We start from the raw sequence: 72,089 nt of genomic DNA on the forward strand, positions 1-72,089 counted from the left end.
GCATCAACATGCATTTGAGGATATATGTGCCAAGTGATGGGTAAACTGGATGAAGTGGTATTATGTGGCATAACGATTGGTATGCGTGATTGTAATATATGGAAACCTAAGGAAGTGCACAAGTGCATAGAAATATCATGATGGGTGCTACAAAATGGAAGTGTGTGTGTCTCTGTGTGTCTGTGTGTGTTTTGATCATCTAAGCTACCTCTAGATACCTTGATTGTCTCCCTTGATTGAAAGAACAGTCCTCTGCGACTATTGCAATTTAAGCTTAAGATGCCAATGACTTAGCTGAATGGCTGGAAAGGTGACAAATAAAATACTATCAGGAAAAGTGCAAGGCTATGTATTTGGGGAAGGCAAACAAAGCAAGGGGATACACAATAAATGGAAGGATGTTGAGAAGGATAGAAAAAATGAAAAACTTTTGAGTGCATGTCCACAGATGCCTCAAAATGGCAGGACAAATAGGTAAAGGTGGCAAAGAAGGTATATTGAATTATTTCCTTTATTCCGCAAAATATTGAATACAAGATTAGGGATGCAATGTTGGAACTATATATGTTATAGGTAGGCCACACGTGAAGAGTTGTGTAGCGTTCTGGTCATTCTGTTACAGGAAGGACATAATTGCTCTCAGTTAAAAATCACACAACACCAGGTTATAGTCCATCACGATTATTTGGAATTACTAACTTTTAGAGCACTGCTCCTTCATCAGGTAGCTATGGACTAGGCACATAAGACACAGAATCTTATAGCAAAAATCACAGTGTCACACAAATGAAACAACATATTGAACAAACCTAGATTAAGTCTTTCAATTTTTAGAATAGGTTGCAGGTTTTAGTTCATTAATATGTACACACATGCACACACTCTACCAAGCATGCACACACGCAAACATAGACGCTCTCACGTCCAATCACACTGACACCCACACACTCACACACTCTCTCTCTTTCTCTCTCTCACATGCACGCACAAACATATAAGTCTATGGAGTGAATTTGCATTTGCAGAATGGTATTTGCAGGTACATTTTATTTTGCACAAAAAGCACACAATATGCAGGCAGTCAATCCATGTGATATTTTATTAATTCATGCTTTGGAAATAGAACAAGTCTGACTCAAGACTGGGGTACAGACAGACTCTAACTTCACATCTTTAACCGCTCCAAAAACACCATCGTAGATGATGAAATCAATTATGATCTGGTGAAGGAGAAAGTGAGGACTGCAGATGCTGAAGATCAGAGTCAAAACATGTGGTGCTGGAAAAGCACAGCAGGTCAGGCAGCATCCGAGGAGCGGGAGAGTTGTGTTTTGGGCATAAGTCCTTCATCAGGAATGTTCTGGGAAAGGCAAGTTCAGTATTTTGTGGCTCACTCACACACTTGGAAAGAGCAAGGAGCTAATCTCAGATCAAAGATCAAGGCAGTTCTTCCTACATTATTTCTGTATGGACAGCCCACTGTCAACATAAAAAGCAACTAGAAATGTTTCATCTTCACTGTCTGCGATCTACATGCAACACCATGTTCCAAACAAATTTCCAACAATGAGGTTTTTATAAATTATTGTATACATTGTGGTGATACCTACTCATTAGAATTCAACTTCATTTGGTCAGCCATGTTGTTCACGCAAAGGACTCCCAGATAACAAAGGCAAGTCTCTATAGCCAGTTGAGCATGCAAACTCACGAGATAGGATTCTTCAAAGGTGAGCTATAATGATCAGTTGAAAACCAAGCTCTGAATTTGCAAGCTAAATTCCAAAATGTGCAAGTATTGGTCACCAAACTGTTGCAACACTTGAGGAGATCAGAGTCAACAACCATGAGCTCAAGCAAGTGCAGTTTGTGACTCTGTTCATTTCTGAAAACTGATTTCATTTGTAGTATTCGTAAGCAAATACAGAAAGAAAACTTGGTTTGATGTCACATGAGGTGCAGCATGGTGTCTCAGTGGTTAGCACCAGAGTTTGATTCCACCATTGTACGACAGTCTGTGTGGAGTTTGCACATTCACCCCATACTAGTCCGGGTTTCCTCCAGATGCTCCGGTTTTCTCCCACAGTCAAAAGGTATGCAGATTACATGGATTGACCATGGGAAGTGCAGGGTTACAGGGATGGGGTAAGGTTATGGGTCTGGATGATATGCTTTTGGGAGGGGTGGTATGGGCTTAATGGCCTGCTTCTACACTGTGGGGATTCTATGAAGTTCTATAAAGTTACAGGGATAATATGGGGAGTGGGTAGAGACTGGGTCTGGGCAGGCTATTCTTCGGAGGGTCAGTATGAACTTGATAGGCCAAATGGCCTGTTTGCAAACTGTAGGGATTCCATGATTCTATTCTAGATACCATCAAAAAGTGATGGTGAATGATTCATGGACGAGACAAAATCAACAGGACTGTAAATGGATCTTTTTGCTGAATTTACATCCAATGAAACTGTGGGAGAATCCATTGACTTCTTGCGACCATTACTGAAGAATAGAACCTCTTTCTAAGACCTCACTGTACAGTACTCCAGATAGTGTCTCACTAAATTAAGGCACAGGCTTCCTCCATGGTGACTCCAACTGCTTTTTGTTTCTGCAAGACCTCCAATTCCTCGTAATTCCATATCTGCAGTGACCTTTAACGTGCTGAGTTGAAATTATGCCTTGGGATGCACGTCATGCCCAGCCACATGCATTGGAGATTGAAGCATAAAGGTAGAAATGTAATGATGATGAATCAGAAAACTCAAGTACTTATAAACAGTTCTGCTTAACTTTCAATCTGCTATATTTAAAAGAAAGGCCGCGACAAAAAAGCTAAGGATTTAAATTCAATGTGACTGTCTGACAAAGCCCTGTGTAAATCCAATAGAATACTGCACACGAAGGATATCAGAGAAACTTAAAACAGGGAGAATCAGAACAAAAACAAATAATGACAAGGTTGACTACTTCCTTCACTGAGCAGAGATCCACCTCTTTCAGACATGTCTGACTTACCTTGCAGAAATATATAAAATAAGAGCAAAAGAACCAGGGCCAATTCTATTTGAGTGTACTAGGTACTTTCAATGCTCTTATGTGTAACATCTTGTGATCCTATGTTCGATTCTTGCTATATTGTCATGTTCACAATTGAACACTGTTAAAATCACACGTTATCACATGTTCCATGATCTTCCATGTTTAATATTACTTTCACACTGCTCTGTTCATGTCCCATGTCTCCTCTAACATCAATCCCACAAAATCACAATTTCAATCTGCTGTGTTAGACACTAAAGGCATTCCAGTCCGATCAGCTGTCTGAAATCTAGAAGAACACTGCTTTTCAATGCATAACCAAAACATTACCTGCAGCATCTGATATTATGAGACTGAAATGTGGATCTTAAGAAAAGTAGACATTCAAAGATTTGAAAGTTGTGAAATGTTGCTCCGGAGAAGAATAAAGAATGGTGAAGAAGTTCTCGGAATGCATTGAATGCATTAAATTGTCTGTATTCTAAGGCAGGGGGACTTGCAGAAGGAGCTGTTTGAAGGAAAATGAGAGAGACATAGAGGAAGAAGGAGAAAAATACTAACGGTATCAGGCACTTTGAAATTGAAAATGGGAAGTTCTTACAAAGAAGTGAAGTGGAAAGCAAGAAACTATAAGGTGTGGAGAAATAAGTGGAGGACTTTCCCTTATATAGCCCACCACTGCTACTGGACAATAATGGTCTGCAGTAATGATAACTATCTTATGAAAATATATACATTTTTCCTTTGGTCATTTTTCTGAAATCTATAATAAAGTTGTATTCATCAGATATTGGTGCTTGACATAATTGGTCTTTAGTCTCATAAATATTTGTGAATGAGTAAAAGAAAGTTAACAAACATACAAGGCAGTATATAAAGCATATTAATATATTGGAATAAGAGTGCACACAGAAAAGACAGCAAACTTACTGGATAGAATGTAAGAAATAAAGTTTGGAACAGCAATGGCAACATGCTTAACTCAAGCAAGTTTGTGTGCATGCAATTTATTTCAGTGGGAAGAAATAAATTAAATTCAGAAAATTCTGCAAATTCACAAAGAGTCAGTAAGGCTTTGCATAAAGAAATAATGCTACATTTCAAGGACTTGGAATTTAAGGCTGAACAAATTGAACTCCATATACAACCTTCATTGAGCATTAATTCATTAGTTAAAAGTTCATAGGAAATTGATTTGATCACATAATACTGTACACACTTTGTGCCTTTTCTGCAAAAGTCAATGATGCTTTTTAAATTAATTCAAAAGCTGATTGTCAGCAGACTGCATTCCCCATTCAGCTAATCTCAGATTTTTAGTAGTGAACTGAACTCTTCAAATGGAAGAAACCAATTGGGACCTAATTGAGGTATACAAGATAATGAGAGGCATAGATAGAGTCGATAGCCAGAGACTATTTCCTAGGGCAGAAATGGCTAACATGAGGGGTCATAGTTTTAAACTGGTTGGAGGAATGTATAGAGGGGATGTCAGAGGCAGGTTCTTTACACAAAGAGTTGTGAGAGCATGGAATGTGCCAGTTGCAGCTGTGGAAGCAAGGTCATTGGGGACATTTAAGAGACTGCTGGACATGCACATGGTCACAGAAATTTGAGGGTGCATACATGAGGAAAAATGGTCAGCACAGTATCGTGGGCTGGAGGGCCTGTTCTGTGCTGTACTGTTCTATGTTCTATGTTCTATGTTCTAATTCAGCATCAGGACATCTTTTTCAGAAATATAACTTAAAAACTGGAACCATCTGTCAATCAAGTTTCATACAACAGTAGAGTGAATAATGAGTTGAAAATGACTAAACAATCCATAAAATTAGATACCAGAAATTCTTGGACCAGAAAGGACTACCACTGGAGGCAATTGTAAATAGATCGTGTTTGACCTAGTCTGTTTAAGTAGAAAGTTAGTGTTTATGATAAGGTGTTCTGTCTACCTTTCTAAGGCAAGAAATTGTTTCAGGAGAATTCTTAGGCTTATATAGGATATTTCATCCAGTATCTATTTCACTCCCTATCCTATCCTATGAACTTGATAAATCAAATAACCTCCTCCTGCATCATGATTGTACTGTTCAATTGTACTATGTTTGATTAAGTGAGTCTGCTTGCTATTGATACCCATTATGCTTAATTGGCTATGCCTGGGTTTGATCTCAGCGAAAAATTTAAAATGCCATATTAAGAGCTGGAAACCAGGGATGAAGCATGAGATAGACGTTTTAAGCACCACATGTTCAGTTCCAATGCACAGAGAAACTAGTGTCATCTTTGGAGAGATCCAGAGATTTAAAAAAAATAACAATTATGCTGTCCTTTAATGATACGCCCTTTAAAAGACTAACCAGAAGTCATGTCAAGTGAAAGCTCACTCAAGTTCCAATAATGCCTTTGAAAGTGTCTCAGAGCTTGACTTGGTTTGAGATATTCCATTCTGGAAGTGATGGGCTAATTTGTGCAGATGTTAAATGGCCCCCTATTCAGCTGAAGTTGGAGAGGAGTGTTTTATTTTCCTCTTTCAATTCTCACAAACGTTGTGGAGATTTATCATCACATTAGAAGACATCTTTGATATTCAATGACGGATCAAACTGGCCCAAGGTAAGTGTCACTGCAAGTTATTCACAGACATCTGTACCTGCACTTTTTCTAACATAACAAATGGGCTTACCAGTCTATGGTGGCTGGGTTAGTGGAATAATGTTGTGGTACTGATTTAAAGAGCATGAGAGGTAAAAATAGGAGTTGGAGGTAAGGACTCATAGATTTGATAGTTAATAAGATCATTGTTGATTAGATTAGATTAGATTAGACTTACAGTGTGGAAACAGGCCCTTCGGCCCAACAAGTCCACACCGACCCGCCGAAGCGAAACCCACCCATACGCCTACATTTACCCCTTACCTAACACTACGGGCAATTTAACATGGCCAATTCACCTGAGCTGCACATCTTTGGACTGTGGGAGGAAACCGGAGCACCCGGAGGAAACCCACGCTGACATGGGGAGAACGTGCAAACTCCACACAGTCAGTCGCCTGAGTCGGGAATTGAACCCGGGTCTCAGGCGCTGTGAGACAGCAGTGCTAACCACTGTGCCACCGTGCCGGCCACAAATCTTCAATTTCAACTCCACTTTCCCATCAAGTATCTTTAAACCCCTTGATGTCCAAAATTCTATCAAAACTCATCCAAGATGGCCACATATCTTAAGACAATGGCCCGTCATTCTGGACTTTAAATAGCCTCACAGGATCTGTCCTGTCAAGCCATTTGTGAATTCAATATTGTTCAATTAGGCAATCTTTCATTCTTCTAAATGCCAGAGAATATAGACCCATTGTATACAAACTCCTCCTAGGACAGTACTTGCCATTCAGTATTCAGTCCAATCAGTCCCTGGTGATCAGGGTGATTCTTTTTAATCTGAAACATCATTTTTGAAATGAACCAGTTGCATCTGCCTAGAATGTAAACTGATATGTCTCTTTAAAGCTGCTCTTGAGTTTGATGTCCAGTATTTTTTTGTGTGTGGGGTTCAGTTCTTTACTATTGCAATCCTTGCTTTGTATTCAAACTGGTCTTCATGAACTCAGTCAGACTGAAAATATCAAAGAATATAATTAAAGAAGATAAATGTTTGAACCACTATAATTGCTGCTGGCCAGCATGATCGTTATACAAAATAAATTGATGGAAATCTCCTCAATGAATGTGCAGATGGGCCTTTTGGTTGATTTTTGATTTGTATACAAAACCAGGAGCAGAAAGGTAAATGAGTAGGTGATCCATACCACAGTTATGAACATTTTTACGGGAATTCCAGAAGATGGAGATGTGTTGAAACTTTAGTAAAGGCTTTTTCTTTGCACTTAAGCAATTTTTGAGGTGCTAACTGCACTCAAAATAATGCCAGTGTCAGAGGATATTTTTCTGTTTTCTGTTCAAACTTATTAACATATTTTCAAATATAAATTCTGCCACAAACCTATGCTATTGGCCAGCACTTTAAAAGTACTTTTTAAAAAAAATATTATGTTGTAAAACATATTTCTCGATATGTTTGAATGGTAACCTAGCATAGTTTACTATTACAACTGAAATTGGGATTTTAAAAATATAAACTTCTTTTTAATCTAATCTTTGAATATAGGCATAATAGTCCCAAAGGACTGCATTCTCCTTTGATAGAAATGGCTGGTAGTGCATTTAACTTGAACATCACCACACTTCAGGCAAGGGGAGAGGTTGAGAAGGAGAGACCTTTGTGGTAACCTCGGGAGGCATGGGAATTGAACCCGCGCTATGGGTGTCTCTCTGCATCACTAACCAGCTGTCCAGCCAACTGAATGATTGATGTTGTGGGCTTCCCCAGCATTAAGGATGGGAATGTTTGTGGGGCCTCATCCTTCAATGAATTGTTCATTGTCCACCATGAGCCATGACTGAATGTTGCAACACTCCAGAGCTTAGACCTGATCTGTTGTTAGTGGAATCTCTTCAGTCTGTCTATCATTTACTGCTCACGCTGCTTGACATGCAAGTGATGAAGTGTTGCAGCTTTATCATGTCAACACCTAATTTTAGATATGTGCAAGCTCTCCTACACTCTGCAGCTGATTCCCTAGCTCACTGATTGTGTTAGTATATGATATATGCTGTACTGTGAGGTTGTATATTCTAATGAAAATAGAGAACTGTGGATGGTGGAAATTTGAATCAAGAACAGAAAGTATTGGAGAAACTCAGCAGGTCTGACAACATCTGTGGGGAAAAAGTGTGATATTTATTGTTGACGACAGGGTGATGGGTGAAGTGAATAGATTTCAAGGAGATACTGTCCAGAGGGTTGTTGTGTATTGTGTTTGAATACAATTCTTTGCTGTTTCTGCCCCACAGCACCTCATGAATGACCAGTTTTGAGATGCTAGATCAGCTCAAAATCTATCCATTTAGCACAGTGATAATGCCACATGACACGATAGGGGATATTCTCAAAGTGAGAATATCCCCTATCGTGTACAAGGGCTTTTCCACAAGGGCTGTACCGATTCTGTGATGGACAGATGTATCTGCTGCAGTTACAAGAATGAAACAAAATCAAGTATGCTTTTTCTCTCTTATTGGTCCCCTCACCACCTTCCGCATGTCCAGTTTAGCAGCTATGTTCTTTAGAACTTGGCCAGCTCAGTCAGTAGTGATCCTGCCAAGCCACTTTTGGTGATGCATATTGAAGTCTCGCACTCAGATATTTTCTACCCACCCCCCTCCCAACCCAAGCCCTCTCCACCCCCTTCTTGCTATCTTTGATAATTCCTCCAAGTGGTGTTCAATAGAGGGATGGCTCCAAAGGCAAGTCAGAGGCAAAGAATTGTGCTCTGAGAAACTGACCTCTTAATTCACCAAAAGTATGTCCACTATCAACAGGAGTAGTCCCCATTTGACTAGATGTGTGTACGCCCAAAAGCACACAAGAAGCTCAATACAATTCAGATTGAATCAATCCACTTATTTGGTACCCCTTCCAACACCTTGTATATTTATCCCCTCCACCACTGTGGAGAGTGGCAGCAAAATGTACCATGTAAAAGATGCACTACAGCAACATGTTGATGCTCTTTCAGCAGTGCCTTTGATACGTGCAACATCTACCTCAGGATAAATAAGGGAAGCTGACTTATGGGACCATCATTTGCAAGTTCCTTTTGACCCTGATTTGGAGCAATACTACATTTCTTCTCTGCCAGAACCTTACAGCACCTTTCCTAACAACAATATATGCCCCTCTTCAGGTTGGTTTTTTTGGTTCCAACTTTTAAAAAGAAACTCAAGGTCTCACAAGCTACTTACATTAATGGATTGGAACTGACCTCTGTTTCAACGTCTCTTCATAAAAGAAACAAGACAAAATACACTTCTTAACGCTGTAGTCATGTCTCAACTGCAGCAGCTCAAGAAAGCAGCTCACCTCCAGATTCTCTAGGGCAATATTCCTGCAATGGGGAAAAGCTGAGTAGTTTTGAACTTCAGATGTACTTGTGTGTCCTTCTTGATAAGTCATTGAAAGTTAACATGCAGATACGATCAGAATGAAAATGCTATCTTGGCCTTTATTACTAGCAAATTTGCGTATTGGAATTACGACATCTTAGGGCAATTATACAAAGCTTTGGTGAGACCACATTGGTGTGTTGTGTGAAATTTTAGTCTCACCACCCATGGTTAGATAAACTTGTCATGGAGGAAATGCAGCAGTTGTATGGGCCATAACTGAGAAAGGATGTCCTGCTGTTGGAGTGGGTCCCAAAGAGGTTTACAAGAATGATCTAAGGGATTGAAGAGCTTGCGAAATGATGAGTGGTTAAGGACTTTGTGCCTGTACTCAATGGAGCTTAGAAGGATGAGATGAGGGCAGCATGGTGGCTCAGTGGTTAGCACTGCTGCCTCACAGCACCAGGGTCCCAGGTTCAATTCCAGCCTTGGGCGACTGTCTGTGTGGAGTTTGTGCATTCGCCACGTGTCTGCATGGGTTTCCTCCAGGTGCTCTGGTTTCCTCTCACAGTCCAAAGATGTGCAGGCCAGGTGAATTGGCCAATGTAAATGGGACTCGGTGGGTTACTCTTCAGAGGATCGGTATGGATTTGTTGGGCCAAAGGACCTGTTTCCACACTGTAGGGAATCTAATCTAATCGAAAAGTTACAGAATACTGAAAGACTCTGAATAGAGTGAACATAAAGAAGATGTTTCCACTAGTTAGAGAGACTAGGATTTGAGGTCACGGGCTCAAAAGGAAAAGGATGACACTTTAGGATTGAGATGAGGGAAAATTTGTTCAGTCAGAGCGTAGTTAATCTGTGGAAGTCATTGCCACAGGAGGTTATGAAGGCCAACTCATTGAACATATTTAAAACAAAGATAGAAAGATAGTTCGTGATTAGTAAGAGAATTAAGGGTTACATGGAGAAGGCATGTGATTAAGAAACAGATTAGCCGTGATCAAATAGCAGAGCAGATTCAGTGGGCCGAATGGCCTAATTCAGCTCCTATATTTTGTGATCTCATGGTCAACAAAGATTCACAAAACAAATTCCTAGAATGGAGGGGAAAGGAAAAATTAAATAGACTAGACCTACATTCTCTGGAATTTAGATGAATAAGAGATTATCTCGTTCAGATATGAAATTTTTATGGGATTCAACAGGATAGATATGGAGGGGATTGTTCCCCTATTTTGGGGCATTTAGAACTAGGAGATGCAGTCTGGGAATAAGGGACAGGACATTTAGGATTAAGAGGAGGAGGAATTTCTTCACTCTGAGTAAGGTGACTCTAGAATTCTCTGTCCAAGAGACTTCTTTGAGGTTCACTAGTTTAAGACTAAGAGTGTTAGATGTCTTCATAAAAACTTCAAAGAACATAGTGCTGTAAAATGGTGCTGGGGTAGAAAATCAGCAATAGCATAAATGAATGGTGGAGCAGATTTGAGGGACAGAATGGCCTACTCTTGCTCCCGTTTCTTATTAATTAAGTCGGACTAACAAATGCTTACTTTGCCTGTGTTACCAACATTCAAAGACTGATTTTTTTTTTAGAAATGCTGCTCCAATTACCTATAAATCAAAGATGCAACAAAACGAGATTGCCATCAAAGTCCTGGTGAAAGCTATGAATACATATTGTGCAAATAAATCTCACTGGGGCTGTTGTAACCCATTTAATTTCACCCTCCTTGACCCAGAATATAATAATTCATTCATTTGTGAATCATCCGAGAGTCATAATTTTCTATGTATATTCAATAATGAGTATGGTGTTCTTAAATTTAACAACGTTATTATATTTCCAACTTAATGTCTCATTCCACTGAACACAGTATTGGCAGTGACTGATACCTGCACTTTTGTCACATCCAATGTTAATTAAAAGTGTTCATTGATCAGCATCAGATACTTTCAACAGTCTGACACCACAAATTCCTTTCTCCAAGTTTCCAGTCATGACATTGAATTTATTTCTTACAAAGGCACAATTTAGCATGACTGCAATATTGGTAATTTTTTCTTTTTTCTTTGGCTTGTACAGTTTAATTGACTAAATGTTGAAGTCATTGTGCATGCAAAATCAATTCTTATTTTTGTTTGTTGAATGTTGAATTTTAATGAGAATCTCAAAACAAGCAGCTTTGAGCATACAGTCATCTTTTATATTCAGTCAGCATTAGTTAATTACCTTCAACACTGAATTCTCAATTCAGCTTGATATGCTGTTGCGCCAGTGCTAGATAACTATTGGGAGGAGAATAAGCTATCACTGCCAAAGAAAAGTAATGCTGTTCAAGAGCATGTTAGACAAAGACATGGCAATAAAATGAGTAGATAAATGTTCTGGCTCTAATATTGACATAGAGAGAAAAGATTAGGCAAAGGACAGCAGTTCATTCACATCTGACCTCGTGCGATTTAAGTGCACCTCATGTCGTTTAACATGACAGCCTTGACTCATGGGCCAGGACTCTTACTGTCCAAGTCAGAAGAATGTAGGTGCAACCTTCACTCCATTACAGGAACTTATAATCTACTGGGTGGAAACTACACTGTCAGTGGTACCATCTACGAAAGAACCTAAAGCAATGCTGCGTGGCCAGCTAAGCATTTCCAGCATTTTCTACTTTGATTTCCAATTCCCAACATTCTCCGTGTTTTTCTTTTGTGTTAAATCACATCCAGCTCCTCAGGCGAACTTGAAAAGGAACTTGTACTGCATTATTCATTGAAGAGGAGGGAAGTTCCTTGAATGGCACAACCAAGGTGTATCCCTCAACTAACTCTGTTGAACACAGAAATATTTTATTGGCTGCAAAGCACTTTGGGATATCTTTGTACAACAGATGCTATGAAAGGTGCTTTAAAAGTCCATTTGTTTTTTTCTTCAATGATGGACTGGATAAGATGTAGTGAAAGAAGTATATAAGTGTAAACAATTCACAGGGTTTTGATGTAGCATGTATATGTGTCAAACAGCTTTTCCTTTATTTTACCAGGAAAAACTTACATGAAAAATCTCAGCATGGACTACTGCACATCTGTAATATAGAAAAGAAAATCAGGATATAGTGATGGGATGGTGCCAAGCAAGAGTTTTAGAAGCAGTTTGAATAATTTAGAGGCAAGGGAAGACAAAAGGAGGTAAAGAGCTCCATAGTTTTGATGCTGAGAGAAATAAATAATTTGAAATTATAAATGGTACCATGGGCAGATGAGAGAAAATTTAAGAGCTACACTGAATTGAGGCAGTGACTACCTACCAGGCATATTAAACCTTGTTATAAGTAAAGGATATGTTTTGGAATTGTATGAAATAAATTCCAGTGAAGCTTTAGGTCTAGAAAAAATCCTTAGTTATCAGCTGATGAAATGGCTCCAACATTAACTAATCTTTTCAAGAGTCGATCAATACTGTCCATTTATCAGGGTGGCAAATCCAAGCCAAAATCTTTAGCATATTCAAGGAAGAGGATAAATGTCAACCAGAAAACTACAGATGGATATTTCTCACCAGTGTTAACATAAATCACTTGAATAAATTCTTCATACTTATGTCGTGAAGCACTTTGAAACTCACAATTCTCTGGTTGATAGCCTGTTTTTAGGTCAAAAAGATCTGCCAATAAATAATTGATACAGATTTTTATTGATCTAACCTCAAGATTCAAAAGAAATATACTTGCTCAACTGGCAACATTGAGATTTCTCAATAGTCTTTGCAAATGTTCCTCATAATCATAGAGATATACAGCACAGAAACAGACCGTTCTGTCCAACTCGTCCATGCCAAGTAGATATCTTAAATTAGTCTAGTCCCATTTTCCAGCACTTGGTTCTTGTTAACTGCTAAATTAGATCTGCATTCCTTATCTATAGGAGACAGAAAGTTTTGTGAGATGTTAAACATTCTCTTAGAGCAATGTGCTCTTTGGAGTGTCCCAGGACCTGTGTCAGGACCTTATTTTGCTTTGACAGTTATAAATATCATGCCCAAGCAAGTTATTAAAAGCACATGTTTTGACAATGGTGGTTTGAGGATCAGGGAAAACTCAAAATCTCACCAATTCCCTGCAAGTTGATCTTATAGAATTGCAAAAACGGTAGAGCCAAAGGGGGATGGCATGCAATGCCAAAAGTTGCTATAATATATACATCATCAAGAACAAAAAGCTTCCCTCCCTAAAAGGCAGCTTTAAGCTGTGTAATCAAAATCTCCATTACTTAGATAGACATAAAACCATACCTGTGGCTTATCTTAAAAACCGTCTGCAATAATTTCAGCAGATAGCATCCAAAGCAAATAAGGTTCTTGGACTTTGAATGTGATATCTTTGGCAACAAAAGAAATCATGATTATAGTTTACCCAACATTTGTTCCTCCAGTCATGGTGTATGTAAGTTGCATGTGGGATCATTACATGGTGAGTGATATGGATAAAATTGAACTGATCTAAAGACATGCTGCATGATTCTGCACAAATTAATCTGAGAAATACACTAGTCACACATCCTTTCATAGATTTGGTATGGGAATTATTATCGCAAAGAAGGTGAAATAATAGGCTGACTATATTCGATGAAATATCGAATGCTATAGACACCAAAGGTAAAGATTGGTTAGACAGAGACCAGGCATACACTTTTCTAGTCCGAGTATTATTCCATGTCACACATCAGAGAATTCTGACAAACTGATTACTTTTCCTTTATATACATAATATATATATGCACCCCATTTTCACTTAATCATCTAACTAACATATCCATCACTTGTTTATCATTCCAGTTGGTCTTTGGCATCCTTACCAGATCCCACCCGGTGAGAATTGGCACAAGCAAACATATACTGCCCTCTGAGGGTGCCAAAAGAGGAAAATGAGGTATGACAATGAGGTAGCCATTAACACAAACTACAAAGTTGATTTGTTTCCAAGATGGGTATATCAACAATCTTTCTTCCCAAATATAATCCCACAATGGCACAAGCTGCCAATAAGTGGTGATCACAGTTCCATCATGCCAACACCTGTGTCTAAATTATTTTCATTTAAAGACTTTTTTTTATTTTCAGGGCTACTATGTCAGTAGCTCATGTCTTGTTTAACCAGTACTAAGTATTTTAATCAACATAATTGCTGGCAGAATACAGATTTTAGTCCAAAGCAGAAGCAGATGGTTGTGCAGGGTGGTCTTTATGTAGTTATGCATCTTGAGGGCCAGGCTTAGATTGGGTGGCAGCAATTTGGGCTGTCTTACTTACAGGCAACAGCAAGGGCATTGGCAGAGTGGCAGTGGGGGAAGACAAAGCTGTCACCCTAAGGCTTGAGAGTCGGATTGTACTCCAGAGAGCTACTGCTACTCCCATGGATTACAACCTCAGCAATCTTAGTAAGCTGGACTGCTGTTGAGGCTGCACGTCTTTTTGAGCTGTGTTCTCTGGAGTAGTAGTCTGAGCAAGAATGGTAGCATGCACAGATCACATGGTGTTCATTTGAGCTCCTACTGTAGCACTAGGGCAATGTATGGTCTAAGCTTCAATGAAAGCTGGAGCCTCAACTGTGGATAGTTCTCTAGAGTTTTCATTAGGTTGTCCATCACTTCCATAATGAGAAGGATAAGATCAAAGCTCTACACAGTTCCCTCTGTCTTTACTTCGCCCTCCTCCTTTAAGATTGTTCAGATCAACCTCTTTGTTGAAGACTTCTTCTTAATCGGCTAATGATAATCCTACTCTTCTAACACTCCTCCAAAATGTCTTGAAAGGCTTTACTATGTTAAAGAAAGCTTTACAAAAAATAAATTGTTTTCAGTTCACCATCAGTGAGGATAAACGCAAGAAAAAGAATGTGCAAAGTGGTGGAATTGCAATTCAGGAGATACCACAAAAAGAATTTCAGAACAGCGTGGATGAAATTGCATTAATTGGATGAAGAGAATTTAGAAATAAGAACCAATGTTTTGATTAGTTGTCAATGACAAAACCTTCTTTGTATCTTCCTAGCTGCTGTGGGAGAAGTACTCAGCGGTCTGTAACAGACCCTTGCAGCAATGCCTGTAAAACTATTACGAATAAGCCTGAGTAGACAGGCTCCCTCCTTTTGAGTTAAAATAAAAACTCCAAAAAATTATGATTCAATGGATAGCCTGCTTAAAATAATAAAGAGCTCAAATTTGTATAGCGCCTTTCATGATATTAGGAAATCACAATGTATTTTATAGTTAATGAAGTAATACTCTGAACCTCTGTAGTGAGGTAGGAACCATGGCAATTATTTTGGACACAGCAGATGAAATGTTGTAGAAGTGACAGGGGTCTTAGCAATTGGCTAGAAAATGGACAGAACCAGGCCAGATCCTCTCAAAATATTTTAAGGTTGCCTTGACCCTAACATTTTCTTAATTTAAAAGCAGACGTGACTGAATATTCCAGGTGTGCTGCACCTGATCAAACCACTAGGTTTTAAGCAAAACAGAATTTATTTAAGTACTACAAAGCAAAGCAGAATTTAGAATAACTTAACTATTGGAAAAGTTAACCGACCCGATACAGCAACTTAATTAATTAACTGTTCCAATCCAGCAACATCCCATAAACACACTTGACAAAAAGGTAAATTCAAATATAGATTCTTACAGAGAGGAAGGAACAAGAGAAAGTCAGTTAGGAATCACTTCCAGAAGCTTGCTCACACATCCTTTGGCTGCTACAGCTCAAAAAAACTAGATTTCTCTGAACTGGGAAACCTGGCCACTCCCCTTCCATTGTTAAATTGTTTTCATTTTCTAGATCCCTAAATATTTTGGAACCTCTTTTCAAAAAAAGCCAGGATAAAATTACCTTTTTACAGTGACAGAATTGTCAAAGACTCCATTGCATGTTTATGGACTAACTCATATCTTATGCCACTCAGGCATTTGACAGGCCTTCCCATGAGATCAAAGACCATGGGAAGGGCAAGGAAATGTCCCATCCACCAAGAGATGATAATCAGAGGCCTGACTTTGTTTTCAGCAGTACCAGCAGGAAGGTAGTGGCTGATGCTCATGTGACACCCCACTGAAGCTTCAGATGAATGATGGGCTAGGTCTCAGGCTCAGTCACAGACAAGTGATGGTGGGTATGGGTTGTTTGGAGGGAGTTGTGAGTGGAAGCTTTGACAGCAAGAACAAGGCGGTGGCTCTCAGTGTCCCCTGCCTGTCCCACATCAATTCCTTGTCAAGCTCCCCATGTGATGAGCTAACTTGCCACCTCTTGAGTTAGTACCAGAGGCAATGGAATAAACTATGTGACCCTTAAGTGTCCATTTAAGGGCTTTAATGGGCAACAAGGTAGGAAGGCCCTACAAAAGCTTCCTCCCAGAAATGGAGGTGAGGGAGAAGGCAAGTACCTTCTGCTTCTGTAAATGCCACTGCCACCTATGTAGCCACTAAGCACAAAGAGTAGCATGTTTCCACAAACAGCAATGCTGAGATAACTCATTTTATGGATTTTGGCTGAGAGATACAATTAGCCCTGACTCTCTTGCTCTTCACAGGATTAACATCGACGAAAATATTTTTGCTTTCAACTAAAGAAAAATTATAATATATAAAGCTGGAGTCAGAGTAATGATTGTTTTGAGCACAAGACAATGAGGAGGAAGACAAACTTTGGTTCGGGCTCTCTGGAGGAAAGAGTATACATAATTTTAAGAGTAATACAGGTATAATATTTGGGTATTTTTTAATGGATTAATGCAGCAGCCTTAATTCAGCAAGCTCAGACCAGTTTATCTGACACAGGTGTGAAATGATTCCACATGGGCTAAAGCTCTTTTCCAGCAAAAAGTTAGAAATTCTAATGCTCCTATATTAGGATTCATTTTTTCCTGTATAGATTTTCTCCTCATAAATTTATTATCATTCTTTGGTAGTTTTCCTGTATATTTATTAGTTGTTTCCCTCACACCCACATACTTCCTTTACAAATGAGCATGCATCTGTTTCTTTCAATGCCTGATTTAAGACTACTGACCTAATTGATCAGACTGACCTCTATTCTGACATTAATACCTGCTCTGAATTTGAGCTTTGTCTCTTCTCTGTAACCATCATGACTCCCTTTGATGAGTTTTCCTTGGTACCTTTGAGATATAATCTCCTTCACCCTATAACCTTTCTGTTATGTGTTGCTTTTGGGATGCTGCCCCTTTAAGGAAGCTGGTCAGGTGATGGGAAGAGCTTGGGTTGAGGCCAGAACTGGCTGTGGATGTACGAGCATTGGTAATAAAGTGTTCCAGTTCAGATTTACCATTTGTCTACCTGGTTTATAATTCCCTGTTCCAAAGGAAGCACCGACATGACACTTTCCTGAAACTTCTTTCTGTTCCAGTTCTCCTACCCTACATTTTGAAAAAAATCCATCACACTTCCATTGCTCTAACAAGTCATCTTGAACGTGAAATATTAGCTTTGTTTCTGTCACCACAGATAATACCAGACTTGCTGAGTTTCTCCTTTACTTTCTATATCAAACTGGTTAATCTTGATCAGACTAGAGTCAAAGAGTGTGATGCTGGAAAAGACAGCCGGTCAGGTGGTATCCGAGAAGCAGGAGAATCAACATTTCGGGCATAGTCCCTTCATCAGGAATGAGGTTGATGAGGGGCTAAGGCCCGAAATGTCGAATGTCCTGCTCCTCGGATTCTGCCTGACCGGATATGCTTTCTCAGCACCACACTCTTCAACTCTGATCTCCAGCATCTGCAGTCCTCACTTTCTCCTACTTCATTAGACTAGCCCCATGTCTGATGACAGAAGCAAAGAGGTAAGTGTTAGTTTCAACAAGGTGATGGTCAGGCTGGAACTGTTGGTCTTCCCTTTGTACCTGCCAGCTCAAAATATTTTGCCTGTCAATTTACTGAAATTGCATGCTGATAATGTCACAGTGAGGGAAAACAGATATTACAAACCACAGTGAGCAGGGCAAGCCAATGGACATTGGTGTCAGCAAACAAATAGAGAGGACTGGGAAATATACAAAGTAGCACGGTGGCTCAATGGTTAGCACTGTTGCCTCACAGCACCAGGATCCTTGGTTTGATTCCACCTCCAGATGACAGTCTCTGTGGAGTTTGCACATTATGCTCATTTGGATTCTCAGGTTCCCTCCCACAGTCCAGAGATGTGCAGATTAGGTTGATTGGCTGTGGTAAATTGTTCTTGGTGTCCAGGCAAGTGCAGGCTAGGTGGATGTTCCATTGGAAATACAGAGTTACAGCAATAGGATAAAGGAGTAAGTCCAGGTGGATCCTCTTCGGAGGATCGGTGTGGACTTGATGGACTGAATAGCCTGCTTCCACACTGTGGGAAATGTATGATTCTATGAAGGACTGAAAAGGAAATGTAAATTAGAGTGGCATATTCAATGTCAAATCATGTATGGAAACCAAAAGAGAATAAAAGAACCTTTGGATGAGATGAGACCAAGAAGCAGAAAGAAAAGTTAAAACAATGCAAATCAAATTTGTCACTTTTTAAATGCCCATAAAAATTCAGAACATTTCAGACTGAGATTCTACAGTAGTAATGGTTAATCTTTAGTGCCAGCAGAGTTATTTACTATATTTCCTAAAATTTATTAGGCTTTTTAGCAAAATGTCAATTCCAAGGTACAGGAAGGGTGTGATGACTTTGCAGAGTTAGGATCTGATATTTTGCCTTTTATGCTATGAGTCTAAGTTTCAAGTCCAAGTGGAAGCCAAAAAAATGAACATTTAAGACAGTATATGATTTTTGAATGCAAGTTCAATTTTGTTACATGATCCCAACCCCATGTTATTTGTATATGGCCTGCTTGTGCACACCTTTTCTGAGATTACAGTCACCATTGTAAGCATCATATCTCTGAAGTAGTTTCTCATTCAATTTATTCAACTTCCTTTTGAAAGTTTCTATTGAAACAATAGCCATCACCCTTAAATAAAATGAATTTCAAACCCTTACAACTCAATACATAAATACATGTTGTCTTAAAAGATTTAGGAGGATTTAGAGAAAGAGATAGGAGAACTTCCTCAGAGATTCTAGAAGATGTTAGCGACCTTTTGCTTGGAGGTCTGTTGTCAAGCCCACTTCTATACAAATTAAGTTACCATTTGATAACTGACTTGATCATTTCCACTTCTTCCATCCAGAATAATTGAACTGTATAAAATCAGCCAAGATTCCATGGGGCATACATTTGTCAGGTCACTGATATCGCCTGAGATATCCAAAGGAGTTCATTCAGTTTGGACTGCAGCAAGATGGGGGTGCCTGTCCACATTGAGAAAATTGTTGGATTCCTCACTGTCTGCAGTGTGTCAATGACACTCACAAAACATTAAAAGCTCACACAGTAGACTGCCTAACCTTTTAAAATGTAAATTTCAAGCACACATGAAGAAAAATCAAATAAGGCAGGAACAGAGATTTTTGAAGTGTGCTGACATGAAGTTAATGGGTGAGTGATGTTATGCTGCAGATTGTGATTGGACAGATTATATGCATGGCTCATACTATACTGTGGAATTATTTTATTTCTAATTCCTTATTCAAAACATTTTCCTGTTGTAAATTGAGGCCTAGTCTGCCCTTACAGAAAAATCCCATACTATTATTTGAAAAATACAAAAAGGCAAACTGCATGTATCATGGCTAATATCCATCCTGTAAGTGATATCACAAAAATTCCACATCTTGTTTACACACTGAACTCTTTAGCCTTGGCAATCTGCACTGTTCCATTGAAGCTGAATGTAAGTTCAAGGAGCATTAACTTTTATTTCAATTAGATGCATCACAGTTTTCCATATTCTACAATTTCACTGACTTCTGACCCCATTTTCTTTCCTTTCTCTTTACAGGTTTTGGTTTTTAATTAATTTTTCTTTAGCATTTGCTTTCAGCTATCCATGATTCTAAATTTATGACTGCTTTAGATGCATTCTTTGTTACCTGCTTCATTACATTTCTTCCAATCTCACACCATAAATACTTTTGTCAATTAATCTCTCCTGTGTTCCACCCTATCATTGACCTTGCTCTTAGCTGGCTGTGAATTTCACATTCTCACATTGTTTTAGAAATGGTCAGTGATATGAGACAGAATTAGAATTTCTTCTCGTCTCAGTGGCAAAATGATAAGACAGCTCCAGAATTAAATCAGCTCCTAAACAAATAATAATGATGATGCAGTTATCAGTGTTAGGGAAAGATTGTTCAAAAGCATATTACAACCTAGCTCTTATTGAGAAGCAGGGTAGGATTAAAAAAAAATGGAGCCACATTTTGAACCCTATCTTTACATTACTTATGACTGTAATATGTTAAAAACCAATATTTGGGAGAGAGAGAGAGAATGTGATGACATCAATACATCTAGCTGATAGCTACAATTCTGGACTTCTTATTAATGACAAGATTGTATTTTTGTACATGAAATCTTACTATGAAAGCATGTCTTCCGAAGGAGGAGAAAATTACATTCACAAAATCTATCCACCCATTCAAAACATTTGATCTTGTCAATCATCAGCTAAAGAGGATTAATGTGAGAATAGATGTGGCTTTACATTACACTAACAGACATCGCAGGCTGAGCAAGAGCACCAGTTGTAAATAAAGACAATCTATTTGCAGATGGACCAGCAGAAATCTGAAGCACAGCTTGCTAGGATTCTGGAGGACACCATACCAAAGATAAGAAAACATTTTAGGCATGGGAAAATGTTACTGCAAAAGGATGAAGCACATTGCAAGCAAGTGCTTAGCTTGAAAGAAGCAAAGCAAGCCTAGAAAGATGGCTGCTGAAGTGAGCTGAGATGATGGTTCTAACAAATCACCCATGTCATTCAATAGGTTGGAACCATCGGGTCTAAAAGTGTTAAATATTCTTTGAGTACAGAGAGTTTCAAGTGAATATGAAATGTCGTATAACATGAGTGTTTCATATAACATTGTGTGTTTCACCTTCCTGTATGTAGAGGCTCAATTTAAATAGAAATGAAACCCTCTAAAGTAAAGTTGAGGCTATATGATAGAATAATATTAATGTTAAGAAGACATGGGATACTGAGAGCTAAATGTATTGGGAAAAATAGAAATCAATAGTTCCAGGCTGTATGACTAATCAAAATCCACTCAGTTCAGCTAAAGCAAGCCTAAAGTTTGGATGATGACCTTATATCTGTCAAATGAAGTTTGCAGCATTTGGATGTCACCAATGCACTGACTGCTGAGGTCATCCTAAATGATTGTTGAGCTATCATTATAGATCTTGCACATTTTCCTGGTGACTATCACCTCAAAATAGTTGACAGCATGAGACTAACTCAACATGTGCTGAGGAGTGTTCCAAGTCTAGTTTGAAACACAAAATAGAGGATCAATGACCTAATTGATCCAGGAGATCCTGAAAAACAGAAAAAGCATGTTAAGAATACCAAGAAATCCATCTTTAAGGAACTGGAATCTGATGATAACCAAACAAAAACAAAGGAGACAATAATTTTAAAAGAAGGAAAGAGTGATATGAAAGAAGATTGGAATGAGTTGAAAAAGATACATTGGAGATGCTGAAGTTAAGTACATAGGTCATGTACTGACAGTGAAATTTTTCTGCCCAAATCCTGTCAATGAGATCTGCAACAAGGATGCAGCAACCAAAAGATATGAAAACAGTTCAATAATCTGCCAGATGTGTGAGCTACCTAGCAAAGGTTTTGCCTAATGTGTCATCAGCATGTGAACACAACTGAGGGTGTACAGTGGTACTGAAGATTAGAGCAAGAAGCAGCTTTCACTCAAATCAAGTTAACGTGCTCACGTGCTCTGGAAACCAGCGGAGACACTGAATTTGGAAGACAAGTAATTTGCTCTGAATAATCACTCACTAAGGGAGCAATGGAAGTCCTGACAGAAAGAACATCATCCAGAATGAATAAATTACAGATACATTGTTTGTTTGAACTCACACACATCCCTCAAAGAGTTGAATGGTTTATCAATAATGGATGAAATGCAGACGCTCATAACATTGGGACCGACTCCAGTTAATACATAGGTTTTGCTCATGAATGGTAATTTTCTATTTTGACTATGCATGGCAACTTAAAACTGCAAATAATAGTGAATTCAAACATTATTTTAGGGAAAAGGGATGTTTGGAGAAGTGCTTCCGTATATTATGGAATTGTGACCTGCTATAATCACATGACCTCTGATTAAACTTGTATTCATTTTAGAATGAATTGCCATTAAAACAAATTCCATAAAACAAGAGTATTGTTTGCCATGGCATCCAGCAGTGAGTTTATCCTTAGCAATATACACATCACCATAAAGAATCTTGCATACCTTCCAATTCAGAGTTGAGGTATACGTTAGAATGGCCAATGTTTCTGTTTCTCTTCTTTCTGCACTGATAGGCCTATTGATTAGTTCAGAACATTTTGCCTCTACTTCTGATTTCCACTACTAATACGTCTGTTCTTGTAATCTGCACTAAAATTGGTTTTGTGTTTTGCAATGTTCTTTGTTTTATTATATTGTGGAGCAATCCAGAACCAGGGGTCAAAAATGCAAGATAGTCACTAATACATCCAATAAGGAATTTATAAGAAGTAGCTTTACGCAATAGAATGCTGGAGCAACTCAGTAAATGTGGCAACATCTGTATAGAGTATAAGAGTAAATGTTTTGAGTCTGGTATGTCTCCTCTTCAGAACTTATTCAGAGATTGCCTACTCTAATGTAAAGGGTTGTAGCTAAATATATAAACAATCCATTTACATTATCAGTGATCTAAAAGACCACATGACAACAGATTCTGGAGAGAGATAGTTCTGTGTGCTGTACAAACCTTATCCTGTGAATAGTTAGAATAGTGGTTAATAAAATGTAATCCTACAAGCAGCCCATTCTATTTTACTAGATGTCTACTCCTGGTATCTTGTGTATTTGTCACCTTTTACAGGAATGTGATGCTGGCAAAGAATTGTTTGAGTTAGTTTGATGACACTGATTCACTTATAGAGTCATAGAGTCATAGAGATGTACAGCATGGAAACAGACCGTTCAGGCCAACCTGTCCATGTCGACCAGATATCCCAAACCAATCTAGTCCCACCTGCCAGCACCCAGCCCATATTCCTCCAAACCCTTCCTATTCATATATCCATCCAAATGCCTCTTAAATGTTGCAATTGTACCAGCCTCCACCATATTTTCTGGCAGCTCATTCTATACACGTACCACTCTCTGCGTGAAAAATTTTGCCCTTTAGGTCTCTTATATTTTTCCCCTCTCACCCTAAACCTATGCCTTCTAGTTCTGGACTCGCCGAATCCAGGGAAAGGACTTTGTCTATTTACCCTATCCATGGCCCTCATTATTTTGTAAACCTCTATAAGGTCACCCCTCAGCCTCCGATGCTCCAGGAAAAACAGCCCCAGCCTGTTCAGCCTCTCCCTATACCTCAAATCCTCCAACCCTAGAAACATCCTTGTAAATCTTTTCTGAACCCTTTCAAGTTTCACAAAATCTTTCCGATAGGAAGGAGACCAGAATTGCATGCAATATTCCAATAGTGGCTTAACCAATGACCTGTACAGCTGCAAAATGACCTCCCAACTCCTGTACTCAATACTCTGACCAATAAAGGAAAGCATACCAAATGCCTCCTTCACTATCCTATCTACCTGCGACTCCACTTTCAAGGAGCTATGAACCTGCACTACAAGGTCTTTTTGTTCAGCAACATCTCCCTAGGACCTTATCATTAAGTGTATAAGTCCTACTAAGATTTGCTTTCCCAAAATGCAGCACCTCGCATTTATCTGAATTAAACTCCAACTGCCACCTCTCAGCCCATTGGCCCATCTGGTCCAGATCTTGTCGTAATCTGAGGTAACCCTCTTCGCTGTCCACTACACCTCCAATTTTGGTGTCATCTGCAAACTTACTAACTATACCTCTTATGCTTGCATGCAAATCATTTATGTAAATGACAAAAAGTAGAGGACCCAGCACCGATCCTTGTGGCACTGCACTGGCCACAGGCCTCTAGTTTGAAAAACAACCCTTCACCACCACCCTCTGCCTTCTACCTTTGAGCCAGTTCTGTATCCAAATGGCTAGTTCTCCCTGTATTCCATGAGATCTAACCTTGCTAATCAGTCTCCCAAGGGGAACCCTGTCGAACGCCTTACTGAAGTCCACATAGATCACATCTACTGCTCTGCCCCACTTTTACCTTTGTTTTTTCTTGGGTCTATCTAGTTATTAATGTTAGTGGATACACCATTGTAAAGTATCTACAGATGAGGCTCTTAGATGGCAAGAAGGTTTGTTTCATGATAGCAATAAGAACAACCACATGTAGTTAGGCATGATTAGTAGGACGTTGGGGAGCTGGCTGAGATACATCTGCTTCTTCTGAAAGTTGAACTCCTTGTCTCCATCCAAAGACTGTGTGACATCAGTGGAATAGCTGAAGGTAAAGTAACATGAGCAGAACCCCTTTAGTTCATTACCACATACTGCACAGTTTAGTACCCAGCAGTCTATTTTGACCTTAACCAAGGACACAACTTTCTTTATGACCTATTACCATGATAAAATGCTTAATTTGTGCAGTTTGGCACCACATAGAGAAAATAAAACAAATTACATTGATCAATTTAAAGAGAAGTTGATGAATGTATGACCAAGAAAGTAAAATGTTATTGAGTTAGAAAAATTAGGATGGACAAGATCAAAAATACCATCATGATGTGCTTTTGTTTTGCACTGCCTGTGAGATGTAATTCTATATACATCAGCAGCTATAATTCCTAGATGACAAAATTGGAACTACGTCAAATATATTTTGATGGTTGTCAAGCAATTTGAGACATTCTGAGTTAGCAAGATAGACTTACATAAGTGTGTCTTTATTTTTACACTGAGACACTGAGTAGAAATGAGTTTTAAGCCCAGTCAAAGAAACACAGTGAACATTCACAGCAGGGATGAACAACTGGCAGTCCTGAGCAGTGTACAGGTCTTTTGAGGTTGAAGTAGAGTCTTTTGCATTATCTATGTGTAAAGTTACACTGTAAGTGTTGATGAACATCAAAAAGGAAATACTCAGCCACAATACAAAAAAACTACCTGTTTTACAAGATTAGAGTTCTGAAGCAATGAACTTGAAACATTAGCTCGACTGATTCATAGAACATAGAACATAGAAGGATACAGCGCAGTACAGGCCCTTCGGCCCTCGATGTTGCACCGACCGAATCCTACCTAACCTATACTAGCCCAATAACTTCCAAATGCCTATCCAATGCCCGCTTAAATGACCATAAAGAAGGAGAGTTCACCACTGATACGGGCAGGGCATTCCATGAACTCACAACCCGCTGTGTGAAGAATCTACCCCTAACATCTGTCCTATACCTACCACCCCTTAGTTTAAAGCTATGTCCCCTAGTAACACCTGCCTCCATTAGCGGTAAAAGGTTCTTAGTATCTACCCTATCTAAACCCCTAATCATCTTATACACTTCTATCAGATCTCCCCTAAACCTTCTCTTCTCCAATGAGAACAGCCCCAAGTGCCTCAGCCTTTCCTCATAAGATTTTCCTACCATTCCAGGCAACATCCTGGTAAACCTCCTCTGCACTCGTTCTAAAGCTTCCACATCCTTCCTATAGTATGGCGACCAAAACTGCACACAATACTCCAGATGAGGCCTCACCAGAGTCTTATACAACTGCAACATGACCTCAGGACTCCGGAACTCAATTCCTCTGCCAATAAAGCCCAGTACACCATATGCCTTCCTCACAGCACTATTTACCTGGGTGGCAACTTTCAGAGATCTGTGTACATGGACACCAAGATCCCTCTGCTCATCCACACTACCAAGTAGCCTACCATTAGCCCAGTAATCCATCATCTTGTTATTCCTACCAAAGTGAACGACTTCGCACTTAGCTACATTGAATTCCATTTGCCACATTTCCGCCCAGCTCTGCAACTTATCTATATCCCGCTGTAACCTACCACTTCCTTCCTCACTATCCACAACTCCACCGACTTTTGTGTCATCCGCAAACTTGCTTACCCAGCTTTCAAGTCCTTCCTCTAGATCATTTATAAAGATAACAAAAAGCAATGGTCCCAAAACAGATCCTTGTGGTACACCGCTAGTAACTGCACTCCAAGATGAACATAATCCATCAACTACTACCCTCTGTCTCCTTCCAGCCAGGCAATTCCTAATCCAAACCTCTAATGTATCCTCAATGCCATACCTCCGAAGTTTTAGCATTAGCCTACCATGGGGAACCTTATCGAACGCCTTACTAAAATCCATATACACAACATCTACTGCTTTACCCTCATCCACTTCCTTAGTCACCTTCTCAAAGAACTCAATAAGGTTTGTGAGGCACGACCTGCCCTTCACAAAACCATGCTGGCTATCCCTGATCACGTTATTCCTACCCAGATGTTCATAAATCTTATCCCTTACCATTCTCTCTAAGACTTTGCCCACCACTGAAGTCAGACTCACTGGCCTATAGTTACTAGGGCTATCCCTACTCCCTTTCTTGAACAATGGGACCACATTCGCTATCCTCCAGTCCTCTGGTACTATTCCCGTTGACAATGACGACATAAAAATCCAGGCCAATGGCTCTGCTATCTCCTCCCTAGCTTCCCATAGGATCCTGGGGTAAATGCCATCAGGCCCAGGAGACTTATCTATATTCATCCTTTCCAATATTCCCAAAACCTCTTCCCTGCATATTTTCAGGGCATCCATTCTAATTATTTGTGATTCCATATTCACATCAGCAACAGTGTCCTGTTCCTGAGTGAATACTGATGAAAAGTACTGATTTAATGTCTCTCCAATCTCCTCCGCCTCCACACACAACTTCCCACTACTATCCTTGACTGGACCGATACCTACCCTAGTCATCCTTTTATTCTTGACATACCTATAGAAAGCTTTTGGGTTTTCCCTAATCCTACCAGCTAAAGACTTTTCATGTCCCCTTCTCACTTCTCTTAGCTCCCTCTTTAGCTCCTTCCTGGCTACCTTATAACTCTCAATCGCCCCTACTGAACCTTCACGCCTCATCTTTACATATGCCGCCTTCTTCCCTTTCACAAGGGACTCCAATTCCTTACTAAACCACGGCTGCCTCACAAGGCCCTTTACACCATGCCTGACTGGTACATACCTATCGAGGACACGCAGTAGCTGCTCCTTGAACAATCCCCACATCTCATTAGTGTTCTTCTCTTGAAGCCTGTTTTTCCAATCCACACATCCTAAGTCATGCCTCACAGCATCATAATTTCCCTGCCCCCAGCTATAGCTCTTGCCCTGCGGCGCACGATTATCCCTCTCCATCACTAAAGTAAAAGTCACCGAGTTGTGGTCACTGTCCCCGAAGTGCTCACCTACCTCCAAGTCTAACACCTGGCCTGGTTCATTACCTAGAACCAAATCCAATATAGCCTCCCCTCTTGTTGGCCTGTCGACATATTGTGTCAGGAAACCCTCCTGCACACATTGTACAAACACCGACCCATCTAATGAACTCGAGCTATAGCTCTCCCAGTCAATATCTGGGAAGTTAAAGTCCCCCATAACAACCACCCTGCTACCTTCACTCTTTTCCTGAATCATCCTCGCAATATTATCCTCTACTTCTCTAGGACTATTAGGAGGCCTGTAGAAAACACCTAACAGGGTGACCTCACCTTTCCTATTTCTAACCTCAGCCCAAACTACCTCAGATGGCAAGTCCTCTTCCATCGTCCATTCCACTGCTGTGATACTGTCTTTGACAAGTAATGCCACACCTCCCCCTTTTTTACCCCCATGTCTGATCCTACTAAAACATTTGAACCCTGGAACATGCAACAGCCATTCTTGTCCCTGTTCTACCCACGTCTCTGTAATGGCCACAACATCGAAGTCCCAGGTACCAACCCACGCTGCAAGTTCACCTACCTTATTCCTTATACTTCTGGCATTGAAGTATACACACTTCAATCCACCTTTCTGGTTACAGGCACCCTCCTTAGAGATCGCTGCATTATTCCTAACCTCCCTACACTCAAGGTCCTGTACCCTAAAGCTACGGTCCTGGTTCCCATGCCCCCGCGGAGTTAGTTTAAACCCTCCCAAAGAGCACTAGCAAACCTCCCCCCAAGGACACTGGTGCCCCTCAGGTTCAGGTGTAGCCCATCCTTTTTATAGAGGTCCCACCTTCCCCAGAAAGGACCCCAGTTGTCCAGAAACCGGAATCCCTCCCACCTGCACCATCCCTGTAGCCACGCATTTAACTGCTCTCTCTCCCTATTCCTCGACTCTCTATCACGTGGCACGGGTAACAAACCAGAGACTACAACTCTGTTTGTTCTAACTCTGAGCTTCCAACCTAGCTCCCTGAAAGCCTGTCTGACATCCTCACCCTTCTTCCTACCTATATCGTTGGTGCCAACGTGGACCACGATCTGGGGCTGCTCCCCCTCCCCCTTAAGGACCCGGAAAACACGATCAGCGACATCACGTACCCTTGCACCTGGGAGGCAACATACCAAACGTGAGTCCCTGTCGCCCCCACAAAACCGTCTGTCTGTACCCCTCACTATCGAGTCCCCAAGAACTATTGCTCTACCTTTCTCCACCCTACCCTTCTGAGCAACGGGGCCAGGCTCCGTGCCAGAGGCCTGAACCTCGTTGCTTGCCCCTGGTAAGTCATCCCCCCCACAAGTATCCAAAACAGTATACTTGTTCTTGAGGGGAATGACCGCAGGGGGTCCCTGCACTGGCTTCCTCCTCCCACTCCCCCTCACTGTCACCCATCTATCTTGAACTTTCGGAGTAACTACTTGCCTAAAGCTCCGATCTATGACCTCCTCTGCCTCCCGAATGATCCGCAGTTCATCCAACTCCAGCTCCAGTTCCCTAACACGGGTTTGGAGGAGCTGGAGATGGGTGCACTTCTTGCAAGTGTACTCAGCAGGGACGCTAATGGCTTCCCTCACCTCATACATGTTGCAAGAGGAACATTGCCCTCTCTGCACTGCCATCCCTCTAAAAGTAAGCTTTCCTTAAAAAAAAACAACAACAAAAACCAACTAAATCTAAAGAAACAAACAAGGAAAATGCAGCACTTACCCGCTAGTCACAATTGGTCTTATTATTAGGTTAGAGGAGGTGGAAGGGTGGGAGGCACTACTCGTGTAGTGCCTCGGGTGACTCGCCTACGCGTTTAAATAAGGGGAGAAAAAAAACCTTACCCAGGTAACCTAGCGCGCCTTCCGGGTCTGCTACCGCTTTTTTGAAGGAAAACTTTAAATTTTTAACTAATAAATAAGCGACCAAACTTACCCACCAGCCGTCGCGAAGTCTTCCGAGAGACTGAGGCCTAAAACTCGGAGCCCGCGTTTAAATAAGGGGAGAAAAAAAAACCTTACCCAGGTAACCTAGCGCGCCTTCCCTACAGATACTGCTAGATCTGCTCAGTTTCCCCAGCAATTTATGCACCTGTTTTACTTGATGGATTGAGAAAAGGAGAAGAGAAATTGGATGGCAACAAGAAACAGGAAGCAACAAGGAATTAATAAGTTTGGGAGCATGTGGGGGGTGGGGGGGGTGCGAGGTGCATAGAATGAGGGAGCTGGAGGGAAATTATTGAACTATTTAGTTATTTCAAACATGATTTATGTAGATGTTGATTAATATTATCTTTTGAACAATATTGAATTTGTAATGGGTGTGATAATACTTGCTCAATACTTGTATATCCCTTCAGATAACTTGTGGTTTGTCCTATATCAGGAACACTACCTGTATCTAGGAATAACTATAATCTGACTCCCATAGGTTTCTTCAAACCTCCATCATTTACACTTCTAACATGTTCAAAATTTCTCTCTCATAAAGTCTATTCTTTTTCTTTCCTCTGACTCTGCTACATGACTATTGACATCTTCATTATATCACCATAAACATCATTAAATCATTCCTCTGCAGTAAGCCCAGAGTTTGACTTCATGTTCACAAGTTAAGTGGTCCTCTTTGAACTGAAGGTAACCTACTTCACAGTAGCCCTTAAAAACATTGTGGTTCATTGCATTCCAATATCTGAGCCAAGACTGTTCACTGAATATTAGGGCATTACTGATAGTTGAACAGACAGCCTGGTATCCTAATAGATTTTGGAGTGCTGAACTGTCACTGACATTCTGGGTTCTTTATAGTGTTTCTGAATAGTGCTGGAAGCAAACAGGAAGATGATTTTAACTGACAAACAGCAGGAAACTGACGAGCGTTTGTCTGTTTCTGTGCTGTACATCTCGATGACACTATGACCTGGACTACATTAGTTGGTAAAACTGCAACAATACTCCCAAATATACTATTGGCTCTTGAAGTCCCTGTCTACCAACTTGCATCGGAGTTTACTAGATGCAGGCAAATGGCATGTGACTTTATGACAATAAATTATGTTTGTAGTAAACTGTTCTGAAGGGTTGCAGTTGAATTCAACAAATTTCATTTAAACCCTCCTAATTTCCTGTTTACAGATAGTATAGTGACTGAGCATGGAGGACCATAAATCAGATTCCTTGCTTCCTCATTGTCTTAGAATCTCACCCTGTTCATTTCTAAAAACATTACCTTTGATCCAAAGCTGATTTTCAAAAGAAATGTCCCTTTTATCACCAAACAATTAACTCTGCTCATCATAATATCAGCAAGTTCTGTACATTGCTCTTCATGCTCTTTTCCAAACCCTTAACTAGTCTTGTGGCAACTAAAAACATGATTTCCCCAAAGCATTATCCATAGCTGCAATGATGTCAATCATACTCATGATAACGGCATAATCCCTGCTATTTTTGTATGAAAGGATAAATCATCACTTTTTTCTTAAAATTCAACGTCCAAAAAGGTGATAATATTGTAGCATCTAAAAAATGCATGAAAAATTTACCTTGATAGTTTCTGCAGGCTTAGAAACAAGCAAGTGACAGGATTTGTGGCCAAGAAGCAGGCTTCATTTGCACCAATGATTGGTATTCTTCCCACTGAAAGCCATTAACTGGGCATTTGACACTTGAAGATATGCATAGAAGCAATGGGACCAGAAGTGAATAGACCTCCTCATTTTCTGTTTCTGTCTGCCATGAATAAAGCAAAATCCAAACTCAAAATAATTCAGTCTTTTTTCACTACTCAGTCCATTAGTTAGAGAATCTATTGGAATTTTTCTGAGAAAAGACACATAGTAGCCTAGTTGTTATAATACTGGTCAGTAAACTAGAGGCCTGGACTAATGATCAAATTAAATCATTTCAATTTACATCTTGGGAAGTTGAAATTTGATTGATTAAATGAATTGGTAATTTAAAAGTTACTGGGACTAATAATTGTCACTATGAAACTACCAGGTTGCCACAAAAATCTGATCTGGTTTAACAATGTCCTTCAAGGATGTGAAGTTCTATCATTGTCCAATCTGAAGCAAACAAAAATAAATATCTCTGGAGAAGCTCAGGTTTGGCAGCATCTACGCAGAGAAAATAAAATTTACGTTTGGAGTCCAGTGACCTTTTTTCCGAACCCAATCCAATCTGAACTTTGTGTGACTACAGCTCCACACAAAGCGACTAACTTTTAACTACCTGCTGAAATGAGTTGGATTGAAGAAGGCAGCTCACCATCTTCTCTCGACCAATTAGCGATGAGTGACAAATGCTAACCTACTTGAGTTGTCAACATTGCATGAACAAATAGAAAATATAGCCAAAGGTTAACCCTGTGTAACTCCCACTCATTGATCTTTATACTTTTCTCCCTTTTGAGTCTTTGATGAAATTGTTTATCACTACTTTCAACTCCCCCCTTCCCTCTGTTTAAAGTGCCAGAATCTATTCCTCATGTAATTTGTGTAGTACCTTGGGTCATTAACAGATCTAGAATTTGAGTGTAATAACTATTAAAGCAGTGATGAAATGGTGGTCTTTTGAAGATGCGGGGAAAGGATGTGATGGGATTAAGCACATGCTTTTAAGATTCATGTTCAGATCTGTAGCTTGCTCGTTATGGAGGCATTTTGTCTGCAATTAATATTTGCTTATGGCAAATAAATAATAATTCCTCGGCTTTTAGACACAGCCAAAATACATTTCTTGGATACTTTTAGATTTTTATCATGGATAACAACTTTAAAATAAATTTCTGCATTGTGAAAATGATCAACTGTTTCACTGTAATAAGGTCACAAGAAGAACATTTCATACATTAACGTGAGGCTAACATGCCTGCATGAGCTGTTTCCTCTCTGTTTTCAGTATTTACATACCAGCACTTAACGAAGTGGAGTTACAGGAATAGATTGTAGTAAAAGCAGGGAAATCTGCCTTTATCTTATTAACTCGAAGCAGCTGAGGTTAAAAGGGATGTTATTCTCACTTGACAAAACTTCAAAATGAACGACAGGAGACAGTCAGTCTGAGAGTACTGGGCAACTATCTTTCTTTCAGAAATCAATTAAGATAATGATACTTTAATGCCTTGACAACAAGTTTAAAAAGTGATAAAAAATGACAAGTGGAGATGTGCTCCTTTGGCGATTGTGAACAAACCCCTGTAGGCAAAAGCTCCAACATTCCATTATCTGTAACAAATTAGAAATCATTGAAGGGTGCAGTTTCAGGCTATACTTATTGTACAATCATTGCATTGATAATGAGCACAATTGAGGAGTTTGCTTGAGCATTAAAGTAAACATATTACTGTAACAGAGGGCAGGAATCATAGTTCTTAGTATTCCATTCAACAGTTTGGGGATGAGGAAAGTTTCATGTTAAATAACTGCACATCAAAATTATGATTACAACACTCCAATCAACTAGAGGACATTATTGAAGTGAACCTTAAGATATCTATGACTCTACATTTGCCCATAAGGTGTATATAGAGATCACCTGGCTTTTGTAGACTCGGACTGAAATTTGTACATTATTCTATTTTAATTCAAACATCCCTCCTTTCATACAAAAATAGAAAGCAAAATGGCATATATTATCATACATTTTTGATTAGTTAAGTTTACAATTACAAACATATATAATTCTATATACTAACAGTTCATTATTTTTATCAATCACTGTGAACTCATTGCACGGATAGTTCTTAAAACATGCTACTCTTAATGGTATGCCTGTAAGATGTTGAAATTGGCTATTCATCTGGGTGATATTGTTTCATGAGGGGATGTCATTCCTGTGGCATTTGTTTTGCTGTGGTAACCCTTGTTGTTCTGTTTCTATTGTTAGGTTTGCTGTGATGCATTCAACTCTCCCTGATGAACTGTCCACTGTTGAGAAAGGCTCTGCAGTTGGGTGGTGCGTGTAGCTGTGAGTGCAATAGTACATGCTCATTCACTTCCATTGCATACAATCAAGACAATAGCTGCTCTATACAGCTCCAAGCTGTCACTTTAGCAAGCCTTGGTTGAGATTGTTGAGTATTTGTACCCTGACTAGCACTTCAATACACAACTCTGGCAAGGTTTAGCAGCCTTTTCAAAATGAAATTAAGCTTTCTGCCATTTCAGTTTTTTTTTAAGAGCATAAGATGTCGTAGCAGGGGTGAACTATTTCACTCATTACATCAGCTCTACCATACAATAAGATCATGACTGATCTGATCATCTTCTGCATCATTTTCCTGTGTTTTCCCCATTAACTTTGATTCACTTATAGAATAACAATCTGTCTACCTCAGCTTTGGATATACTTAATGACCTAACCTCCACAGCTCTCTGTAGTAAAGTGTCCCACAGCTTCATTACCTTCTGAGAGAAAAAAATCCTCCTTATCTCTGTTATAACGAGGTGACATCTTACTCTGAAATGATGTCTTAGTCTCTTCCAAAGAGGGATCAACTACTATCCAACAACCTATCATATCCCCTAAGAACCTTGCTGGTTTCAATAATGGTATCTTTCATTCTTCGAAACTCAAATGCATACAGGCCCAAGCTATTCAATCTCAACTCATGAGAAAATCCCTGTGTGTTCAGGATTAACTCAGTGAATGTCCTCTGGATTGCTTCCAATGTTATTGTATCTTTCCTTGGATAAGGGGCCCAAAACTGTTCACTATACTCCAACTGTGAACTAACAAATATCTTGTACATTTTGCCGTGACCTCTCTATTTTTTTATATTCAAATCTTTTGACATAATAGTCAATATTCCATTTACCTTCCAATTACCATGGTGAGCTTGTATGTTAGGGTGATCTGTAAATTCCAGTATGCTTCAACTTTGTGCAGTCTTTTTCGATTTGAATAACATTTAGATCCTCCATTCTTCCTGCTGAAGTACATAACCAGATATTTTCATGTATTATATTTAATTTACCATGATTTTGCTCACTCACTTAGCCTGACTATATCCCTCTGTATGCTCTTTGTGTCATCTGCACTTCTTGTCTTTCCATCTATTTTTTGTGTCATCCATAAACTTGGACATAGTATACTGATTGCTGTCAGCCAAGCCATTAACACATATTTCACTCTGGCTCTGGCTTCAGTAGCTTTTTTCGATTCTAAAATTAGTCTGAGTGGAAGAAGACATTAGTATTTGCATTAGACTACATTTCATGTCTTCAGTAGGTTTGTTTATCCATTCAAGGATTGCCTGTGGTATTTGTTCAATTTGATTATGATTCTTTTCGTGACTGATACTGCCACCTCATCCTTTTCATTTGACTGATGATAATGTGGAAATGTCGTAGAGTTTTGAACCTCCCAATTTTTCTTGAATTGATTGAATTCTCTCCCTGAGAATTAAGGACCACTGTCACTCATGATAATGTCCGGAATACCATAATGATTGAAATGTAGTTTTCAGCATTCCACAATCTCAGTGCTAGTTATTGAAGTCAACTGGTTACTTTCAAATGTCAGAATAGTGATCTGTTGTCACAAGATAATTAGCTCCTGCAAATGTGAAACGACCTACACCCAGCTTAATCCATAAATGCGATGTCACATGTCATCAGCAGATCTCTGTTTTTTTCTCAGCTTGGTACTCATTACTGGTTCTGGCTTACTTTTTCCTGGATTATATTACTCCCATTTGGCCAGTAGAGCACATCTTATGTCTTCTTCAGAGTGATTTTACATCTTTTGGTCAATACTTTACTGCTCCAGCTCTCTCCTTTTAGGATCTGGGCAAAGATATTTTGCTGTGGATAAATAGTCCATGGTCTTGACATCAGCATCTTTTATTGTAATTTTTTGTTGTTCAACTTCAGTTTCACCTGGTGAGCTCTGTTGAGGAGTCACATTGTGTCTTGATCATGGACAGGTATGTCTTTTTCCAATGTGTTCCCACATCCATCAGGTAGAAGACCATTCACTGTAGCTTTGCTTCAGGAAGATCACTAGCTATATCATGTTGTCGGCATTGATGTTCTTCTGAAGCAGTGGAAATACCAAAGGGCATGCACAACAAGCTGTATCTCTCCAAGATTGTCTGAAATATAATTAGAAAGCTTTCAGCTAGCTTCACTTGCCAGCAATGATCCTTTACATTAGAATGGCGATGTTTCTTTGCCATTTTTGCAAGTTGTGTCAAAATTCCTTCAATTGCTGGCATAAAGTAATGAGAACTCCAGAGCTGTATTTATTTTTGCTTGAATGATTTCCACATTATTTCATTGCTGCAAATTGATTCTGCAGAAATTGTGGATTTCTTGAGTCCTCCTTTCATTTCTAGCTCTTCTCTATTTTCTTTCAGGCTGGCCTTGAAAGTAGCTGCAATTCTCATTGGCAGGTGCTAAACTGGTCATGCATTCTCATCAATTTCAAGATTATATTCGCCAGAAGACATCCATCTTAACCACATGAACACATCTTTGAATTCATGGTCAATGGATTAGTGTACTGCAATACAATGCAAGTCTCTTGTGGCATCTAGAGTGGTTTCAGTCCAAGTTTTAGATTTGCTCTGTAATTGCCATTTATGTTCTCGAACTATAGATTTTCATTAATGTTATGGTAGTAGGCTCTCAGAATAAAAATGTTCTCTTGGCAAAAGGACGTGCCAACATCTAGCCTTAAACTTAATTTCAAAAGCTTCATTTTTGGAGTGCCATGGTGAGCCACTTTGCATTGGTCTGTGAAAGTCATAATGTTTCATGAGACACTAGTGACCACCTGATGTTTTGTGTTGATCTGCTGTTCTGCTCTGTAGTCATCAATCCAATAAGTCACAAACCATACTTCACCTATCAATTTTACCGAACAAACCCGATGTACGGTGTATAATCATTTGTTAGAATTGTCAACAATTCTCTCTCCACTGGCCATCTGTGTCAGCACATTGAACTTCCTTTTATTTTGCCTTTTATTTGTGTCCAAAATTATTTTTTTTTTGCAGTGATAATACTGTTTTCCTCTTGCTGGACATGCCTTCTTTGCGTTTTCATGCCATCTTCTGCATTATTTGGATCTGACCTTTGTATGTGATTATTTTGCCTTCTGTGTCTGGAGATTCTATCGGTATAATGCAAGATCTGGGCTGTTCTGCCATGATGTGCTTGATATGTTGATTCACAACTTGGCACTTTGGCACGGGCCAATTTCTCTCCAGGTTGTCAGTTTAGCTCAGTTGGCTGAATGATTGGTTTGTAAAGTAGTGTGATGCCAACAATGTGGGCTCAATTCCCATTGCTGGCTGAGGTTATTGTGAAGGACTCTCCTTCTCAACCTCTCCTCTTACCTGAGGTATGGTGGCCCTCAGGTTAAATCACCACCTGTTTTCTCACCCTCAAAAAGAGCGCAGCCCCAAGGTCTGGTAAGACAATAATGACTTGACGTGTGGTTTGTCTCTTCTCAGTCAGTGCATTTTCACTTTTGGATCCTTCATTGCTTATACAATTTTGTCTCTATTTAGCTCATCCCTTAATTGAGCAAATTTGCCAGATACTACAAACTGAGTTAATAATGTTACACCTTGATCAATTGACCATTTTTCATTTTGTTTGCTAATATTGAATACGCACATAATATTCATGCATTTGGGGCTAAACACATGCCTTCAAAGCTCTTAAAATTTCTGATATGTATTTCTTCTGCTTATCAGAGAGAATTTAAAATGTAACATATTTTGAAACAGTTTCTCCTCAACAGTCGTAATGATATAGTAATTTCCACTTATTTTGGGGTGGTCAACAAATCTAAAGCTATTGCACAATTCTGCCTTTGTTGATGGAAGCATTTTGAGTTTTCCACATTTCCCCAGTAGTTTGAACAGGAGTTAGTCGAAAAAATGCTGCAGCCATTTTCTGTTTCAGTGTTTTCACTATGATCTTCATCTTGTGTTTTGTAGTGTCAGCCCTGCAACTCTGCTTTTCATTTCAGCTATCGACACTCAGTTTGGTGCCTCCTCTGACACCATGTTAGATTGAACAACACAGCAATGTGTTTGACATAGGGGCTTTATTGAAGTGGTATATTATGTTTTTGGAAGATCTATAATCTATAATTGGTGGATCTATAATAAAATGCCCTTAGATCAGGTGTTTGTGAAAAGATTCTGAGTAATCCAAGATGGAGGATGGTGAAAAGTTTTGGCTGTAAGAGCTGCTCCTTTTTTGAGATATTATCAATGTTCGAGCTGATTTCCTCCAACTCTAGGGGCAGTAATTATTGTTGTATAAGCTTTTGCATTATTTTGAAACTTTGGAATGCAAAAAGATCAAAACAGTGGCACTTTAAAAAGGTGGAAGAGAAACAAAGGCAGTGCCCTGATGGGAAGTGAATCAAACAGAGAAACAAACTGGCACTTCTGTCTGACCCAGCAGTAACCTGCACAGCTGTCTGTTCTGATGTTTAATTTCAAACATCTCTGGACATTGGCATTCATCTAAGTAAAATTAACAAGTGAATTTCATAGTTTACCTGGAGAAACCTGTGTGGGAGAGTTCATAGGGGACCAACTAAGTGGCTTTCAAGGGTGTGATATCTAGATTACTCCCGGTGCCACAAGGTAGTCAGAGTAGAAATAGGAAGATAGAGCAGATGAATGCATGGTTGTGAGCTGGTGCAGGGGAGAAGGATTCACATTTTTGGATCATTAGAATCTCTTCTGAGGTAAAAGGGACCTGTAAAAGAAGGACAGATAGCACCTGAATTAGAAGGGGTCTAATATTCTGGTGGGGTGATTTGTTAGAGCTGCTCAAGAGGATTTAAACCAGAAAGGGATGGTGGAGGAGAGGGGGTGGGGGTAGGTAGAGGTGAGGTTGGGACCCAGGGAAATACAGTGGTAAGAGGTCTGGTACAGTTGGAAAAAGGGGCAAGTCAAACAGTCAGGGCAGGGCAGGATCAAAGCAGGAAAAGAAGTAGGACTGATAATTTAACTTGCATTTATTTTAATGTAGAAGCCCAAACAGGTAAAGCAGATGAACTGAGGGCATGGTTGGGAACATGGGCCTGGGATATCATAGCAATTACAGAGATGTGATTCAGGAATGGACAGGAATAGAGGCTTAATGTTTCAGGGTATTGATGTTATACGAAGGATAGCAGGGAGACAAGACAGGAGGGAGAGTGGTATTTTTCATTAGGGATAGCATCACAGTTGTACTTAGGGGAGGAGATCCTGGAGAGTACATCCGAGTTGGGGAGGGCGGTGGGGTGGGGGTGGGGGGAGGTTGGCAGTTATTTGGGTGTAACTGAGAAATAAGAGAGGGATGATCACCTTATTGGATTGTACTAAAGACTCCCCCCCACCCCCACCCCCACCATACTAAATGGGTATTTTGACTCAGGAGAAGGATATGGATAATAGAGAACATGGGGAAATAACGAGTGCCATCTTGAGGAGGAGGTAGTGGATGTCTTAAAATGCATAATGATAGATAAATCCCCAATATCTGATCATGTGTACTCTAGAATTCTGTGGGAAACTAGGGAATTGATTACTGAGCCACTTACAGAGATATTTGTATCATCAATAGCCACAGGTGAGGTACCAGAATACTGGATGATGGTTAACATGGTGCCATTATTTAAGAAAGGTGGTAAGGAAAAGTCAGGGAACTTAGACCGGTAAGCCTGACATCGGTGGTGTGCAAAGTTGTTGGAGGAAAGACAAGCTCTGATTAGGGATAGTCAACATGGCTTGTGTGTGTGAAATCATGTCTCACTAACTTAACTAACTTGAAGGTAGAAGATGGAGGGTGGTGGTGGAGAGTTGCTTTTCAGACTTGGAGGCCTGTGATCAGTGGTGTAACACATGGATTGGTGCTGGGTCCACTGCTTTTTGTCATGTATATAAATGATTTTAATATGAACTTGGGAGGTGTGGTTAGTAAGTTTGCAGATGACATCAAAATCAGACATGTCGTGGAGAGTGAAGAAGGTTATCTCAGAGTACAATGGGATCATGATCAGATGGGCCAATGGGCCAAAGAATGGCAGATGGACTTTAACTTAGCTAAATGTGAGGTGCTGCATTTAGAAAGGCAAATCAGGGCAGGACATATACGCTTAAAGGTAAGATCCTGGGGAGTGTTGCTGAACAACGAGATCTTAGAGTGCAGGTTCATAGTTCCTCTAAAGTGGAACAGAAGATGGGTTTGATAGGGAAGAAGGCATTTGGTACAGTTGCCTTTTCTTGGTCTGTGCATTGAGTATAGGAGTTAAGAGGTAATGTTGTGGGTGTACAGGACATTGGTTAGGCCACGTTTGGAATACAACGTGCCGTTCTGGTATCTGGACTATAAGAAGGATGTTGCGAAACTTCAAAGGGTTCACAAAAGATTTATGAAGACGTAGCCAGGGCAGTAGGGTTTGAGCTAAAGGGAGAGGCTGTAATGGCTGAGGCTATTTTCGCTGGAGCATCAGGGACTAAGGGGTGACCTTACAGAGATTGATTAAAAACATTAAGGGCTTGGATAAGGTAAATAGACAAGGTCTTTTCCATGGGTTGGGAAGGTATAAAAGTAGAGAGCAATTGTTTAAGTGAAAGGGAAGAGATTTAAAATGGACATAAGGGGCAACATTTTTCATGTAGAGGGTGGTGCGGGTATGAAATGAATTACCAGGGGAAGTGGTAGAGGTTGATACAATTACAACATTTTAAAGACATCTGGATGGGTATATAAATAGGAAGGGTTTGGAAGGACATGAGACAATTCTTGGCAAATCAGACTAGATATCTGGCCGGCATGGACAAGTTGGATGTAAGGGTCTGTTTCTGTGGAGTATCTCTATGACGCTATGACTTCCTCTAATCACCTGCACGTGTTCGTTTGCAGAAGAAAGTGAAATGGATGGTCTTTCGGCTGCTGAAGGCTTCTGTTCATGAACAGAGCTGCTCCAGTACAATGCAGACTACATCAACAGATTTGTGAACTTCATTTAGTGTTGTCTAACAAAAGCTCTTCAAAAGCACCTCAATCACCATTTGGTAAGCTTGTTGTAAAATGATGTGATGTCCACTGATGGCACTAGTTGATTTGTTAGTGCATGGGGACCAACTGCTTATGGTTGAGGTAGAGTGCTGCCATGAGACCTCTTCCCTTTGCTAGTCTGAGGAGCTTTCAATAGTCTGTGATGGAGGATCAACTGTGAATAAGTCACAATAGAAGAACCACTTATATTGATCACAATCTGTAGTTTATTTCCTTCCAAAAACAAAATACAGATTTCATTAACTCTTAGAATATTAACTATTATGAACATGAAAGACACGTTTCTCTCCATTAGGAGACAAGCTCATTGTCCAAAAGGATCTCTTCCTAGATGCAGTGTAACATTATTAGGCTGGGTAAAGCTCAGCATCACTCAATTCTTAAGCTTTTCAGCACTATTAGTACACAAAATGTGTGTGGTGCCAGGCAGAAGAAGATTTACATTTTTTTTTATTGACTACTATTGTGAAGTTGCACTTACTGAAGACAATGTACATGCTATTACATGGGGGTGTGTTTTTTTAAAAATTGTTCACCAGCAGCGTGACACATGTAGAACCATGCCATCTTTCGTATGTCAAAAAGTGTGACACTGGAAAAGCACAGCTGGTCAGGTAGCACTTAGGAAGCAGGAGAGTCGAATTTTCGGGTATAGGCCTTCATTCATGATGAAGAGCTTATGCCTGAAATGTCAACCCTCCTGCTGCTCAGATGCTACTTGACCTGCTGGTCTTTTCCAATGCCATACCTTTTGCCTCTTGACTGCCGAGCATCTACATTTTCATTTCCTCCCTCTTACATAACTGTAACAACTTTGCCCTTACTGCATGTAACTTACAGGGTTGACAGCTGTACTAATAGTAAGGGTATGAGCTCTGGGTTGGAAATTACTTGCATCCTATGCTGTTAATGTGTTGCTGGAAAAGCGCAGCAGGTCAGGCAGCATCCAAGTAGCAGGAGAATCAATGTTTTGGGCATGAGCCCTTCTTCAGGAATGCGGAAAGTGTGCCAAGCAGGCTAAGATAAAAGGTAGCGAGGAGAGACTTTGGGGAGGGGCGTTGGAAATGCAATAGGTGGAAGGAGGTTAAGGTGAGGGTGATAGGCCGGAGTGGGGGTGGGCGCGGAGAGTTCAGGAAGACGATTGCAGGTTAGGAAGGTAGTGCTGAGTTCGAGGGTTGGGACTGAGACAAGGTGGGGGGGAGGGGAAATGAGGAAACTGGAGAAATCTGCATTCATCCCTTGTGGTTGGAGGGTTCCTAGGCGGAAGATGAGGCGCTCTTCCTCCAATCGTCGTGTTGCTATGGTCTGGCGATGGAGGAGTCCAAGGACCTGCATGTCCTAGGTGGAGTGGGAGGGGGAGTTGAAGTGTTGAGCCACGGGATGGTTGGGTTGGTTGGTCCGGGTGTCCCAGAGGTATTCTCTGAAACATTCCGCAAGTAGGCAGCCTGTCTCCCCAATATAGAGGAGGCCACATCGGGTGCAGCGGATGCAGTAAATGATGTGTGTGGAGGTGCAGGTGAATTTGTGGTGGATATGGAAGGATCCCCTGGGGCCTTGGAGGGAAGTAAGGGAGGAGGTGTGGGCGCAAGTTTTGCATTTCTTGCAGTTGCAGGGGAAGGTGCTGGGAGTGGAGGTTGGGTTGGTCGGGGTGTAGACTTGACGAGGGAGTCATGGAGGGAGTGGTCTTTTTGGAACGCTGATGGGGAGGGGAGGGAAATATATCGCTGGTGGTGGGGCCCGTTTGGAGGTGGCAGAAATGACGACGGATGATATGATGTATATGGAGGTTGGTGGGGTGGTACGTGAGGACCAGTGGGGTTCTGTCCTGGTGGCAATTGGAGAGGCAGGGCTCAAAGGCGGACGAGCGGGAAGAGGAGGAGATGCGGTGGAAAGCATCGTCGATCACGTCTGGGGGGAATTTGCGGTCTTTGAAGAAGGAGGCCATCTGGGCTGTTCGGTATTGGAACTGGTCCTCCTGGGAGCAGATGCGGCGGAGACGAAGGAATTGGGAATATGGGATGGCATTTTTACAGGAGGCAGGGTGGGAGGAGGTGTAGTCTAGGTAGCTGTGGGAGTCAGTCGGTTTATAGTAAATGTCTGTGTTGATTCGGTCGCCCGAGATAGAAATGGAGAGGTCTAGGAAGGGGAGGGAAGAGTCTGAGATGGTCCAGTTAAATTTGAGGTCGGGGTGGAAGGCGTTGGTAAAGTGGATGAACTGTTCAACCTCCTCGTGGGAGCACGAGGCAGCGCCAATACAGTCATCGATGTAGCAGAGGAAAAGGTGGCGGGTGGTGCCAGTGTAGTTGCGGAAGATGGACTGTTTCACATATTCTACGAAGAGGCAGGCATAGCTGGGGCCCATGCGGGTGCCCATGACTACTCCTTTGGTTTGGAGGAAGTGGGAGGATTGGAAAGAGAAGTTGTTCAGGGTGAGGACCAGTTCAGTCAGTCGGAGGTGGGTGTCAGTGGAAGGGTACTGGTTGGTATGGTGGGAAAGGAAGAAGTGGAAGGCTTTGAGTCCTGCATCTGCAGTCCTCACTTTCTCCTGGATGCTGCCTGACCTGCTGCGCTTTTCCAGCAACACATTTTCAGCGCTGATTTCCAGCATCTGCAGTCCTCACTTACTCCTATGCTGTTAAACAAAGGAAGATTTATGGACCTCTACAATAACAGCTGGCAAACTTATACTTGTCGCTTTAGGTTTTGTTTTCTTTTGGCTTTGCCAGCTATCTCTTAATCCAACTTTCTGAGGGTTGGAAAAGATTACTTTAGAATTGCAACACCTTTTAAGGAGCACATTTATTGTTTTTGTGTTTTTATTTAATATGATTTACACTGAGCTTTCCATACCTATATCAACCCCAGCCTGATAGACCGCACTTCAGCCTCAGACTCAAAGTTCCAGGAGTGAATTCCACTCTAGAGCCTCACCATCAGTTCAATGCTGACACTCCAGTGCAGTACTGGTGGAGAGTTGCACCGTCCGAGGAGTGCTCTTTGGATGATCCATTAGACTGAGGCTCCAAATGCCTGCTTTGGTAGATGTATAAGATTCCCTGTCACTAAAACCAGGAAATATAATCTTGAAATAAGGAGCAGGCCATTGTTCCTTAAAACTGAGAGGGTGGTGAATCGTTGGAATTCTCTCCCTCAGAAGGTTCTGGGATTGAGCAGGTTCAGGACAAACTCAATCTGCTCCTCGATACTGATGGCATCAAGGGATATGGAAATAATGAGTGAAATGGATTTGAGTTAGATGATCAGCTATGATCTATTTGCATGGTGGAGCAGATTTGAAGAGCTGAATGGTCAAATTCTGTCCTATGTTTTCCTCCATTTTCCTGGTTTGATTTCTCTATTTTGATACTGCGCAATGCATTACACATTATTGCACTGTTTCAGAGATTGAAAATATCCGTACTAACTTGGCTTGAAATTTGAAAAGTTCGACATAGAAATCTATTAAAATGTCTACAGCATGATGAAGCAGTGTACATTAAGTATGAGTGTGGTGAATCTATCTGCACAGTAGGGTGTAGGGAGGAGAGAACAGGCTTGGGTTCTTGAATGCAGATTTTCTCAACAGTCAGATTAGTGAGTTTTCTAAGCTTTAGCCTTCAATGTTGTCAACATAAATAGAGATAGTTTTTTTTGTTACATTTTGCAGATGACTGCGTGAATATACCCTGTAAATAAATGTGTCCATATGGTAATGGAAAGCTAGATTAGAAAGCTAACAAGTGTATCATTAGGGATGATTTCCTACATGTATCAGATGTAAGAGAACTGCAAGCCCATTCTTTCTGGATGTGTTTATGATTTAACTATACCAAGTGCACTGAAGATATTGTGCCTCATTGAATTTAATTGGTATTAATCAAATAAAGTGGAACCAATCTTCAATATATAAAAGTTCATTTATTCCTTGCTCCCTATCTTTATGCTACAGACATATAAATGACATTTCAGTAAAAAAAAATCATTTTATAGTTCTAAACTAAGGTTAAGAATAAAAGCACTGATGTGCAATAACAACTGTCAAGTTTAATTTTTACAAGAGTGTTTTGGTAGATGCTATTTTTACGACATGTCAAGGGTGATGATACTGCTGAGTATAAAGAAAAAGCAGTGAGTTCAGCTGTTTCTTAGTGTTTTTTGCAAAGGCTACAGATTTCATATTAGGATCATTAGTTTCAATATTTGCCAGACTTCGTGAGGCTTCATTGACATTGTTAAGTCATTTGAGGTCCATAAACAAATTCTTGCCTGAGTTCACAAAAAGTACTTCATAGTCCTTCATGTCATTTCTTAAAATGTCGAAAAGAATTGCTTTTGTTTGTCCCTTCAGCAATAAGAAAAGTTTCCCTCCAATAAGGGCAAACTTTTCTTTTTCCCATTCGACAATCCTATTCTGCACAGCCATTCCAAGCACTTCGGGTTTCAGATGGGCCTATTTAGCTGAAGAGGACTGGTTACCTCAATTGGCTGCTATGTGTCTTAAAGTGATGCTACCAGTGTAAAGGTCACCCCCCAACACAGTTGATACAGACTTGGTGCCTGCTTCCTCATTCTGCCCTGTGGCAAAATCACAGCACAAAACTATACTCTGATGACCTTCACAATGAAGGTTATTACCTGGAGAAGAAGATGAGCTGGATTTTAATTGTGCAGCACACAGGCATATGTAACACACAGAAGCAGTACATTCTCCCCTCAGCATCTGCACATCTGAGTTCCAACTTGGAATAATTAATGTAAGTGGCAGCAGTTATAATCCACAGCAGTCTGTCAGCTAAAATATTTAAAGAAACATGGTTAGGGGATGACATTTTGAAGAATTTTACAGGTGTTTTGATGGAAGAAGCAACTGCAGAAATAGACTCACAGCATAGCAATGTAGAAATGCACAGTGATGTAAGGTTCCAAACATTATGAAACAGTGATTTACTAATACATCTTTCAAATTTTATATACTGTATGATATAGTCATGATATGGTCACTCTACATTGGGAAGACAGAATGTAGGCTGGAAACATCTATATCAAAATGTAACTCTACGGTTCCAGTCACTCATTATTTTGTAATTCTCCACCTTGTGCATGCTCTGACCTTAGTCTGCTGCATTGTTCCAAGCAAATTGGATACAAGCTCAAGGAACAGCACCTCATCCTCTGACTAGACACTTGACATCTTTCTGGATGCACCATTTTGTTATGTTTTTCATTGCAGGCTTACTTTTTGTTTTCTTTTTCTCTCATTCCACTCTTCTTTCCACGTCTTGGCTATGAAATGACAGCTAATAATGATCCGGCCATTCACATCTCCATAGACATTGGTTTTGCGTCTTTATTTGTCTCATTACCAACCCCTTTTGGTTTTACAGCATGAAACAATTTATCAATTAATCTCTCCTGAGATTATACCCTATAGCAGACCTACCCTTTTGATCTACTTCCCACCTTCCCCAATTTCACCTCAACAAAGCTTATTTCATTTCTGACTTTTCTCCAGTTCTGATGAAAATTTGCAGAACAGAAACAATGATTCTGTTTATCTCTCCATAGAAGCTGCTGAGCATTTCCAGCATATTCTGTATTTTTAAAAAAAATATGGTTGACTAGGTAGTTGGACTTCCATCTCATTTTTCACACCACCAAGAGCAGGTGGTGGAGATAGGGTCTGGAATGGAGAGTCTCCATCAGAAGCAACAGGACTTTCCAAATTCTGAGTCATGGTGCCATTGGCAAAATGGATTATTAGATTAGATTCCCTACAGTATGGACATAGGCCCTTCAGCCCAACAAGTCTACACTGACCCTCCAAAGAGTAACCAACCCAGATCCATTCCCCTACCCTATATTTACCCCTGACTAATGCACGTAACACTATGGGCAATTTAGCATGACCAATTCACCTGACCCATGCATCTTTGGATTGTGGGAGGAAACCAGGGCACCTGGAGGAAACCCACACAGACATGTGGAGAATGTGCAAACTCCACACAGATAGTCACCCAAGGCAGGAATTGAAACCAGTATTGTGATGTAGCAGTTGTGTGATGTAGTATTGTGATGTAGCAGTGCTAACGACTGAGCCACCATTGCACAGCATGTATTGTATAAGGTGCTGTCAGCCTTTCCAGTTACATTGCAGTTGGTTGGGGAGAGATTGAAGGAGTCTGTCTCTAATGTTAGTGCTTATGATTTGCAGCTCTCTTCCAATGATGCCTATGTCCATGAAATGAGTGACCACCTAGACAGAGAATCAGGCACAAACTCCCTCTCTGAACTGGATTGTTGAAAAACTGATCACGGCCATTCAATAACTCATTCTCTTACAACAAGTATGTGACAGCTGACTGCTTAGCAGGAAATGATGCTGATGGATGCAAGCTGACACATCCAAAGAAGCTTGCTCCAGAGTCATAGCAGCTGAGGCTGGGCTAAACAAACTCCGAGTGAGACTTTCATTGAAGCTTTGAGGGCTGTTGGCTAACCTCAGTGGATGTTGCCAATGCGCAATGAGAAACACAAAGAAAGTGGTTGCCTCCAAGAACCAGATAAACTTTGGGCTTTTATGAGAGAGAGGCATTTCAGAGTCCAGGAACAAGTGAGGCTGGTTTGGGGGTTTGGATTTTGGAGGGCAGATGGCAAGAAACAAAGAATGATTGAAATCTTGAGGGGCAACACTATATCGTTTAGATTGTTCCATTAGACTTGCCTCCTCGAATTTTTATCACACAGTCTATCTCATGAGTTTGTCTCCCTTTAATCTATGTCCCTCAGACAGTTCCATTTAAGTCCTCTCCTAAACTGTGTTCTTCAGGCTGTTCCATCAGACTCTTCAATTCTTCAATTTGATGGTGGACTTCGAATGTCCTCCTGTGAAAACCAATTACAAAATGACTGACAGCTCCCTGAATGATGTATTTCCACAATACTTTTTTTAAGCAGAATGCTTAAAAATGGATAGGTCACTCCCACATGGTAACTACATTTACTATATTGTGGCTTGGGCAGAACATCCCTGGGGTAAATTGTGATAAGGGCTGCTCACCTATTACCTGATGGGGGAATAGCTCAGGAGTGGGTGGAAAAGTGGTGGACATGCTCCTGCTTCCCTTATATTTTATGTTACGGTGCTACTCCCCACCACTTTCCCACGCCCACCCCTACATTGCCAAAAATATGCCTGACAAGTGGCTATAAAATCCAGCCTTACGGAACTGAATTCTGTAGTGGCATTGAAACAGAGTGTGAATATGCGGCTGTTATTCCACCACACTACTCAATTCCTACTCTGAGGCATGAGAAAGTATTAAGTCTTTGCATCTTACTTAAGCACATACACCTGCCTTTCTTTCAGCCTTATTTTGCCATGCCTGTCTTACCATTTTCAAAGGTGTATTGACACATGAGGAAGCTCAAACCTCATGGTTTCAAGGGAGTTACTTGCTGGTGTTCATGAAATATCAAAACTTCAATACTGATTTAAAAGACCAAAATACAAAAAATTACCTAGCAGAAATAAGGCATTTGATACCTTAGTTATTAGAGGGCCTGCTGATGGACTTGAAAGTTGGCAGGAATTCTCAGCAGACAGGAAGTGGCCTGTCATCAATGCTGTTGCTGGCCTGTCAGGGGAAGTGATGCAAGAACTGTGTCCAGTCATGTGTGACAAACAAGCACTTCTGCTGCTGTGAATGATAATGCTGCCACTTGCACCTACTGACACCACCCCTTGTGCTATACTTCTGACAGGAGTATCAGCCCCTGAGTCTAATTTTAGCACTGCTGCTGACCCGAAATTTGAATATATGCTCCTCAGGCTGTCCTATTAATCTTTCCTCCTCAGAATGTTGTGCTTCATATTTGGTTTTAAGCCAATCGTGTTAGCTGTGCATTTAGATAATGGTCTGAAGTATCACTGTGTAATTAGATTACTTACTTACAGTGTGGAAACAGGCCCTTCGGCCCAACAAGTCCACACCGACCCACCGATGCGCAACCCACCCATTCCCCACACCTAACACTACGGGCAACTTAGCATGGCCAATTCACCTGACCCGCACATCTTTGGACTGTGGGAGGAAACCGGAGCACCCGGAGGAAACCCACGCAGACACGGGGAGAACATGCAAACTCCACACAGTCAGTCGCCTGAGGCGGGAATTGAACCCAGGTCCCTGGCGCTGTGAGGCAGCAGTGCTAACCACTGTGCCACCGTGCCACCCAAAGCTGCTTTGGAGCCAGCTTATAACAACATAACACAATTGATCAGAAGCAGACTATTCAGCCCATCAAATCTACTCTGCCATTCAAGAAGTTCTTGGCTGATTAGACAATCATCAACTTCACTTTCTTGCCTTTTTTCCATAACCCTTGATTCCTATACTAATTAAAAATCAGTCTACCTCAGCCTTCATTGTACTTAATGACCCTTCTTGACAGCCCCCTGCTATAATGAAATTCACAAATTCCATAAATTCATGATTCAGAGAAGAAATTCCTCTCTATCTCCTTTTAAAATGTGTGACCCTATATACTGAGATGATGCCCTCTGATCCTAGGCTATCTCACAAGAGGAAATATCCTTTAGAGATCTATCCTAACAAGCACCCAAAGGATCATTTATGTTTCACTAAGGTTGCCTCTCATTCTTCTCAACCCACTCAAACTCTCCTCCCAAGATAATCTCTCCATAACCAGTATCAGTCAAGTGAATGTTCTCTGAACTGCTTGTAATGTCAGTATATCTTCCCTTCCATAAAGGAGTTCAAAATTGTTCACAGTATTTCAGATCTGACTACTACCTTGTATTGTTTAAGCAAACCTTCCTACTTTTATACTCCATTTGATTTGAAATGAAGACTACTTATTGTTCGTGAAGCCATTTGTTCCTTACCTCTAAATGAGTCCCTTGAACTCCTAATTGACAACTACAGTCTTTTCTTTGCATCTGCATATTGTACATCATCAAGCTCAACTCCCTAGTGTAGTGTCTAAGACCTCTCCTTTCACATGCTCACTTTAGACTGATGTCTTCTCTATTACTGATGTCAGTCACCTGATCAGTTATATCATCATTGACTTACATGATTCTCATTATGCCACACTTTATCCTTTGGATATTCCGTTCGACCCTCCTCCCCTAATTGATATCGCTCAATCTATCTCCTGAGCTCTTCCCCTTCTAATCTTTGTCCCCAGCTCCATTAAGTCCTCTCCTAATCTGTGTCCTTCAGGCTGTAGATCAGACTCTTCAATTCTGATTGATGGTGGACTTTGAATGTCCTCCTGTGAAAACCAATTACAAAATGACTGACAGTCCACCTCTGGGAGATATCTCTCTTCAACACTGCTTGTAATTTGCAAAATTCCAAAAAGTGAGTTTGACAATTTTCAACAACTTACAAATGACTTTTAACTGTTTGCTTAACAATCTGTATTGGTTGCCAACCCATTGCTCTCTTGCCAGCTCTTTAATTGCTGTCAGTATCCTCCACCTGGATTCTGACTCAAGTGCTCCCATGTGATTCTACAGCTCGTCGTGTCATGAATCTCACCTCACCCAGCTTCATTAAACTGCACCTACTGTGTCTGCCTCAGAAAGCTCAGTCCTGACTAGTTCTTCTTCCTAGCTTCTGCTCCATAGCACTGTAGGTTACAGCACTTCAAATGTATGTCCATCTTTGTTTTAAAAGAAAATGTGATGAAGGTTTCTATATCTACCATCCTCTCAGATAATGAGTTCCAATTGTTTTCTCAATTCCTCGAGTGATTCTTTATTTTCAATCTAATTTATTTCTGACACAAGTATTTTGAATCAAGGTAATACTGTAAGCCACTTCTTATTCAGTCACATTGGTTAGAGTTTTGGAACTCTACGTTATGCCATGCCTCAAATAAAGTGTCTGATATTAAGATAAACTCTCTATTAATTTACCAGGGTCTTTTCAGTGCTCGCAACACTCAATGTTGCAAACTTGAAGGCAAATGTCAAACTTCAGATGCCTGATCAGTTGTATGTGGTATGTGTTCTTGTAAATGTTTTCTGATGTGTTTTGTTTTGATTGGATGCTGACTGGATGATAAAATAGACAAGTCCCGCAAGATTGCAAATTAGCTTTACTGTCTGAAATTTATAGTGATCAAAGCATAAATTTTCTAGGCAATTTAATTACTTTTTTGGGATTCAGCAATCAAAGTGTTTGCATGTATAAGTTTAGACACTTAAAGTGATGGATGTTGCATTAGGTGGGAAAATGGAAAAAATTGAGTTGACTGATTGGAATAATTTACAGATTCCACTTACATCAACAATTGGATTTTGTCATGAAATGAACTGCAATATGTTGCACTGGAGCAACTATAAGCTTTTGCATCCAAATTAAAACACTCCCAACAGATATTTTTCAGACAGTCCATCTGTGAGAAGTACCCAGGATGTAGAGATAGAGTTTTGAAGCAGATGAACCTCTGAGGTATGCTCTGATGTAACTGTGACCCATGTAGTCGTGTAAACAAAAACTCTGCCATCAGTTTGAAAGTGCAATAACTCAGATAAGGTAGATCTGTTGTCTTATTATCAAGCATCATGCAATTTGATGCCACTCTGAGTTTGGGCTTGAGACACACTGTTTGAGGAGAAGGAGAAGAACTGTCTCCAGGCTTAGACTTCAAAGTAATACTATTTATTATATGTTAATGCTAAATTCATGGTGGTCATAGATAATCCAGAGTCTGGCTTAGAGTCACATTACTTAAGGACTAATTTATGCTGTTTGTATGTTCATGTCTTTGTGCTCATGTGACTTTTCTACTCCAGGTTGGTACAGTCTGATGGTCTTCCTTCCAAGTCTATACTGTATTGTAATTCTCCCCAGCTGCATTTATACTCAGTATTGTACAGCGCCATAATATCCTCATAAGGGCTGCACCAGCTTCCTGAAGTCCTCACACAACAGATATAATTAGATTAGATTACTTACAGTGTGGAAACAGGCCCTTTGGTCCAACAAGTCCACACCGACCCGCCGAAGCGCAACTCACCCATACCCCTACACTTACCCCTTCACCTAACATTACGGGCAATTTAGCATGGCCAATTCACCTGACCTGCACATCTTTGTACTGTGGGAGGAAACCGAAGCACCCGGAGGAAACCCACACAGACCAACACAGGGGAGAATGTGCAAACTCCACACAGTCAGTTGCCTGAGGCGGGAATTGAACCCAGGTCTCTGGTGCTGTGAGGCAGCAGTGCTAACCACTGTGCCACCGTGCCTCCCACTGTATAATGTAAACTAGACAAACTCATTGGCCCTGATCACCCAAATAAATTTGCAACAAACTTGTGAAATTCATTGATAGGACCCAGCGGAAGTCCTGACATGCTCACATTGCATGACCTAAGAATTCTAACTGTCCGACAGAGTGACACTGCCCAGAAGCTTCAATGAAAACTTCTGGCACTAATCCCCTCCCTCCTAGCTTGAACCTAAGACCAAGATTGAAAGTGAATAACAGTGAAGGCTTTATCAGGATGGCTCCCAATGAATTTAAAAATAAATTGGCTAAACAATTAATCCTAACTGACCCTTAATCCCAAACCCACAACCTCCTTCTCGACATGAGCCCACACTCTTCCACCATGGTCCACTCTGCACCAGAAAACTCCTCAATGACCTTAGCATTTAGGAACAAAATGTTCTTGTTCCACTTAAAACACATTGGCTAAATATTTTTTTTAAAGGATTGTACTCAGACACCTAAAGTATTTCACCATTCCTTTCAGCAAAAGTAGTTTTGTAAAAAAAGTTCAAAACTTTCCTACATTTACTTACATTAATCTACCATTTATGGAAGCTCACAAAAGCAATTAAAATAATAATACATTCTTAGAAAAGTTAAAACCATTGAAAGACACTTGCAAGGAACTGGAAAAGCTGTTTGGACTGAGGAGGTGCCCATTAGACTTTGAAGAGAGCACAGGCTGGGCAATTCTAGCCCTAACTTTGAATTCCTCACGGCTGTTTTTGTGGCTGTGCTGAATCCGCAGCCCTATTGGAAGTTTGTAAAGTTCCAGCTGCAAAAGATAATGCCACATGTTTAATCATGATCAACAGTATACACCTCAGTATCACCTCTGAGCCACGGGCAGGAATAGAATGAGGGGATATTATAATACATAAGAGCTCCTCACCACATGGAAATTATTTTCAAGATATTTAATTTCTAGACCAAGGAAAAATGACATTGAAATCAGTAAACAGGTTACCCAAACGAGTTTAAACGATTGCTTGGTGAATTTCAGTGAACTGAGGATCGGGTAGAGTGAGTGGCAGCTTTTCGATTTGCTGCAAATCTCTTTTTGCACTGCTGGGCCTCAGGCCAAGTTCACACCCTTAACTCTATATATTGTTTACATCAAACTCCAGAAACTTGAGCAAGCTGATAAGCATAATCTCAGAGGAAGAGCAGCATTTCAGCAATGACTTGTGAACTGGAAAAGGCAGCAGAAAATGTAAAATCAGATGATCTTTATTGAGTAAGCATTGTGCAAAAAACACTTTTTGTGCTTTTTTGGTGAAAGCTATTTTTTGAACTGCTACAGTCTTTAGGTTGTAAGAACACCCAGAATGTGTTTAGGATGGTAAATTTTGAGCCAGCAATAGAGAAAGCATTCCAAATTCCAAGTCAGGGTGGTGTGTGGCTTGGAGTCGGGCTTGCATGGTGCTCCTATGCATTTGCCTTTTCCTTCTAGGTGACAGAATGGAACTGGGTGTCTCAATGATAGTTTAGTTATGTTAAAGGCTCTATGTATAATGCAAGTGGTTAACTGAGTTAAAAATTCAGGCTTCCCCGCAGACTCACATCTGTAAAAATACCTTACTATTTTTCACGCTCTAAAAGTACTCCTGAGCTTAAAAATTTAATAGTGCATAATTGCCTTCCCCCAATGGTATGTAAGTAATTGAGGGGAAAGGAAAAGAAATAATTGTTCCCAATATGTCTGAAGAGTTTTTTCAAGGCCTAAGTGAAAGAGTGCTTGCACCTTGACTGTATTGGGCAGGCAAAATAGATTGATGTCACATCAATTGTGGGCGGCACAGTGGCACAGTGGTTAGCACTGCTGCCTCACAGAGCCAGAAACCTGGGTTCATTTCCCGCCTCAGGCAACTGCCTGTGTGAAGTTTGCACATTCTCCCCGTGTCTGAGTGGTTTTCCTCCCACAGTCCAAAAATGTACAGGTTAGGTGAATTGGCCATGCTAAACTGGCCATAGTTTGAGGTGAAGGGGTAAGTGTGGGGGAATGGGTCTTGGTGGATTGCTCTTTGGAGGGTAGGTGTCACATTCAATCAAATACCGCTTTGTAATGTCCCCATTATTATCTATTCACAATACTTGTTTCTCATATTACAGATCTAATAAGTTTCAAACTTTCAGAGCTGCTTATTCATTGGTAAAGTAGAAGTATAACGTAGAAACAGAATTAGGCCATTCAGCCCTTCAAACTTGCTCTATGATTCAGTGACATTCTAGCAGTTTCGTAAGTTTACTCCATCTATGCACCTTGGTTCTGTACTCTTCAAACACTCACCTAATGAAAACCTACCAACTTCAGTTTTAAAGTTTTCAGTTGACCCCCAGTCTTAACTGTAAGTAATCTAATCACATCCGAATACTCAGAATGGGACAAAGCGCTCAGAAAGAAGAGCAAGGTCAGTGTAATTAGTATTTAAAAATGAAAAGTAACTCTGAGTGCTTTATTAAACAAGACAATCCAAAGAATCAATGATCCATGCAAATTTGTCCATTTATCTATCATTGCAAGGATATCTTCAATACAATAGAGGACAACAAAATAGAGTGACTGCAGCATGGTATTACATTGGAACTCTTGATTTTCCTGATGCATTTCTGTATCCAGCTTGATAAATTGTTTGAAGTCCGAACCAGCAAATCTTCTCTGTTGACTAATCAGCTAAGTTGAAATGGATTGACTCCTTTGATTCTCTGCCAAGTGGAGTCACCCTGCTTTTCTTTGCATAGGTCAGCATTTCACTTCCATTGTGAAGCCAAGAATAGATCAGAAACGTTTCGGTTTCACAAGGTCAGTTGTTCAATCCATCATCAGTTCCGGCACTTGGATTATTCAGCTCAAGTGCTCTTAATCCAGTCTTCGGAAGCAGAAAGAAAGATGTATGGAGCAGTGTTTAATATTTAATTCTGCACTTGACTGGATTTATGTTCATTAATATTTAGCAATTGAAAGTTTGGTGGGGAGAGTGTGTCTGCACTTCATGTAAAGCAACAGCAGAGGACTCCGAATGCATCTCAGTTGAGCTGCTTGCTGTGATTGCTGCCAATTTCAGCTTCAAGAGATATGCCAGCTTTTCCAAATTCTTTGTCTTGCTGCTATTTGCTACTGTCTTTTCTCTCATTCGCGCTGCACTGAATTTGGATTCAAAGAAAGCCCCTCCATTTGAACCATTTACGAAGCTTGCTAGCAATTTCAGAAATTTTGAATTGGGCAAAATGATAGATGCACTGTCATTGACCCATTTTTATCCATTAGCATTCTCCAAATTCACGGATGATTCATCGAAAAAGAGCAAAATTGTGGGCAGCTATCATTTGATAGCTTTGTTCAATTTGAGATGGGCATAGCTCATATGTACAAGTAGCGTGGAAACCTTAAAATAGAATTCCTTATTATTAAGGATGAATAAAGAAAAATAGACATTCGATGTAACTTTAACAAGAAGCTTTAGCTTAAGAGTCCATACTCACTGAGTGTTCATTAAATTGAGGACTGACAAGCTCTAAGAACTAAATGATTTATTCATGTTTCATTTTGTAATGGTACAGAACATTCTTGGGTCAAGATCTTACAATTCGACATGGTGTTCTAACTCAATTGTTCATGCAACTTAGCTACAACCTCATAGAACAATCTTTTGTGCAATTAACATAACATTTTTATTGCATATCATTGAAATCCAACACTATCCAGAACTACAAAACTAGTATCCACTTTAACTGTGGATTTATGCTTTGAAGTAATGAATTAATGAAGGTACATAATTGCTTTCATTGTACTGCCTGACATCCAACCTGCAGTGAAAAATCTTGGATTTGATCCGAATTTCAGAGGTGTGAATAGGGATAGCTTTTGAGCCAATTCTTTTCTCAAGCAGGAGAAAGATTTCTTAATGGTGACCACATCCGTGAATTACCTTCACCTAAATTTGGAACATTACTGTTTCTTGAATGGGGCCATACTAAACTAAGTTACTGTTTCATGTGCTTATATGCAGAATTATATGAAAAATAGTGTGGACAGAATCTTATAAGCCACGGACCATTGTGAGTTGCAATGGGATTTCTGGTAGAATTAGGGGAGATGGTTATCTTGAAGTCAAAACTATTTCAACACAGCTTCCGCATTTTGTTCAAGCAACACAGCAAGATTCCAACCAGAACGTAATGAATTCCTTATTGACGCTCATTGTTGTTTGTTGAATGGTTTGTTAACAGCCCAACTCATCATAGATGTGATCTTATCAAATGAACCATACAATTAGTCATCAAGAAAGTTTGACACAGAAATCAGAGTGAATAGCTGATGAGGTCAGATTGCTCCAAATGTTTGTCCTGTTGCAAATGATCAACATCGTTTTGTATTTTAGTGAGCAACATTAGGATACCAACTGTATGATGAGACAGCAGCATTTGCACCAAACTCAGTGCATCTGAGGCAAGTACAGGACATGCCTTAAAACATTCAGTTGGTAGTCCACATCCAACACCGTCGAGCCACTCACCAGTCAGGGGGCTCCATAGCAGTTAGCCAAGGGCAGCCTCCAATACCAGCCCAAGAAATCAGCCATGGAAAGGCATCTGGTCATGGTGATTTTGAAAAGCTGGTCCGTGCATCTGTGCTTCAGGAAATGGGACACAATCTGTCTCTGTAGGGGCCAGGCCTTAATAGAGAGGAGTTCTGTTACAGTCAGAGATGTGTGTGGCCGCCAGTCAGGAATCTGAGAAAGTTTTGGCTGGTGCTAGCTATTTAGGGTGCTCCAGTGGGTGGGTTATGATCATCCCATCACCTCTGTTCATATAGAGGTTAAGGAGAAATGAAAGCGTGGCTGTGGGGGGAAGCAGGAGAAGTGAGGCACATTTACTTGGTTTGAGGCAGCACCTGGAAAAGTGTGAAGTCTGTGGAATTGGCTGAAGGGGCCCCTGGGGCTGGGTTGGTAGTGGTGATGTTAGGGGTCTCAGCAACACATTAATGCTGAGGTTAAAATCAGTGACAGAGGATGCTCTCTGTGATTGCCATCATGAACCACATGGACTTTGCATGATGTTCAGGAGGACAGCTGCAAATACACATGCAGTGCGAGGGATAGGTGAACTAAGGTGTGAGGGAGGTGTCTGAATCTACAACCAGTCGCTAGGCATTCACAGTGGCTGGGGAAGAATATTGATGTCACACACATGAGATGTCGCTGAAACGAATATGCAGGCTGTGTACTCCCTTATCATTTTGTATTATTGACCTTCACTGTGTTACTCTTTTGGACACCATCACTGCTGGGGATCTGCCTGCAATAAATATTCTCCTCTATGTAGCTGAACAGTAGGCAGTGTAGAAAGGCAGTTGTCCTAAGGTTGCAAAGTAAGTGAATGCCTTGTATATGCAGTGTTAACCCTGCTCCCTAATGATGTCATTGGCACTTACAATAGGGCAACCTTAAGGATCAAGGAATGATGACATAGGACACAAAGAAAGTATCTAGGACCCACACGCAGACTTGGGCAACCACACAAATGGTGAAAAACAACTCTTTATCATGAAATCCAACTGTGCATGTCAGTGTGGGCTGTGGGCACCATATGGCCTCATAAATGTTTCTTCTCTTCTCCCTCATGCTGCACTACTCCGAGTTCCCCACTTACTCAGGTGGGTTGGAGGGATCCTGCTTTGTAATGTAGTCTGTTGGCCCTGAAGATTTTGTGGGGTGACCTCAGGGAAAGAGCAGGCCCAGAAGGAATCAAAGTGGCAGTCTTTGTGTGGAGCCAGAAGACTTAAGGGAGGTTTAAAAAAAGTATTTTACATTCATATCCTCAATATAGACAAACCACATAGGTCTAGAAATCAGAGAGGAGCTGATATATGATATACATGAACAAATTATCATCGAAAGGGATGAGACATTAATGATTTTAACAGGCTTGAAAGTGGATAAATCCCCAGAACCAGAGGAAACATATCCAGGCTGTCAAGGAAGGCGAGGATTAAGCTGCAGAAGCTCTGACATTAGTTTTCAAATTCTCTCTGGCCCCAGAAGGGGTGTCAGAGAACAATTAATGTGGGACCATTATTCAAGAAGAATGATCGAGATAAACCAGAAACTTATAGGCCATCAATGGGGCTGGGAAACTACTGGAAAAGTTCTGAGGGACAGAAAAAAGCTCCATTTGGAGAGGCAAGGATTAACCATGGATAGTCAGCATGAATTTATAAGGATGAGAAAATATTTAGAATTTTTCAAGTAGGCAAGTAGGTGTATAGAAGAGAGTAATGCAGATAATGTACTTCAGTAAGGCTTTTGACTAGGTCTTGCATGATAGACTGGTTAGGAACATAAATTAGATCCAAAATTGGCTGGAAGACTGAGTCCAGTGGTGATCCACATCGTTTGATGCTGCATTCCTTGTTGTTTATTGAGTACATTAATTAACTAGATATAAATGTAAGAGGTATGATCAGCATGTTTGCAGGTTACATGAATAGGAGGAAAGCCTTAGACTAGAGAGTGATATAGACAGACGGACAGATATGCTGAACACTGACAAATGTTGAGGCATTTTCTGTGGACTAAACAAGGCAAGAGAATTCACATTGCATGGTAATGGTACAGAATGCATTTGGGATACTTGTCATTTTTAGTCAATGCACTGAATAAAAGGGTGCAATGTTTTCTTATATTAGTTAGCCATAACTGGACTACTGTGTACAGTTCCGTTTGCCACAGTATGGGAGCAATGTGAGAAAGGGTTCAAAGGTGATTCACCAGGACAGACTGGAGTGAGTAAGCTCTGAAAAGAAACTGGATAGGTTGAGGTTGTTTTCCTCAGAACAGAGAAGGCAGAGGGGGCTAAAGAAGGTTCATACCAGACTTGCAATATTAACTCTATTCTGTCTACAAATGTTACCAGACATGCTGAATCTCTTCAACATTCTATGTGTTTGTTTCAAATTTCCAGCATCTGCATAATTTTATTTTTATAAGGCTGAGGGGATCTGATAGAGGTGTGGGAAGCTTGGGGGGACACAGACAAGGTAGATAGAGAGAAACCTTTCCACTTAGTAGAGTTTACACTAGTTTATAACTTTCATCCCCATTCACCTATTGGACTCTATGCTACTTTCTCCCCACCCCCACCCTCCACTCATTTATCTCTCCACCCTGCAGGCACTCTGTGTCTATTCCTGAAAACGTCTATACTTTGCCCAAAACGTCTATTTTCCTGCTCCTCAGATGCTGCCTGAACAGCTGTACTTTTCCAGCATCACTCTAATCCAGCCTGCTCTGTCTGTCCTCTGGGAAGATGACAACCTTATTGTTTACTACCCCTCAACAGAGACCTCCAGGTCCCTGTAGGAGAAACTTGTTACCAGCCTACCTCTGTCACAAGCAAAACAGCAACACTTCTCCAAGTGCACTGTGAGCATGACTGCAGGGGATTCTGGTCTTATGGTGGATGAAAGTTATTCAAATCATGCTGGAGACAAAAACCAGAAAGGTTGTCACTCTGAAAGGAGAGCAACATTAACTCAAGAAAGCAACAGTATTTATTATTTTATAAGATAGAGACACTCTAAAAAAGGCATATGACATACCAAAACAGAAATAACAGTAGATTCTAAGATTTAATCTCAAGATTATAGAATGGCAAAACCTCTGTCACAGTCTATGATCAAACATAATGGAAGAATGCAGCAGCTATAAAACTGTAGGTCACTTCCAGACAATGTGCAGACAAACAACACATCAAAGCAGCAAAAAATGAAATGCTGATTCATGCAAATATGTTCATGTGTTTGCTGACCTTTACTTGGAAAGTAGTCCAAACTAAAATAATGTGCATGTTCATGACAGGTTTTGTCAGCTTGTTGTATTGTGTAATGAACTATCATTACAGGGGAAAGTAAGTTTTGTGATGCAATGCAAACAAATGAACAAGAAATATATTAGGAACTAATGTGTGAAGCCATACAAGACAGTATTAGAAACATAGGCAGCTACTCAATACATCATGTCCATGAGGGCTCATTGCAAGAGCAGTTCAGCTAGACTTACTTCTCTGCCCACTCTCTATAGACCTGTAGGTTTTTTTCCTCAGTTGTTTTTCTTATAGGTCAGTGCAGAATGACAATAAATTATGGGATCACTGCTATGCCCCGCATCCAATATTGGAGCCAAACAAACTGTCCAGGGGCCCTGAAAATGAATCACAATGATATAAGTGATCTTCTGTGCCTCCATCCTTGAAATTGGACAGTATAATTCTGGTAATTCCAAAGGTATGGACCCTGAGGCCAACCTCTAGCCTGACCAATAGCAGAGTGACAACATGAACTAAAAATTGAAACTATAATAAAGAGTGATGCATCTGGACCATCTAAAAAAAATAACCAAATACATACAACTTCCATCTGGAATGGGAAAGTGGATTCATGTTTACATCGATAAAAGATATGATCATTTGCCTTATATGTCACCGAAGTATATTTGTAAATGAAAAGGGGAACATGAAATGAAACCACACAATGATACTCAGTAAATGCAAGGATAGCGGCCCCTTGACAACATGCTTTGGACAAAGAAGATTGACGAGATGAAGGTCAATTTGAAAGCTCAAACTCAGTTTTTCCTAAACCAGCAGCAAAAGCTAAAGCTGTACGAGAGCATCACTTCACATTTTCCTCCTCTGGTGAGATAATTATTTACAGATGGAAAAGTAATTAAAGAAGCAATGACTTTGGTGCTGACACTTTATTTGAAAGGTTTGTGCGAAGATTTGTAGCTCGGGTGCTCGTTGTTGTGGTTCTGTTCGCCGAGCTGGAAGTTTTTGTTGCAAACGTTTCGTCCCCTGGCTAGGAGACATCATCAGTGCTCTGGAGCCTCCTGCGAAGCGCTTCTTTGATGTTTCTTCCGGTATTTATAGTGGTCTGTCCTTGCCGCTTCCGGGTGTCAGTTTCAGCTGTCCGCTGTAGTGGTTGGTATATTGGGTCCAGGTCGATGTGTTTGTTGATGGAGTTTGTGGATGAATGCCATGCCTCTAGGAATTCCCTGGCTGTTCTCTGTCTGGCTTGCCCTATGATAGTAGTGTTTTCCCAGTCGAATTCATGTTGCTTGTTGTCTGAGTGTGTGGCTACTAGGGATAGCTGGTCGTGTCGTTTCGTGGCTAGTTGATGTTCATGTATGCGGATTGTTAGCTATCTTCCTGTTTGTCCTATATAGTGTTTTGTGCACAAAACACTATATAGGACAAACAGGAAGACAGCTAACAATCCGCATACATGAACATCAACTAGCCACGAAACGACACGACCAGCTATCCCTAGTAGCCACACACTCAGACAACAAGCAACATGAATTCGACTGGGAAAACACTACTATCATAGGGCAAGCCAGACAGAGAACAGCCAGGGAATTCCTAGAGGCATGGCATTCATCCACAAACTCCATCAACAAACACATCGACCTGGACCCAATATACCAACCACTACAGCGGACAGCTGAAACTGACACCCGGAAGCGGCAAGGACAGACCACTATAAATACCGGAAGAAACATCAAAGAAGCGCTTCGCAGGAGGCTCCAGAGCACTGATGATGTCTCCTAGCCAGGGGACGAAACGTTTGCAACAAAAACTTCCAGCTCGGCGAACAGAACCACAACAACTTTATTTGAAAACTTAAGAACAAAATGGAATAATAATGGCCATCACTGGCATGTCACTTGATGATTCCACAGTCGCAAGACAACCAGAATCTTTGTCCAGAGACATCTATCAGCAACTACAGCAGGGTCTGTAGGACGGTGAATGTTTCTTAAGGCTTGAGAAAAACATGCCAGTCAAGAAATTGGTTTCCACTGCAACTGATGGTGCACCACCTATGCTTGGTGCAAATATGGGCTTTGTTGTAATTAGCAAAACTTATTCTGATTTCATCTTTTTATTATCAATTACCATTGTATAATCCAGCAAGGATTAGTAAATGAATTATGGAATTATCTCAGTAAAGTTTTTGTTAGATTGTAAACTCGAGTTGAGCAAAGCTCTTAGTGCCACTCATTTAAATCCTTACTCCACGAACTTGATGCTGCCTACAGTGAACTAATCCTCCATGATAATGTGGGAAGTTAAGTTGAAAGAAGTTTCTGCAAAGATTTTTAGATCTGAGCCTGAAGTCATTGCTTTTCTTAAATCAAGTATGCATTGAGCTGTCAGGAAATTTGTGGTTGTTCACCTTTGAGTTCTCTACAGGTATAACATGGAAACTGAAAGCGGAACTGAAATTCAACAGATGGTTTCAGGAATTATAAGACCATAAGACCATAAATCATAGGAGTGGAAGTAAGGCCATTGGCCCATCGAGTCCACTCCGCCATTCAATCATGGCTGATGGGCATTTCAACTCCACTTACCCGCATTCTCCCCGTAGCCCTTAATTCCTCGTGACATCAAGAATCTATCAATCTCTGATGGAACATGATGGAATAATTTGGAACAAATTGTCATGTTTATCTCAAATCTATTCCTTCATGTAGACTTTGGTGAGCTAACTACGAAATTCCATCAGGTGTTTATAATGCAGTGAAGTTTATATGGAGATAATTACTATGCAAAATAATATTGAGCTGAAAATAGATTAAGGGACAGTTAGTTTTGGAGACTTGTAATGAGCAAAAAAGTACTCACTTCTATAATCTTGCACATTTAAAGTGAAAGTTTATTTTGTTTTCACATACCTCTGTGAGACAGCATTCTTCCAAATGAAGATAGTCAAAAGCCAAGTATCTTATCATCCATTGATGAACTGTGTAAAACTAGCATCTCAAACTACAACCCAGATTTCAAAGCACTGACAGGCAGTGTACAGTCACAGGTATCACACTGAGACTTGGTATGTACAGCAAAAAAAATATATATAATTGATTTTAAATGTATGTAACTTGAAATACAAACTGTTCTATGCTTGCTTTATGGTAGATCCTGGGTTGCATTTAAATTGAAAAAGTGATGATATGCTTAAGTGATGGAGATGACTTGTGTAAATGACTTAAAGTGCTTCTTAAGCAAGTCACTTTTCAAGTAAAAAGAGTTTATCCTGAACTTTGTCAGCATGACCCAACCCAGTACCATGCTCTTTAAACAAATAAAATGGTATTGGAGTCAGGAGTAGACTGCAGCTTTTGAAAATATTAAGGAGAAGCTATTTTCTATTGCTGCTTTAGCACATCACAATCCAAGTTTAAAGTCATTAAGGTAGCCACAAATGCACCACTGGCAGAACTAAGAGCTATATCTATTTAAATGCAAACTGACAGAATGTAGAAATTGGTCTACTCTACCTCAAGAGTTTTGACGGAGACTGAACAGAGACATGAACCATAGTAAGGAAAGCATAAGGGATATGAAATGTTTACAGACAGTCTCATGAAGCTGAAATTCTAGACAGAGATATACTGCAAGCCTTTGGTAACATTATTTGGATTGAAGAAAAGCTCAAAAATTCCTCTATGTATACAAGGAATCATCTTGGGCTGATGACATACACCTATGGCATTGTCTATGTTACAGTCAATACAAAAATTATGTTTGGTACAGTCTCGAGTGCATCTTTAGAATGAAAATAAAACCAGATCTTATTCCAGTAGGAAAGATAGACTCTTATTCTCCAGAATAAAAACAGTTTGTTGATAACTGAGAGCAAACTCAGGCAATTCACGTGACTCAAAAATGTGACAAAGTTCAGACAACTCTATTTACACGGGTGATTGAAATCCAGAGGAACTTTGATTATCCAAATATCAATTATCCAAATTTGAATTATCCGAAGAAGGTCTCAAGGTCCCGATAGAAACATTACATCAAAGAGGTGTTTCCAACACTGTTGCATCTTTTGTTTACAATGATTAAAAATGAACCTGGCTTGCTGAAATGCTGCTGGGAACAGTCCTGGACGTTGGTGGGAGTCCAAATGACTGACCGCTCATCCCCTCTCTCCCCACACTTTCCCTGGAGCTCTGCACAGGGGTGTACACTAAACCCCTCTTCCCCAGATAATATCTCCAACATTGTCCTGTAATGGTGGAACTTGTCAAAAGGTTGCAGTAAAAGGTGGTGTGTGTGTGTGTGTGTGTGTGTGTGTGTGTGTGTGTGTGTGTGTGTGTTCTTTTGAGACTCACACCTCAAAGACAGCAGGTGTCTTACTGTTGGTGTCCAGTACAGCCGCCCCGGAGAGGGGATGGGCATGGACAGTGGTGGGGGTGGGGTGGGGGCAGAAGGTAGGCAGCGGCAGATGGGGGGGGGGGGGCGGGTTTCGACAGGGTTGGGGTCAGAGCTGGACAAGGTGGGTTTGGATGGAGTTGGGGGGGTGGACAGGGAGCGGATTTGGACGGGGTTGGAGAGTGGACATTGGGAGAGGACAGACGTGGATGGGGTTGGGGGTAGATGGTGGGTGGGGATGCCGCTGTGTACTGCTTCCTAGTCTCCTGAACAAGGAGTGGACTTAACAAGTGTTCACTGTGTCAATCCCACTGAACTGATTGGAGGAGGCAGGAGGCTTCAGCAATGCTGCAGATCTCTAACACACATGTGTGTGTCTGCTTAGAAACAAACCCTGAAACAGAGTGAGGGAGCAAGGCAGGGAGAGCAAGGAAAAAGGAAAGTTCCGAAAACTCTGAGCCCCAGAGGAGAGGCATTGAATCAATTAACCGAATCAATTAGCCAAACAAAACAGTGCCTGCCCATCTCGTTTGGATAATTGAGGTTCTTCTATATAGTCCAGCAGACAAAGTGCTGAAAGGTACTATGACGATGAATATGGCTTGACAATAGTGCAGAATGTACTTGTATATGACCATACAATTATGTTATCAAAACTGAAGAAAATGCCTATACATACTCCATGGGAACATCTAAATATACAAATATATAGATCAAGAACATAAATTTCAAAAAGCATGCAGGATCACATCTTGTTTTGCTAAAAATCTCTCACTTAGCCAGACGCCTATAGACTAAAGATGTCTTCAAGATTTCTGGAAAGACCATGTAATAGGTTAGTAAAAGATGTGTTTGATTTTAGAGACAAGATGCACTTAGTCTGAGTTAACTGTTTTTTCAAAATAGATTGAAGAGGCAAGACCTCAGTCAGTCTTGGCAGGCTCAATTTTCAGGACACTGGAAAGGATCTTTGTAATGCATTGTTTTTCAGAATAATTAGTATCAGACATTGAACTTCAATTCCTGAACAAAGATTTCAGGAAGGTCATTTTGGAGGTAGGCATCAAACAACTGAAGAGTTCTTCACTTCATGCTAAGTTGAACGAAGAGGCAGAAAGAGCAGTCAAGACTGTAAAGACATTGATACATTAGAATCTAAACTAGGAATTTGCTCAAATTAGTTGCAGAGCAACACCAATGAATAATAAGCACTTGCCAGAATTTTACAAACAGATTACCAGTTTAGAATACAACCTCAAGTTAAACAAATGCTCCTAACATCATAATTAAGTAAAACAAATTGAGAACTGCCCTAGCAAAAAGCAGTTGATGTGGTACAACTCTACAAATAGAGAAAACTCTGTCAACCAGTACAGAAAGCCTAATTAAGAAAGAAAAAGTCAATAACCTCACATATACTGATCAACCAAGATCTTCAATTGTCAGAAGTTCTGAAGGGTCAGTCAAAAGAAATAAGAAAGCATCACTCAAGCCAAGAAATGAGACTGTGTATGATTAACACAGGACAGGTGACAGATATCTATACTACCCCAGACACTGTACAGAGCAGTACAACTATGCTAGACACAGTACAACAGTACTACCATACTCATAGAATAATAAAGATGTACAGCATGGAAATAGATCCTTCAGTTCAACTCGTAAATGCTGATCAGATATCCTAAATTAATCTGAACTCAAGTGAGCCAGATCAGAACAACCTGCCAGGGTTCCAAATCATCTCGGACATGAAATGCAGCCTTGGGGATAGGTTATTAGATGGTGATGATACTCAAAATAGCAATCATGATTTGATTAATGATGCTGATGATTACAAAGATATAAGTAAGTAAAACTTTACAGTTGAAATAATGCAGATATAGTAGAGAGAAACTTGGGGCACAATGTGGTACATTGTAATTCATGATAATGACATCAGTCAAAGTAAAGATACCAGTCCAGAACACACAAAAGAGATGCCTTAGACACTATTCTAGAGAGCTGCATTTACAGAATTGACTAGAACCGGGATCAGTTAGGACTGTAACTACTGGAGTTTAGACGAATGAGAGGGAATCTCTTCAAAGCCTTTAAAATTCTAACAGTACCAAGCAGAAGAGTGTTCATGATGACTGGGAAGCCCAGAATCGGCGGTCACAGTCTGAAAAAACAGGGGAGGCCATTTAAGACTGTGATAATGATACATGTCGAGACCTAGAAACTTATGAGCCTGTAGAATTCTCTGCCATTAAAAACATTTGAGGGCGGAAACATTGAAACTTTTCAAGAAGGAGTTAGATACAGTTCTTGGGGCTAAAGGGATTAAAGGGCAAGGCAAGAGAACAGGAACAGGGTGCTGATATAAATGTATGCACGGACATAAATAAAGGAGTGTTACAGTACGTAAGCATTTGATGAGCTGTATTTAGTCATAAAAAGCAAGCAACCATATGTACAGTGTGAATTCACCCACACGTCAGAGATATTCTAGTATTGCAATGTATAGGTTTCAGTATTATCTTACAGCAGAAGATTAAGCAATTTTCATGTTTTTTTTAATCCCCACTGGACATCTATTTCATTCTCAATTCAGGTTTTGTAACTTTTCTCTCTGTAACAGTTTTCATTTGTTTGTTGATCTACTGTAAGACTCTTGTTTAGTCTGAGCTTTCAGGATTTCTCCATTATTTATTCCACATTATCTCTTAAAATGTGTTCCATTTATCCTCCACTAAATCATTGTTAAACAAACTCTAACAATCTATTTATTTTATATTTTAGCTTATTTACTTTTGTCATGTCCAATTTCACTGACAATAAAGCCACACATTTACGTAATACTTTCAACATAGTGAAATGTCCCAAGATGATGTGTAGGCAGGCATAATCTAACGTAAAATAAGTTTGGACTATGTATTGGGATTGATGAGCAAAAAAATGTGGACTTACTGCGAGGAGCACCTTAAAGGACAAGAGAGAGAAAAATAGAGAAGCACAGAGGTTTTTGTAGGAATTCCAGTTAATGGTCAAACCACAGCTACTGACTATTAAACTGAAAAGTATTGTAGTGTCGAGCAGGCCTGGCTTTGAAGAATACACGTTTTTCTGTGGAGTGTAAGACCAAACGTGTTATTGAAATATGCAGGAGTGAGGTCATTTCTTTCAATATATCCTTTTGAAACTATGTATACAATTAGAGTGCTTCGCCATTCTGAAAAGTGGGCAAGGACTGGTGTTTGTTGATAACAGACATGGAAAGGTATGTTTGGGTAATTATGGCATACTAAGATTATAAAAGTGATGGCTGATTGGGGTATTCTTTCACCCTCTTCCAGTTTTATTCAGACAGGTTTGCAGCTAAGCTCTTGGACTTGTTGGGTATATCATTGAAAACATTCAAAAGTTCATTCATGTATGTTTTAATTAACCATTCTGGCTTTAACAGCCAGCACACCTATTGCCTAAGCTTTCAGCAAATGTGAGGGTGCAGCAGTGAGTGCTGTAGTTATACAGTTTAAAAATGGCTAACATGGAGACAAAGGAGGACAACATTTGTGAAGGGCAGCTGTGAGGACTGGGTGTGAGACAGCAATTGAAATAGGTAGCTGTTATAACATACAGTTCAGTTATTTCATAATTCTGGAGACATAAGATTTTAAAGTTTAATCATTGGTTTCTTGGAATAATGAATGTAGTAGTTGTTAAAATTCTTTAGTGCTTAGTTTTTTTTCACTAAGAATCAACTTAGTTTCTTTGAGAGAGAGAGTTGGAAGTAGCAGCTTCCACTTTCATTAATGTGCTGTTAGCTCTCAGAGCCTCCATTGAAATATTGGTTTCAGTGTGTATTTTCAAGAGGTCATTTCAGTTGGGTCCTTTATGATAATGTGGTTTCAATGTCAACTATTAATGTTTTCTTCATACTTTAATAGAAGTCAATGTGTCTTGACTGAAGGGAGTTTCGCAATTGTTCCCCTCCTCTGTATAACCCATCCCTAATGATGATTTGTGTGTTTTCTCACCTTTAGATGGCTTTTCATTTTTAAGTAGAGTGCCTTTTCTCAATGCATTTTGCAACAGTAACAACAGTTGAAAGATTTAAAGGTCAAGTTTTCAAAAATAATGAAGTAAAGCCTCCTGACAGTTGCTCACAGGACTGATTGGAACTACAAGATGAGTTGGTCCGAAGAGTTCTGTGCAGGGGAATGCTGAGGAAAGTAAAAACATGAGGATTAGCAGCTAAAACTATCAAGAGAAAGTGAGAACTGCAGAAGTTGGAGATCAGAGTTGAAAATATGTTGCTGGAAAAGCGCAGCAGGTCAGGCAGCATCCAAGGAGCAGGAGAATCAATGTTTCAGGCATGAGCCCTTCTTCAGGAATGAGGAAAGTGTACCAAGAAGGCTAAGACAAAAGGTAGGGAGGAGGGGCTTGGGGGAGGGGCGTTGGAAATGTGATAGGTGGAAGGAGGTTAAGGTGAGGATGATAGGCCGGAGTGGGGTGGGGGCAGAGAGGTCAGGAAGAAGATTGCAGGTTAGGAAGGTGGTGCTGAGTTTGAGGGTTGGGACGGAGACAAGGTAGGGGGAGGGGAAATGAGGAAACTGGAGAAACCTGAGTTCATCCCACGTGGTTGGAGGGTTCCTAGACAGAAGATGAGGCAATCTTCCTCCAGCCGTGTTGCTATGGTCTGGCCATGGAGGTGTCCAAGGACCTGCATGTCCTTGGTGGAGTGGGAGGGGGAGTTGAAGTGTTGAGCCACGGGCTGGTTGGGTTTGTTGGTCCGGGTGTCTCAGAGGTGTTCTCTGAAATGTTCCGCAATTAGGTGGCCTGCCTCCCCAATATAGAGGAGGCCATGTCGGGGTGCAGCAGATGCAGTAAATGATGTGTGTGGAGGTGCAGGTGAATTTGTGGTGAATATGGAAGGTTCCCTTGGGGCCTTGGAGGGAAGTAAGGGGGGAGGTGTGGGCGCAGGTTTTGCATTTCTTGTGGTTGCAGAGGAAGGTGCCGAGAGTGGAGGTTGGGTTGGTGGGGGGTGTGGACCTGACGAGGGAGTCACGGAGGGAGTGGTCTTTTCAGAATGCTGAAAGGGGAGGGGACGGAAATATATCCCTGGTGGTGGAGCCCGCTTGGAGGTGGCGGAAATGATGATGGATGATACGATGTATCTGGAGGTTGGTGGGGTGGTAGGTGAGGACCAGTGGGGTTCTGTTCTGGTGGTGATTGGAGGGGCTGGGCTCAAGGGCGGAGCAGTGGAAAGCGGAGGAGATGCGGTGGAGAGCATTGTCGACCACGTCTGGGGGGAAATTGCGGTCTTTGAAGAAAGAGGCCATCTGGGTTGTTCGGTATTGGAACTGGTCCTCCTGGGAGCAGATGTGGCAGAGACAAAGGAATTGGGAATATGGGATGGCATTTTTACAGGGGGAAGGATGGGAGGAGGTGAGTTCTAGGTAACTGTGGGAGCCGGTCGGTTTATAGTAAATGCACCCGATGTGGCCTCCTCTATATTGGGGAGACAGGCCGCCTACTTGCGGAATGTTTCAGAGAACACCTCTGGGACACCCGGACCAACCAACGCAACCACCCCATGGCCCAACACTTCAACTCCCCCTCCCACTCCACCAAGGACATGCAAGTCCTTGGCCTCCTCCATCGCTAGACCATGGCAACACGACAGCTGGAGGAAGAGCACCTCATCATCCACCTAGGAACCCTCCAGCCACAAAGGATGAATGCAGATTTCTCCAACTTCCTCATTTCCCCTCCTCTCACCTTATCTCAGTTCCAACTCTCGGGCTCAGCATTGCCTTCTTGACTTGCAATCTTCTTCCCGACCTCTCCGCCCCCACCCCCTCTCTGGCCTATCACCCTCACCTTAACCTCCTTCCACCTATCGCATTCCCAATGCTCCTCCCCCAAGTCCCTCCTCCCTACCTTTTATCTTAGCCTGCTTGGCACACTTTCTTCATTCCTGAAGAAGGGCTCATGCCAGAAATGTTGATTCCCCTGCTCTTTGGATGCTGCCTGACCTGCTGCACTTTTCCAGCAACATATTTTCAGCTAAAACTATCATCCAGCTCACCCTAATCTATCTCACTTCCCGCCTTTTGGCACTATCTCTGAGAGGATCCTGCTATTGACATTTTTAACTTCCTCTCTGAAGATCTATATGGTTAAGAAAATGGCATCCTTTTCTCACCCTTAAGAATCATCATATTTCACATCCACCAGCAAGACAACAGCACTATTACAACTCTAACAGTCAGAGGTCTAAGGAACAGTCTTCCAAGGTCACATTTCCATTTTCACTGTTGAATTTGCATTAAGTTAAACCTTGCTGACCTTTCCCAAGTAACCTTTAATTAAAAATTCTTCGTTTGTTAGATTCAGTGCATCTTCCCCTCTTCCATCCACGCTCTCAGCTTGGTCAGAATACCTAGAAATTTGATACATGTTTCATTGAACATGGCCAACCTCACTGTGGATTGCAGAAAAATGGAATAAACAACAAAACAATGTGTGATGGAAGTGTAGATATTTTTTAACCAACCTGTTATAACACACTCTGCAGCAGGTGATGCTTGAGCCTGGGTCTTCTAGCCCACACAGGTGGGGACACCACCTATACCACAAAACCCTTCCAGAATGATGATGTAAAATTTATAAAAACGTGGTAAGAGTCACATGACTAAGTAAAGTGATCCTGATGGTTACTGAAGCTCTTAGCCTATTGTGAAAAGAACACGTGCATAGTTTAAGCTGTGAATAAAAAAGGTTGACAAGAAGACTCATGAACTTCAGCAGCACTACTTTGGGGCAGTAGATAGAGTTGAACCTCAAGCACACAAGAAAATACAGTTCACAGTGCGTTCTGACCCACGACAGGTCCTGCTTGTCTAACATGCAGTTTCAACTAAAAATTCTTTCTCAAACTCCTAGATCATGATAATTATTGTTATATTCCGTATGACATGTACTTAGCGTCCAAGTTGTCTGATTGCTGTACATTAGCTCAATATTTATCAAAATCACATCAGGATGAACACCCTTGAATGTCCATAGATCTGTTGAGGAAACATTTTATTTTGTCTACCTCTATTTCTTGTTTTGATGTCATTGTCAATACAGCTTTATATCACATAATGATAACAGTGCTAATTTGCTGATTCTGGGGTGAACTATTCCTTTTCCTGCCATAACTGCAGTGAGGACTAATATCTACTTGTCTGCATTACCCTGACAGTGTGATAGTCTGAGAGTTTACTTTAAATGCAACTTTTTTTAGCATTCTTCTTACTTTTGACTGGTTTACCATTGCTGGGAGGAATTGAAACACAGTTTAAAGTTATTTTTTAAAAGGATGAAGCTGCCTTACAGGCTAAATACTCTTAAGTAAGGGATATTGTGAGAGCATCGAACTGATCTGAGACCACACAGCGAGGAAAAACATTGGTGCTCAAATGTTGTACCAATATTCCCCAGATTTTTGCATTGGTTATATTATTAATAGAGGCAAAAGTGGTTCTTTTAGTCCAAAAGCATGAAATCCCTAAATAGGTTCATTGAAGAAGTGTGGATGGATGTTCTCCAAGCATTTTGTGTGGTTCAACTGCTTCAGAAAACACAACACACTGAAAGGTTTCAGTGATTCAATGTGGTTGACAAGATAGATGATCTATTTGCAAATTATCTAACCCTCTATGTGCACATCCTCTGACAGCCATCAGTCTTGTGAGATGATAGTTTGAGCATTGGGAATTAAATCCGTGCTCAGTGAGAACGGAACATCTTCTCCAAACCTAATGGAGACTCTGGCTTCTCCAAATGTCAGGACGATCCTCTTGACATCCTTGGTTGAGTCCATAGGAAAGAAGGGCACTTTGTTTGGCAGTGAGGGAGGTGATATCCTGGTGATACTATCACTGACAGAC

The sequence above is a fragment of the Hemiscyllium ocellatum genome, chromosome 2 (assembly GCF_020745735.1).
Source record: "Hemiscyllium ocellatum isolate sHemOce1 chromosome 2, sHemOce1.pat.X.cur, whole genome shotgun sequence".
Taxonomy (NCBI): domain Eukaryota; kingdom Metazoa; phylum Chordata; class Chondrichthyes; order Orectolobiformes; family Hemiscylliidae; genus Hemiscyllium; species Hemiscyllium ocellatum.